This window comes from Camelus dromedarius, chromosome 9 (assembly GCF_036321535.1).
Source record: "Camelus dromedarius isolate mCamDro1 chromosome 9, mCamDro1.pat, whole genome shotgun sequence".
Taxonomy (NCBI): Eukaryota; Metazoa; Chordata; class Mammalia; order Artiodactyla; family Camelidae; genus Camelus; species Camelus dromedarius.
The window spans coordinates 60,508,264-60,578,664 of NC_087444.1; the positions used below are offsets into that span (position 1 = coordinate 60,508,264).

At 49.4% G+C, this 70,401-nt stretch overlaps 2 protein-coding genes and 1 non-coding gene across 16 annotated transcripts; 2 read left to right on the forward strand and 1 right to left on the reverse strand.

The window, feature by feature from the left end:
- Window positions 1-26,043: 26,043 nt before the first annotated feature.
- Window positions 26,044-37,331, forward strand: PLEKHF1 (pleckstrin homology and FYVE domain containing 1). 3 transcript variants are annotated; one of them, XM_010989206.3, is made up of 2 exons: window positions 26,044-26,195; window positions 35,724-37,331. In XM_010989206.3, exon 2 carries the CDS (start codon window positions 35,738-35,740, stop codon window positions 36,575-36,577), a length of 840 nt encoding a protein of 279 aa, XP_010987508.1. In that variant the 5' UTR covers window positions 26,044-26,195; window positions 35,724-35,737; the 3' UTR covers window positions 36,578-37,331. The 3 variants fall into 3 exon arrangements, with proteins under 3 accessions (XP_010987508.1, XP_031314389.1, XP_031314391.1); XM_031458529.2 differs by lacking the exon at window positions 26,044-26,195 and adding an exon at window positions 28,416-28,533; XM_031458531.2 differs by lacking the exon at window positions 26,044-26,195 and adding an exon at window positions 29,094-29,318.
- A 10,178-nt stretch (window positions 37,332-47,509) lies between these two features.
- LOC116155041 (U6 spliceosomal RNA) lies at window positions 47,510-47,616 on the forward strand. Its single transcript, XR_004139071.1, has one exon. It is a non-coding gene; the product is annotated as a U6 spliceosomal RNA (small nuclear RNA).
- Window positions 47,617-57,666: 10,050 nt separating this feature from the next.
- Window positions 57,667-66,650, reverse strand: C9H19orf12 (chromosome 9 C19orf12 homolog). Of its 12 annotated transcripts, none has more exons than XM_031458540.2 (5): window positions 66,562-66,640; window positions 65,905-66,035; window positions 65,330-65,423; window positions 61,839-62,008; window positions 57,667-58,685 (listed from the first exon to the last, which is right to left on the reverse strand). In XM_031458540.2, exons 4-5 carry the CDS (start codon window positions 61,996-61,998, stop codon window positions 58,420-58,422), a joined length of 426 nt encoding a protein of 141 aa, XP_031314400.1. In that variant the 5' UTR covers window positions 61,999-62,008; window positions 65,330-65,423; window positions 65,905-66,035; window positions 66,562-66,640; the 3' UTR covers window positions 57,667-58,419. The 12 variants fall into 12 exon arrangements, with proteins under 12 accessions (XP_031314400.1, XP_064345271.1, XP_064345272.1 ...); XM_064489201.1 differs by having other exon boundaries at window positions 65,243-65,423; XM_064489202.1 differs by having other exon boundaries at window positions 65,330-65,432.
- Window positions 66,651-70,401: the final 3,751 nt, after the last annotated feature.

Below are 70,401 nucleotides of genomic sequence, written 5' to 3' on the forward strand. Positions count from 1 at the left end.
CTCCGCAAGCCCACAGCCAGGCGGCCTATAAGGCGGAACCCGGCTGGTTGAGCAGAGGGTGGCCGCAGCCAGCCAGGCAGTAAGCAGAGGGGCTGGGGGAAGATGGCAAAGATGGGCCAAGGACAGGGAGTGGTGTGGGCACACCTCCAGGATGTCCTGACCCGGCTTGGCTCTGTCACCTTGGCAAGCCACCTCCTTGCAGCGCCTCAGTGTCCCCATCTGTAAAATAACTGACACGAGTCAACCGTAATGAGCAAGGTGCATATCACCCCAAGGCTGGGAGAGTTCCCACGATGTGTGGTCTCATTTTCCAAACACACAGGACCTGTCACTTGTCCAGGTTTTACCCTCCATGGCCACACTCTTGGTGGAGCTTCAGCACTGGATGTCCGTTTGCTGGCCGAGGGCACGGAGATTAATTTACCCAGGATCACACAACAGGGGGCAGCTCACGTGGCCGGGCCTCTCTCTCCACATCAGCTATGCTTACGGAACTTGATAGAGCCTCCCTTTTCCCTGAATTTAAAGCCCTGTCGCCGCCTGCCAGGGTGAGAACAGGACTGATTTTTGCGAAGCAGGAACCCTGGCTGTGTTTGCTGCCAGCTCCTGGCTCCTGGCGGTGTTTGCTGCAGAATTTAAAGCCTGCAATAACTATTGAACACCCTATTATCTGGCTGCCTAATTAATGTAAATGATAGTTACCGTCCGCTCTCGGAGGCTGATGGTTCTCGGAGGAGGCCCTGCCAGCCGCCCGGGCCCCATTCCAGGGGCGTTTATGGTGGCAGCCCCGTTCTGGCTTTGTTGAGTAACAGGTAAGTCGTGGCCTTAAATAATGAAGCCAGAGGGCTAATGGGCCCCAAGAAGTCGGGAAGTTCAGGCTCCAGTCCCCGAATCAGGTGAGAGGCGTTCCCTCGAAGTTCTTTCCTCTCAGACCCAGAGGTTCAACTGCCCCCTGAAACCCAAGTGGGTGAGGAGGTCCTATGCATCCTTGCAGGGAGACTAAAGGCTGTTTCTCCCAGCTCCCTGCTCAAGGGAAAAAATCCTAAAGTCCCTGCCTCCCTCCATTCTTGTCTCACTCCAGCTCCCTCCCACCCCTGGCTCCAGGCTAGGGAACTGACTTTTCTGGCTTTGCCCAGGGTCACTGTGCACAGTCCCAGGCAAACCAGGGCAGCTGGTCACCCTACTCCAGCCCCCACCAGCATGGTCTTTTCTGTTCACCGTCTGGCTCCTTTTAGCTCCTGGGGGGTGGGGTGCCCACTAAATGCCATCTTCTCAGAAAAGCCTTCCCAGACCACCCTGGGATCCTGGTATCTGCATGGTTTTAATCAGTGGTAGAAGATTCTGGGTTCAGATCCCAACTCAGACACGTCCAAGCTGTGTGGCCTTGGGCAAGTCACTTGGCCTCTGGGAGTCAGGGCTTCCTCTTTGTAAGATAGGAATGTCCACCCCATATCGCACTAAGTGAAGAGGGCCAGGCACAGTAAGTCTCACTAAGATTTGCTCTGTGCCGAGGCGGGAGGGTATAGCTGAGTGGTAAAGTGCATGCCTGGCATGGACGAGGTCCTGGGTTCAATCCCCAGTACCTCCATTAAAATAAATAAATAAATAAAAATAAATATTAAAAAAAAAAACTGAAAGATTTGCTCTGTCCTGGCTCTTTCTGTTGCTGAAAAGGCAGTTCATGAGAGCTGGGGCTTTGGAAACAGCTGTGCCTTGCCACCCCAGACACATGGCCCTGGTCTCCACGGTGACCACAGGCTGGCAAGCTGGGCCAGATGCCCCCAGAGTCACCCCCCAAACCCAACCCAGGGCCTGGCCTTGTCCTGACCCTTCCAACTGTGTTATAAACATATGAGCCATGACTGTGAGCTCTGAGGAACCCAGCTAGGGTCCCACTGCTCAGCACAAAGCAGGTTCCATGCAGGTGCCTGGGGAATGAATGAGGGCAGCTGTCAGCAAGTGCACCCACAGCTGGTGCAGTCAGGTTCTCGTGGATCATTTCAGGGCCGTCTCTGTGGCAGGTCCAGGCTTCTGAGAGGCCTGGCCACCCTACCCAGTGGCCTACCTGCAGGCCAGCCCACGCCCCAGCATGCCTCGCAGAGAGCACCTTGGACTAATGTTTCAAAAGGTCATTTCCAAAAACTCTAGTGAGTCTGGTAGTCAATACAGCAGATGGTGACCATCACTCCTTCTTTTTTCCTTTTTTGAACAAATAGAATAAACTACAGAATAAGATACCCAAGTAAACCGCACGTGTGAACTTATACGTGAAAACGGAGGTCTCCAGACACAAGGAGCACTGAAATTGGGTCTGTGTTGGGGAGCTCTGCACCAACACCTGTTATGAGGGATGATGAAGGTGTATAAACCAGGAAATGGTGCTCAGAGGAGTGAGGGAGCAAGCCTGGGGTGTCACAAATTATCAGGGCTGGAGTGGACTCCAGCCGGAGTTTCTTACTCGATTACCCTCCTCCTAATTCATCCATGCCTCTCTGGAAGCCGTGGTCTCCTCTGGCTCAGGAGCACTGAGGTGGGTGAGTCTTCTCTGCTCTGGCCCCATGCAGACAGGTCTCTGAGTTACAACTCCAGGAATCGCTTTGGCCTGTGGCCATTGAGTGTGTCAGCTGGGGCTATTTTCATTGCAAATAACAGAAAACCCAACCCAAACTGGTCAAACAAAAAGTGAATTTGTTGTACTCTATAACTAAAGGGTCAGAGCAGAACTGCCTTCAGGAATGGTTTGATCCAGGTGAAGCAACATCTTCAGGACCCTTCCTCTCTTGCCATATCTTTGCTCTGTGTTGCCTCCTTGCTCAGGAAGCTCTCCCTTCATAGCAACAAGATAGTTGCTCAAGCCTCACCTTCCCACAGTCTAGCTGAAGTCTAGCTAGAAAGAAAAGGAATGTTTCTTTCTGGTAGCCCTTCCTCCAGTACCAGGATTCCTTCACCCTAATTTGAGTGTTTGCTCTGTGGCTGGGGCATCTAAGGCGCTGGTTGTTCAGGCCTGGGTCACATGCTTCTGCCCTGGAAACACCTGGATTGATTGTGGGAAAAGTTTTGTTTATCCAAAGGTATCAAGGAGCTATTTTTAAAAGAAGGGAGGATGGATGCTGGTAGCCATGACAATAATAATGGAGGTGCACTCTACCTAGCTCCTGAAGGAGGGAACATGTGGAACACAGCAAGGGGCCCTGGAGTGGATTGGTACCCAGAAATTCAGCTGAGCTGGAACTACATTTCCCAGCATTCCCTTTCGTGCGTAGTTCCCAGTTAGGGGGCCACAAGGGACGTGTTACCTGAGAGCTGGGAGGCGGAAGCACAGCAGCAGCCATCTCCTCGGAGCTCTGAGGTCCGTGCAGGGCACGAGGCACCGTTTCTGCTCACACTGGGCGGATCTGCCAGCTCACGGGGCTGCAGCCAGGCCCCCAGGGCCTCCGGCTCCTGCTGGGTCCTCCTTCAGCTTCTCTGGTCCTGGGCCATGAGGAAAGGTGCCAGCTTCTCCTGCAGAACACGTGTATGTGAAACTGGAGGCCGGGAGATGGTGAGAGGCTGACGCAGTGCCAGCCTCGCAGGTCCATTTCATCCTTTGTCCTCCACGTGACGTGCATCTTCCCTTCCAGTCGCCTGCTCCTCGGGCTCCAGGTTCCAGGATCAGACACAGAAGCAAAAGCTTCATGTATCTGTTGAACCAGCTCCCACAATGGGATGAGGTCAAGTCCCTATAATAAATCCTTTGTGGTGTACACTCTCCTAGATGTTCTGCTCCTCCGATGGACCCCTGGCACCACAGCTCCGGAGCTGCTGTGGTACTTAGGACCAGGGCCAGGAGCAGCCTTCTCCCTGCTGCCTATGAGGACTCTCGGGTCACCCCAGGCACCACCAGTGGGTCCACTTCAGCCAGGCACCCAAGTCCATTTTGGAAGAAGCTTTCAGGTAGAAAACCTGGACTAGAGTCACCCCATCAGGGCACAGGGTCATCTGGACTAAGACTGTCTTCCCCACAACCACTGCCACCTCCCTCCCCTGGCTTCTACCAATGTAAAGACCCTCACTGTGTGTACCTCGCTGTTTAAAGATGGGGACCCAGGATGGAGAGGGCTTTGCAGCTGACTGGCCAGAACCCATGCCCCGATTGAATGGCTGCTCTAAGCCAGTCATGGTCTCCTTGCCAGGGACTGGTTTAGAAATGACCCTATTCTGATCAATGAGAGCAATTGTTAGCACTGTTCACTAGTATTTCCAGTTCTCCCCAGTTCAGGGGAATGTTTATCTCCTGGGCTCGTTTGTGGTCATATGGGGCCATAGCAGTAACCTTGGCCAGCCAGTCATGAGAGGAAGCCACGTGTGTCACTTCTGAGACAGAGCATTTAGCTGCTGGTGTGAGACCTTCCAAGCTCTCTTCCCCTTTGGCACAGCTGCCAACAACAACCGGAGTGGTAAGGACGTGGCTGAGCCACTGTCAACCAGCCCCGCAAACTTACTCACTTCTCGACTTCCTGTTACGTGAAATAATAGAATTCCTTCTTGTTTAAGCCAGTTTGAGTTGGAGTTTCTGCTACTTGCAGCTGACAACACCCCAGCGGATAAATAGCGTGGACACATTTCTTCCTCAGGCAAGCTTTGCAGGTAGTAGTTTTAAACCAGCTTTACCCGTGAAGAACTTATACCCAGAAAGGTGCAAAGTCTCAATGAAGGCCACATACCCTCTCCTCCCAATCAGAAAGCTAAGCAGAATTAAGCATAGTCCGTTGGAAGTACAGAAACCAAATGCAAAATTAGCCTATGTTTAAAGAAAAAAAAAGAGAGAGAGAGGTGCAGAATGCAATAGTTGATGTAACTGAGAAGGATGGAGTCACTTGGAACTTGAGGCAAGGCTGGATTCAGGGCCCAAAGATGCTGTCAGGAATCTGCCTTTCCCTACCCCTTAACCATATTTTCTTCCATGTCAGTTTTACTCTCCCCTCTGGCCAACTGCGCCGGGGGAGTGTGGGTTCACATTTGATCAGCCTAAACCTCCCAGTGCAGGGACACCTCTTTCCCAGAAGCACAGCAGTGAGCCAGGAGTCAGGTCCTCACTGGCCGGCTGGGGTCGTGTGCACACCCCTGCACCCACCGCAGCTGGAGAGCACAGAGCTCTAGTCCAGCAGACTCACATCTCACAGCGACCTTCAGGGCCCAGACTGGGGTCAGTCCTCTCTGAATCAAAGGCGTGAAGGGAGAGAAGGTTGCAGTTCTCCCAAAGAAAACAGGTATTTCTGCCAGAAGGGAGAAAGGATGACACACAGGAGCAAACAGTGGATGAAGATGTCTTTGTAGACCTGTTGTACTTGGTTATAATGAGAAGGCTGGGCTCAGGGGTCGGGGGGGAAGATGATTGTTATGTCAAGTCTTTGCCAGTCCAGCATAAGATGAGGGAGAAGGAACTGTCTTGGTTGGTGTTCTCCCAGGAAAAAGCCAGAGACAAGGACTTTCATGCAAGTGGTTTATTTGGGAGGTAAAGACGAACACTGGCAAGGAGGAGTGAGACAGGAAGGGAAAGGCAGCCAACAAAGTGTTTCCAGGCAGCTAGAGCTGTGGGCGACTGGAGGACATGGAGCCTGCAGGAGACTCCACCTCTGCGTTAGCCCACCTGAAAGGGGAGGGAGTTGGGGCATTTATCCACCAAGGCCAAGTGGTGAGGGCTGTCCCAGGGTTGATTGCCGGCCTGTCTGCACCACCCTGCAGGTGGACACCAGTGCGTTCTGGAACTTTAGAGGAAGCCCACAAGTAAATAGAAGCAGAGACTGGCTGTAAGCCTTCAGTTCACAGGGTACGGGCAGGGCACCGTGTGTCTGCCACGGAACGAACACTGATAAGGCCAACACTGCATGCACTACAAGTAACCACTTCAAATCCTGGCAATAGCTCCATGAGGTAGGTTTCTTTCAACATCCACGTTCACCAAAGGGCCTCAGGAACTGGCCTTCAGCTGGCAAGATGGAAAGGCATGAATCTGAATCCTGGATGTCTGGCTCTGAAGCCACTGCTTTCCCCGCGGACCCCACAAATCCAGCAGGGCTATTCTAGGCCACCGCCAGGCTCTGCCAACTTGTCAGAGAAGGACAACTGAGCAGCCACTTCAGAGACTCTCAAGGGCCTGCCTTTACCAATAGTCACTCTCCAGGCCCTGTTCTGGGCCCCTTGGGCACCCACTGTGATCAGCAGTCAAGACCCCCACTTCTGCGACAGCCGCTCCTCCCAGAGTCTCTTTTCAGGGAGGTTTTTCTGCAGATGCTAATCAATGACCCTTAAATTTCCCAGGAAAGGCTGCCTCTTTTTGAAGTGGCTTAAGATCTCCGCTCTTGATTGCAATCTTCCCAGAGCTGATTTTGGCCACTTGCCTCTTATTTCTGAAGTGATGAGAGGGGTGGGTGGGAGGAGACGAAACTGAGGAGAAGACAGGTTTTGGGGCTCAGCTCTCCTACAGGAGCTGCAATCTCAGGAGGCAGTTTTTTTTTTTTTAGGGAATCAGGTTCATAAGGTAGAGAAGAGAACTCCATTTCCTTCTCTGTTTGTGCAGTTTCTCCCTGGTTTGTACTTCAATATAAGCCACACTCATTCCTATATAAATCGTGACTTGTCATGTAAAGATTTACCATCTTTTGGTGATTTTCTTTTATCATAGGAACAAAATTATTTCCAGAAGTCTCATCCCTAATTTTTAAAATTAAAGTTTATGGGAAAATGTGACACTAAGCAGAGAAATTTATGTTACAAATAATTTTCACAGTCACATACACATGCTCATAGATGCAGGAATACTTACAAAGCACTTGCCAGGCAGTGAGCACCTTGCATGTATTAACTAATTTCATCCTAACGACAACCCAGTGAGGTCAATGCTATCATTACTCCCATTTTGCAGATAAGAAAACTGAGGCACAGAGAAATTAAGTCTCTTGCCTGAAGTAGAGCTGGGATTTGAACGCTGGCAGCTTGGCCCCAGACTATGTGCCCCTTAATGCTATTCTCCATTCACAGACAAATGCACGGGCCCAGGGAGACATTCGGGCCTCTGCAGACACACTCATGCCCACTACACAAACATGCGCCACCAGCACTCCGGCACGCACGAGCACACACTAAGCCCACTCCCCAGGCTCTTCCGCCTCCCGGTGAGTCCCAGCACAGACAGTGAGAGAAGCCTCTGCCCTCTGAGAAGTCACCTCATCTGGGAAGCTGGGACCCTCATCTCCTCATTTAAAACCAAGCCTGCAAGAGGGAAGGTATATCTCAGTGGTAGAGTGCGTGCCCAGCATGTACCAGTACCTCCATTAAAAAATAATAATAAACAAATAAACCTAATTACCTCCCCACTCAAAATTTTTTTTAATTTTTAAAAATAAAAAATAAATAAAATAAACCAAGCCTGCACTCGCACTGTCCTCCTCACCCCCTGTACGCGAGAGGGAAGCCCCAGCTTCTCCAGCACCACTGTTAGCCTTGTAAGGCAGGTGGGACCCATCCTCCTGTTCAGTTGGGGAAACTGAGGCCCAGAGAGGAAAAGCAAGTGGCCCAGAGGCATCCTCGGAGCTGTGGGTGCCCAGGCCTTGCCCACCGGGTTCCCCTGGGCACAGAGTGTACCTTTGGGGCTGGAGCAGGGGCTGGTGGCTCCCAGGGCTCCCCCAGCAGCCCTGGGCGGGTAGCTTAAGACCCCAGTTAAGGCGATGGCATTTTGGAGGGCGTGTCACAGCCCAGAGCTGGCATACTAATGTCCGGCCAGGGGCTGAGGGTTGCTGTTGTATGATTACCCCGTGTGTCCCACTCACGTGCCTCCCTGTGGCCCCAGCATCCTCTACAGCCCGCAGGCTGGCCCCATGGGATGTCCTGCATGTAACGTCAACCCAGGCGCCAGGCGGCCAGGACAGCAGCCAGAGCTGTAACTCTCCGCTTCCTCTCCCAACTCCCGAGCTCTCCCACACCCTTTGTGCGGATGGAGGTTTTATGGAGAGACAAAAAATAAAAAAATAATAAAAAACGAAAAAAAAATAAATTACTCGGGAATTTGTTTTTAATTAAGCAATAAGGCTCGATGGGGCCCGGCTGCCGCTTCATAAAGCTGCTCCTGGGGTGTGGGGAGGCATTTGGTCCAGATGAGTGCCTCAAATCAGCCTGCAATGTGATTAGATGATTACTCCCCGGAGTTAGAACAAGATGATCTTCCCCAGAGTTGTCTTATTACTGTTATAAAAGTCCGCAGGCAGGAGGGGAGAAGAGTGCTTTGCTGCCTGGAGAAGGTGAAAACGCCAATTCTGGCTGTCAGGGCGACATCAGGGTGACATCAGGGCCGAGCTGCCCCTGCCCCCTCCCTCAGCACACCTGCTCAAATGGTGGAGCCCACCACGCTGGGTGACGCTAACAGCTCTCAAAATAAATGGGTCCCTGTGTAGCGGGAATAGCATGTGTCAACAGGGAAGCAAGGCGAAGGGGGCGGGGGGAGTGGTGCAGATACAAGGAAGTCTCACGTTGAGATACTTTCTCCTCTCCTTCCAGGAGCAGCAAGCCATCCTCACTCCCAGAGCAGCTCAATGCATCTCACCATCGCTATAGAGACTAAAAGTATTAATATCAGTTAATTTTCAAGCATCTCCCTCTTCTCTCTCTCTCCCCCAACTCCTCTCTCTCTAGCATCCCAGGAAAACGAGCTCTTGCTTTCTCGGTTGTATGCTAACCTATATCTTTGGTTGTGCTGAGTCTGGATAACCGACAAAGAAAAAGAAAACCAGAGACAGAGAGGTGAAGTTGGTCTACGTAATAGAAAGCTGAAATGGGAAAAGATGAGGAAGGAAAAAAAAAAAATAATCAAGCTGCCCTGGCTGAGTGCCAGGGAGAATTTGGAGGGCCAGGAGACAAGAGTGAGGAGGAAAGGGAGTCATGGAGAGCTGTCACTCTGACTAGCAGGATGGAATTAGCAGTGACGGAGAAGAAGGAAGGGATTTTAAACATTTGCTGCACCTTAAGAATGTAGTTTCTCTTGTGGCATTTCCTCGAGAGCCTGAGTATAGATTTAGAAGTCCTTTAAATCATTTTGTGGCCGTGGTTCTAACCTTTTTTAACTACAACATGTGCACAGGCTGAGCTACTTGGGACCCCAGTGATATCTGGGTTACACTAACAAGATGGAAGGCAGATTTGGGAGGACCTAGAGAATGGAGGAGGGCCAGGCAGAGGAGTCCCGAGGACAAGGATTTAGACTGGCTTCCATACAAAGACAGACGTGAATGGCAACATGGGAAGTAGCCAGAGAGAAGCAGAGGTGCACCCGGGTAAGGTAAGGACATGTTTACACACGTGAATAGCCGAGAGTAAGTGCTCTGGAGTCAGAGCGCCCTGGTATAAGTGCCAGGTCTGCCACTTACCAGCTGGGTGACCTGAGAAAGTCCTTTAAACTCCCTGAGCCTCACTTTTCTCATGTGCAAAATGAGATTAATCGTGGGATTAATCACGGAACTAACTTGACTGGGATGTTGTAAGGTTCAGGTGAACCCTCTGCAGAGGTGCTAAGCAGGCTGCCAAGCACACAGTCAACACTTGACAAGTGGTCGCTGGAATTACTACTGTTAACTTGAAAGCTGCAGTTGCCTTAAGATGATCCCGCTTAAACAGCATTTCTAAAGGGCCCAGAACTCTGATTAGCAGGTCAGAGGTCGTACCTCTGTGACTTCAGAAGCCACAGCCTTATTCCTGACTCCCGCTGGAGAAGGATGGATTTAGGAAGAGCCCTCTCTTTGGTCCTGCGCTCTGTGGTACCAGAGTGGAGAATGGGGAAGAAGAAGGTGAATTTGGATGAGAAATTCATTGTATCTTTTCATGCTAGAAAAAAATTCCAAAACAAAGCAATGGGAAAAGATTGCAGACGCAATATTTGTGTGTCTAAAGATTGTTTACAAAACGCTAACACTATGAGAGGTGGAGTGTAATGATGTTAACTTTAAGAAAATAGAATTCAAGGTAAATGCTTTTAAAAAGACGTTTCATTTTGACAAAATGAACAATTTATCAAAGAAAACGTAATAGACCAGTTAACAGTTGGAGAAAATTACTAGGTTAATGACATGACAGGTGCTTCAAAAGAGAATGAATTCCAATGGGTTAAGAAAACTGGTAAAATAATTAAATGTTTTTCCAAAACTGACTCTTGTGACCAAGAAGCAAGAGTCCTAAGGGGAGGATGTCATAGCAAGCGGTCACATTGTGTCTGAAGACCTGTGCTTCCTCCAGACCAGCACAACTCAAGCTCTGTTCATTCTAAGAATGTCTGGGGAGTCGCAAGCGTAACCTACAATTTGTTAAATAGAAGGTAAACATTTTCATAATTTTGTTTCATTTTTGGAGATCAAAGCACTTTTTTTCTTTTTTAAATTTTCTGTCTTGTTGTGTTCCCGTCTTGAGTTGATGGACTTTGAGTGGTTTTTCTCTGATCGTGGTCGTCCTCAGATAATAAGGACTCCCTGCATGTGTAATAAACAGAGGTCCAGATATATTCTAAGGTTAAATTTTATCCTCCATCAGAAAATGTCTGAAGGAAAGAGGGCTCATAAATAGCAAACACATGCAAGCATATTCAAACGCAACTGTGATACTAACCGTCAAGGCCGAGCCCTCTTAAAGGAAACAGCTTGTGAATATAATGAGCGTGGCTGAAACTTCGGCCAGAGGTCAACATGTTGGCATCAGAGCATTTCTAGTCCGTTCCCTAACTCTAGCCTGTGCTCCTCGGGGAGAGTCAGCTACAGCAGTGAGCAACTACCATGGGTGTGCACAGGGGGACTGAGCCCAGGTCCCTTGTCCTCAGGGTCTTAGTCCCCAGAGAGGCAGAATCACAGACAGACCATGATCCTGGGTGGCAGAGAAGTGAGGGGGCTCAGGGGTGATGCAGGAGGGAGGAAGAAGAGCAGGAATCAGGGGAGCCTTTGCCGTGGGAGGGACAGTCCGTCTGAGTCCTGAAGGCTGGATTTCCCAGGTGAAACTCAGAGGGAAGAGTGTTTCAGAAAAGGAAGTGGCAGAGATTCAGAGACGTGAGAGAGGCTGAACACTTCTTGCGGAGACGCTGGCAGCCTGCATGTTGGGGAAGAACTTGACGCCTTGGGTGTTGATGGTAATGTCGAAGAACCACCCCAAATCCAGCATCAGACCTTTGGTCATCCAAGCTTCTGAGGGCTGAGGAAGGAGCAGCTTCAGGGGCTGCACGTCTATGTGGGAACCACAGCTCTCCCTGGCTGTCCAAACCTGGAGAGCCAAGGTGGTACCCGGGGAGAAGCCCTGCATGGCGGAGGCGCATGGACCTTGCATCTCCTGCCTGGGACTCCCCTTCCCCTGAGGGTCCTCACTGATTCCCGCAGCCCCTCTATGCAAAGAACCAAAGTCAGGAAGGACCATGGTCACCCACTGCACTCTCACCTGAGAATGGACACCGGCCAAGGCTGCGACCTTGCGGTGAGACCTTCCCCAAAGCAGGGCAGGAACAAAAGGGAAATAAGCGTAGAAACAGCCGTCATGACAATTGTTGCGGTTGGTCTGGAACTGCTGATGAGCTGGGCACACAGCAGAACTGCAACGGGACAACCCGCTTTGTTTGACAGCTTTGTTACATTCACTTTGGATAGAGTTTCTCACCTGTGGCGCTGCAGACATTTGGGGCTGGAGAATTTTTTGTTATGGGGGCTGCCCTTTACCTTCTGGAAGTCAGGAATACCTCCCCACAGTTATGACAACCAGAAATGTTTACAGACATTCTTCAATGTCCCCTGGGAATGAAAATTACCCACAAATGAAAACCTTTGTTGTTGGTTTTTATAGTTTTTTTTTTTAATTGAAGTATAGTCAGTTTACAATTTTGTGTCAGTTTCTGTATACAGCCCAATGTTTCAGTCATACATATATGTACATATATTCATTTTCATATTTTATTCATTATAGGTTACTACAAGATATTGAATATAGTTCCCTGTGCCATACAGAAGAAACCTGTTGTTTATCTGTTTTGTATGTAGTAGTTAGTATCTGCAAATCCCAAACTCCCAATTTATCCCTTCTCATCCCCTTTCCCCTGGGAACCATTAGTTTGTTTTTTATGTCTGTGAGTCTGTTTCTGTTTTGTAAATAAATTCTTTTTTTTTAAGATTCCACATTTGAGTGATACCATATGGTATTTTTCTTTCTCTTTCTGGCTTACTTCACTTAGAATGACAATCTCTAGGTCCATCCATGTTGCAGCAAATGGCATTATTTTATTCTTTTTTATGGCGGAGTAGTATTCCATTGTATAAATAAACCACAGCTTCTTTATCCAGTCATCTATCAATGGACATTTAGGTTGTTTCCATGTCTTGGCTATTGTATATAGTGCTGCTATGAACATCGGGGTGCATGTATCTTTTTAAATTAGAGTTCCCTCCAGATATACACCCAGGAGTGAGATTGCTGCATCATATGGTAAGTCTATTTTTGGTGGAAAACTGTTGGATTTAAACATGAATCTTATGAGGAATGTCTCCAAGCTGTTCAAGAGACCCAGGTACCTGACCTGCTCATGTAAGCCTGCAGGGTTGGTTTGCTCAATGAGAGGTCCTATAAGAATTCAAAGGAGGTTATACTGTGGGCAGTAGATTAAAAAAGAAAGGGGGGTCTCCATAATCTTCAAGCTCTCCTTCTAGACCTAAAACTTAAGAAAAGATGCCCCCTCTAGGCTGGTGCAGCCTATAGGACACAGCTTGGCAAGTGGAGTGAAGGTTGGATATCAGCCCCCTCCCATCTCTGCTGAGAATCTTTGTACAGTGAACAACCCGCCCAACTGTACGCAGTGGCCATGAAAAGAAAGCTCCTCTTTGGGCTCAGAACTGTGGAATATTCAAAACCAAAGGGAAATAAATACATTCTGGATTTTAGTCAGATGCAATACATCCCACTGGGAAAGTCTATTGTAAGCTTTATGTGATGAATTCAGAAAAAAAAAACATATAAATTGAGTAAGGAGGTTTGGACTCTAGATATTCAATTAGCCTTTGGGCAGGTGAAACCCTGCCTTGACACTAACTATATCCAGAGGCCATGTGACTATGATGCTCAACTTGGCAGGGAGGAAGGGAACAAGAGGTTCAAGACAGTCTTAATACCAGAGAATGAAAAGCAGAAGGGATCCGCTTTCTTAAACAGGAAATAGATATTCCCAAATCACTCCCTGGTCACAATGCAGAAAGCAGTCATAAAAATAACTCATCCTTACACACGGCCAGCTGTGTGTTTGTACTGCAACAGACACTTCTGGTGCTTTAATTCACTCACTCTGAGCTTGGCTGACCTCTACCTTGCAAAAGGAGAGGATTCAGTCCTTAACTTCATGCACAGTCCCCTGTCTCAAGGTACTAGGAAACCCCCAGCCCTGTCTGAGACTGACTGTAATGATTTTAAAGAGCCTGGATGGCTGGAATAAATCAGCTGTGAGAGATCAAAGTGGCTGACTTGGGGGAGGGTAGCAGACATGAGGGAGAGACATCAAGATAGACCTGTGGGCACTGTTTTGTTTGCTTTTTTAAATCTTGCAATCTAATTTGATGAAACATTTGGATTTTGTGTTGCTGCTGTTTTTTGTCTGTTGTTTGTTGTACAGTACATATTTTCCGTTTCAGCAACACACACACACACACACACACACACACACACACACACATGCACACACATTTTAAAGGGCCCTTAGCTAATGCAAAGGCCAATCCTGACACTGGCCCTGTTTAGTTCTCTGTGTGATTTCTTTTATTCATACCAGACTTTAAGGACAGCCCTGTGTGCTGTTCCAGCCTGGGAGGGGGAATGAAGGGAGGGTTAGTGGCTCTCTGTTAGGTAGACCTGTTGCCCCGGAGTTCCTACAGGAGCCAGGCCATAGGCTCCAGGCAAAGCTCCCAGGTCTGCTCCCCAGTCATCAAATAGACAGTGCCCACTTTGGATGGCAAAGCAGTTGGAATGAGAGGCCTGCCACCAGTAGGAGGGCAGGGGACGAGCACACGGGCCTTGCATACAGCTGGTACTGACTTAAATAGGAAATAGGAGCAGTTTTTGCCCTGGGATCTAGGCAGTTTTTCATTGCAGTCAAAGGAAGTCAAAGTACAGTGCAGCTCTATGTGGGGAAGCATTCATTCCTACGTTTTTTTAAACCCAACAGCAGTCATCTATTTTCTGAATCCCTCTGGAGTTTGTGGCTGGAGAAAATGAGAGCAATGGTGATATGATGGTTCTGTCTTCCATCTCTAGCAGTGCTGCCCAGCCAGGAAAAATCAAAACAAGGAGGTCGACCAGCTGGTTTATTCTGCCTCCAGAGAGATGCAGGGGATGGTGGGGATGTGGAGGACAGTCATAATTTCTGCTTCTCTCCCCAAAGTCACTGATAACTCCTGTCTAGTTTTTGCTAATTGGAAGGTGTTATTTGTCCTGCTAGAATGGTATCTTCTCACTCTTCTCCCTCACAGCTTTGGGGGTTGGAGGTGAGGGGTTAGGGGAGTGTTGAGAACCAGGCTCATTTCTGAAATCTTGTTTGTCTTAGAAACATGTACCTTTAGAAAGATTTTTTGGCAAAATATTTTGCTCTGGGCTTCATAAGGCCATTTTTATGCCCAGATTGTGTTTTTGTTGTTTTTGTTTTTAGTTGTCTTTTATGTCATTGGATATGGAAGTTTTTTGCATTTTGTTGTTGCTGTTGTGTGTCTTTGTTTTTGCTGATTTATTTTTACTTATTCAGAGTTTAGCTTGTTAAGGTTTAGGGGAGGGAAACTTTGACTTCTTACCTGGGAAATTCCCTCCTGTGACTTTGGAAAAGGGAAGGGAAGTTCTGACCCCTGGCCTCTCAGTCAGGAAATAGCTGAAAAATTCCCTAGGAGAATATAAGGACTTTTACCTAAAGCATATCATGGGGGCAGGATGCAGCTCAGTGGTAGAGCATATGCTTAGCACACACAAGGTCCTAAGTTCAATCCCCAGTGCCTCCATTAAAAATAAGTAAATAAATCTAATTACCTCCCCCTCCCCTCAAAGCAAGCATATTGGGACAGAGTCCTTGGCAATGAAAAATTGTGCTTGTTTGTTTTTTCCTCCTCTCCTAACAATAGGTCACCTGGAAGTTTTCCAGCATGATTTCCTTTAATGCCTGGATGGCCACCAAACCCTAACTCCAGGCTTGGCCATTTCTTTTGAAAATCCAACACTTTAAACTTTTGAAACGCCTGTACCCACATAAACTCCAGTTACTTGGCAACCATGTACAAAACAAATGTAGAAAATGCTATACATGCTATGAGACTTCAAATTACAAGTTATTTAATTGTGTGTTTTACTAATATTTGCATAATTTTTTAGTTTACAGTAAATGTCATTCTTTCAGTGTACAGTTCTCCGCGTTCTGGCAAATGTATACAGTGTAACTATTGCCGGTGGTGACTGGGTTCTTGTCCCATCAAAGGAAAAATTCAGAAACTGAATGTGGAGGTTAAGAAAGTAAAATGGGTATTTATGAAGGGCTGGATAGTACACTCTCCAGGGGAGAGCGGGCAGGCTCAGGTGAGCAGCTGTGCTGAGGTTTTTTAGCAAGTTGCTTACACAGAGTGTAAAAATGAATGGGAGGAATATTCATTGGAGAGGGAAGAGTTTGGGGTCATATTCTCTGATTTTCATACCAACTCCACCTTCCCAAAGGGAGGAGGGATTTTTGCCCTTGTTTAATCTGGATCAGAAGTGTCATGGCATCAGTGCATGATGGGTACTTCAAATCTGCAAGGCTAATTTTATTGAAATGAGAGCATAATGAGCAAAAGATTACAGTCGGACACTGGAGATTCCTGCCTTTTCCCACCTTTCTTTGTTGGCCTCCAGGCTACTCATCATCCCAAAATGTGTGACCACTTATCAGCCCAGAGGTTCCTGCTTTTTTCCGTCTGCCCAGGGACCCCTGTTGTTTTCATGATGTGTGGTTTCCTGCATTTGGCCCGTTCTCCTCCTTTTTGCCCAGTTCCTGCCATTTGGCCTGTGTCCCTCTTTCTCTGCTCATATCTAGCTGTCTGGCTGCTCTAACATAACCACTACCACAATCAGAATACAGAAGTGCTTCCCTCATCCCCAAAGTTCCCCTCATACTTTGTATTCACCCCTTCCACAACCAGAAGCGAGACTGATCTGTTCTCCATACTTACAGTTTTGCCCTTGCAGAAGGTCACATAAATTGGAGCATACAATATGTAGCCTTTGAGTCTGGGATTTTTTATTTTTCTTTTAGCATAATGTGTTTGAGATTCATCCTCATTGCTGGATTTATAATAGTTTATTCCTTATTATGACTGATTCACCACCTGAAGGACATTCAGGCCACTTCCATTTTTGGTTTTTATGAATAAATCAGCTATAAGCATTTGTTAGTAGATTTTGTGTGAACAAAAGTCTTTAGTTCTCTTGAGTGAGAGTTCTCTATGAATGAGATTGCTGGGTCACAGGTAAGAGTATGTTTAACTTCTTAAGACATTGCCAAGCTATTTCTCAAGTGGTTGTACGAGTTTGCATTCCTAGTAGCAGGTATGAAAGTTCCAGCTGATCTACACCCTCCTCAGCATCAGGCATTACCGTTTTTTGTTCTGGTTTGGTTTTTATAGCGTAGGTCTACAATCCATTATGAGTTAATATTTGTTTAAGTTATGAGATGTAGGTCAAGGTTCATTTCGTTTGTTTGTTTGCTTTTTTATATTTGTTTTTTTTTTCAAGGTTCTTTTTTTTGTGTATGGATATCTAGTTATTTCAGCATCATTTGTTGAAAACACTGTCCTTCCTTCTCCTCTTTAAGGAGTCTAAGTGGGGAGGTTTCATGGGGCATTTATGAAGACGCTGCTGGTGTTTGTCTCAAGAAACAAGAATAGAACGTGTTGTAACAGAGATGATTTTTCTTTCTAAGAAAAACTAAAGAAAAATTCGTAATAACCAAAGCAATCTCGAGAAAGAAGAATAAAGCTGAAAGGATCATACTTACTGGTTTCAAACTATGTTCAAAGGTATAGTAATCAAAACAATATGGTATTTACCTAAAAACAGACACACAGATCAGTGGATCAGAATTAAGAGTGCAGAAATAAACCAAAGCAGATATATAGTTAATTAATTTATGACAAAGGAGCCAAGAATGTACAATGGGGAAAGGATAGTCTCTCCAATGAATTGTGTTGGGAAAACAGGACAGCCACATACAAACAATCAAACTAGACTACTTTTTCACATCTTCACAAAAATTAACTCAAAGTGGAATAAAAAAGTGAATGTAAGACCTGAAACCATGAAACTCCTAGAAGAAAACATAGGTAGTAAGCGTCTTGATAGAGGTCTTGGCAATGATTTTTTGGGGATTTGACACCAAAAACAAAGGCAATGAAAGCATCATAAACAAGTGAGACTACATTAAACTAAAAAAGCTTCTGCACAGGAAGGAAAATCATCAACAAATGAGAAGGCTGAATGGGAGCAAATATTTGCAAGTTATATATCTGTTAAGGCGTTAATAACCAAAAAATATAAAGACCTCATGCAACTCAATAACAAAAAAAAAAAAAACAACAAACAGTTCAATTAAAAACTGGGCAGAAAATCTGAAAAGACATTTTTCTAAAGAAGACACACAGATGGCCAACAGATGGATGAAAAGATGCTCAACATCGCTAATCATCAGGGAAATGCAAATCAAAACCACAATGAGATGTCCTCACACCTATTAGAATGGCTATTATCAAAAATACAGGAAATAACAAGTGTTGGTGAAGATATGGAAAAAAGGAAACCCTTTTGCACTGTTGGTGAGAATATAAATTGGTGCAGCCACTATGGAAAACAGTAGGGAGTTTCCTCGAAAAATTGAAAATAGAATTACCATATGATCCACTAATTCTACTCCTGGCTATTTATCAAAAGGAAACAAAAACACTAACTTGAAATATATATTCAAAACAACAAGTTCATACTGTATAGCACAGGGAACTATATTCAATATCTTGTAGTAACTTGTGAAAAAGAATATGAAAATGAACGTATGATGTGTGAGCACATTTGACTGTCCTTTATGATTGGATTACTGCATTCTATTGATCCTTATTTTGTAGTTGGCTTTATTCCTTCGATAACTACGTAAGTTTAAAAAGCTAAAGCTCTAATCTGTTCTTAGAAACAATAATCAGTATATATATGTAAACTAAAATAAAGGAGAATATACTGTATATATGTATTTACATGCAATATAACGTGTACGTGCAGTCGAACTATAATAATTCTACCTAATAAAACTGAAAAGGGGAAAATAGAAAAAAAAGAAAATAAATGTATATATGTTCATGTATGACTGAAACATTATGCTGTACACAAGAAATTGACACAACATTGTAAACTGAATATACTTCAATAAAAAACACACATATATATATATATACAAAAAAAGAAAAGATATATTCACCTCATGTTCATTACAACATTATTTATAACAGACAAGATGCGGAAGCAACCTGAGTGTCTATTGATGGATGAATGAATAAAGAAGATGTGGTGTATATATACAGTTAAATATTATTCATCCATAAAAAAAGGAAAAAAATCTTGCCATTTGTGATAACCTGATGGACCTAAAGGGCATTAAGCTAAGTGAAGTAAGTCAAGAGTATGATCTCACTCATATGTGTAATTAAAAAGAAAAGAACTCATAGATACAGAGTATAGTAGATTGGTGGTTGTCCGAGGTAGGAGTGAAGGGAGTCAAAAGGTGCAACATTATTTATAATGCCCTGGGGATGTAATGCACAGCGTGGTGACAGTAGACAATAACACTGTATTGTATATTTGAAGATTGCTAGAGAGCGGATCTTAAAGGTTCTCATCCCAAGAGAAAAGAATTGTAACAATGTGTGGTAATGGATGTTAACTAGACTTTCTGTGGTGATCAGACCACGGTTCAAAACAAACATTGAGTCATGATGTTGTACACTTGACACTGATGTTACACGTCAATTATATCCCAATTAAAAATTGAATTAGATTCTTTAATTAAAAAAGAATAAGAACATTTCCCTAAGATGTAAAGAGAGGGTGAATTAAAGCCCTACCATCGCCTCAGCTGGAGAGGAGAGAGATGATGGTTTGGGAGACAGGAAATAAGGGGAGGGAAGAGCAGAGGCGGATGTCTAGACACTTTAAAGGTGTCTGGAGATGGGGTCTTGTTGAGTAGTGGGAGAAGAGGACCACTGGTAAGTACATCTGTGTCTTAGTTGGGGTCTTCTCATAAGCAGACGACAAGACAGGAACAGACCTGCAGGAGATGTACTGGAGGGAAGACCTATGAAGGATAAAGAAGAGGTAGCCAGAAAAAGCGGGGAGAGCCTGCAGACTGCCATGCCAGTCTGACACCTGGATAGAGAGGAGAAAGCAGAATTGGGTAGAGAGTCTCAAACTGCAGTGAAGTTCCAAGGAAGCATTCCCAGCCAGTGGAGAACCCTTGATCCGGGGTTGTCTGTCATGGACTGACTGCCCTTTAAAATTCATATTTTGAAACCTAATCCCTTATATGATGATATTTGGTCCTTTAGGAGGTACATAGGTCATGAGAGTAGAGTCCTCATAAATGGGATTATAAGAAGAGGCTGGAGAGCTAGCTAGCTCTCTCCTTTCTCCACAGGAGTGTGGACACAGAATGTCGCCGGCTGTATGAGAAAACAAAGGATGTTGTGGCCATCAAGACACCAGCCTTTGAAGCCACCCCCAACCGTGCACCCAGAAGGGACTCGGGGTAGAGAAAAACAGGACACTGGCCTTAGACAGATAAGGTGCATGTTAAAGGAATGAGTTCTCTAAGCCCAGAATCTTACGTCTTCCCATACCTAGAAAAGCACTAAATTCATAACTTGAGATACCTGTTTTTTCTTTAATTAGCAGTAATTTTTTAATATTTGGTTACCTGGGTTTTGGTTTTTGAATTTTTGATTTTGAAGGGGCTTTTTTTTTTTTTCCACAAAAACTCTTATATATCCTGGCTCCTTCCTTGCCACTTCAGCACAGTCCCTCAGAGCTATCTGAGAGCCTGTCTCCTGGGCTTAAATCCTCAGTCTGTCCACTGCACAAAATGTTTATCTGAACTTATCGGTTGTGCATTTTTTTTTTCAGCTGACATGAGGATACAGGGAAAAGATAGCCATTTGCAACCCAGAAGAATGTCTCACCAGAGCCCAATCATGCTGGCACCCTGATCTCAGGCTCCTAGCCTCCAGAGCTGTCAGAACTAGTTTTTATTGTTTAAGCTCCTCAGTCTGTGATAATTTGTTATAGCAGGCCAGAATGACTAAGACACTGACCAAGGTCCCACATCTCACAGGAACGGGCCAGTATTTTCACTCCCGTGTGCTCAGACCTTGGCTATGAGCAGTCTAGAGGGAGTAGGGCTTTGGCACGAGAGGAGTGGTATCAGAAAAGCAGCTTCCGGGGCTATCAGCTAAACACGCCCCAAGCAGCAGGAGGCTGAGCAGTGCTTTAATATTCTGCATCTAGTCCTGACACTACCTGGAGACAGCATCAGATCCCACAGGTTAAGGGCTCAGTCCCACAAGACTCCCAACCCCATCCTTTTGAGTTTTTATGGAAGCTTTATTACCCAGGCATGCTTGATTAAATCTTTGGCCACTGGCTACCAATTCAATCTCCAGCCCCTCTCCTGCCCTGAGATGGGGGGAGAGGGAGGGACTGAAGTTCTGACCCTCTAATGTTGCGGGAGAATAGTGGGGGCGGGGGAGGGGAGAGTGGCGAGAGAGGATGGTCATGTCCCAGGTCTCCAGCGAGTCCACGGGACAAGGCACCAAGTGAGGGTCCTTGGCTTCTTTCAGGAAAGAATTCAAGAGGGAGCCACAGTAAAGTGAAAGCAAGTTTATTTAGAGAGATACACATTCCACAGGCAGAATGCCGTCCACCTTAGAAGGGAGAGCACCCACAGTTTGTGGGGATGTTCAGTTTTTAGGGGCTCGATAATTTCATATGCTATTAAGTGGGAGGATTACTCCAACTATTTGGGGGAAGGGGTGGGGATTTCTAGGAACTGGGCCACTGCGCATTTTGGGGCCTTTTATGGCCAGCTTGGGAACTGTCGTGGAGCCTGTGGGCGTGCCATTTAGCATGCTAATGTATTACAATGAGCCCCTAATGAGGCTCAAGGTCTGCTGGAAGTTGAATCTTCTGCCATCTTGGGCCTAGTTGGTCCTAACCAGTTTTTGTCGCATCCTCAATGGCTGTGTCTTTCTTTTAAAGGTTGTGCCCCACCCTTTTCCCTATCTCACAATCAAGTGGCAAGTTTTCTTCGCAACCAGCACCCACACTTAGATGTGTCCCAAAGGTCTCCTCATTTAACATGAAAAGAGACACCACTTAGGAAATTCCAAGGATTTTAGAAGCTCTGTGACAGGAACAGGGGCAAGACCAAATATATATTTATTATAAATCACAATATCACATGCATTTGCACTCAGCCTCCACAGTAGGGGAACTGGCTACAATGCGGTGGAGAAAATCCCAGTAATATGCTCTCCTCCGTCCCCAGCTGTCCACCCCACCCAGTCTCCCAAGATACTGTGGGAGCAGCATCACGAAACACCAGCAGAGGGCACGTCCTGCAGGAAACACACTAGCCTTAGAGTCCAGACGCTGGGGAGGATCGAGGTCTGCAGGGAACCAGAATGTGCTCGCCCTGTTATATGCACTCAGCTCATATGTAAGCTACTTTTATTTTATTTTGAGACGTAACACACATACAATACAGTGTACAAATCTTAAGCAAACTGTTTTATAAATGTTGACAGATGCATACACATACAGAGTCATCTCCAAGATCAAGATAAATAAGATTCTATAACACACTTTCAGCACCCCGGAGGGCTCCTTCCCACCCTGTCCCAGTCAGTATCAGCCCCTTCCGAGGTCACCGCTGTTCTGATTTCTATCACTGTAGATTCGTTTTGCCTTTTTTTGCATTTCAAATAATACAGCATATACCCTTCAACGTCTGACTCCCCTCACCCAACGTTGGGTCTGTGAGATTCATTCCTATGAGATACATGTTCTTTTGTGTAGCAGTCTTCTTTTGCTGAGAAGTATTGTATGAATTGTATGAATACACCGCCCACTTACTGTTGGTGGGCATTTGGGTTGTATTCATTTTTGGAGCTATTGTGAGCAATGTTTTTACATTGCTTTACAATGTTTTTACAACATTCTTGCATATTTGTTTTGTCGGATATGTGCCCTCACTTCTCCTGAATATGTACTTAGGGGTAGAATGTCTGGACCATACGATAGCATATGTGGAGCTTCAGCAGACACTCTCAGATGATTTTCCAAAGTATTTGTACTCTCTTCAGCAACATACGAGCACGCAGTCACTCCGTATCTTCACCAAGAGTTCATATTGTCGATATTTATAATTTTAGCAATTCTGGTGGCATCAAGTTCGGATTTTAAAATCCAATGTGCTGACCAAACATAAAGGGTCTGCGGGTAGCTACTATGAAACTTCTGCACCTAAGGGATTTCCATTGCCTGTGCAGGTGCCCCCCACCCCTTACACACACACCTGGAAGCCAGGCTCCTCCTCCCCTCCTCCCCTCCTCCAAGCACTCCTGTGGAGCTCTTTCTGAGTCCAGAGTTCATTGCCCATGCAGTGTTCCCATCTCTCCACCCCATATCTACCCAGTGGTAACATGCATGAATGATGCACACAGAGTCCACGGTGTATATTAGGATGTGGTTATGATTATGAGTTTTAACATCATTACCACCACCATTATTTGGACATGCATACATGCAAAAGGTACACAGTTCAAAAGATATATTAGTTATCTGTTACTGCAGAGCAAGCTAGCTCGAGATTTACTGGCTTGAAACAATAAACACTTTTTATGCCACACGGTCTCTGCGGCCCAGGAATTGGGGAGTGGTTCGGCTGGATGGGTCTGCCTCAAGGTCTCTCAGGAGGATGCAGTTAAGATGTCAGCCTGGGCTGGTCATGTCAGGGCTTCTCTGGGGCTGGATGACCTCCTTCTGGGATGGCTCCCTCACACTCTGGCAAGCTGGTGCTGGCTGTTGGCAGGGGGCCTCAGTTTCTCACCACGTGGGCCTCTCCACAGGGCTGCTTGACCATCCTCATGACTAAGCAGCTGGCCTCCCCGAGAGCGAGTGATCCAAGAGCAAAGCAGAAGCCAAAATGTCTTTTATGACATATTTTGGAAAGTCACACTCTGTCACTTCCACGATATCCCGTGAGTTACGGAGGTTCACTGTTTCCAGTGTAGGAGGGGACTGGGAGGTGGAGGGAACACCGAAGGGGTATAAAATGTGAGCCTCCTTCCCACGTGTGTGAGCTGCTCATTTTCTTCTCCAGAGGCAACTGCTGGGGCCAGTTTCTTGTGAATTCTTCCAGCAATACTTTTCATGCATACTCGCACAGGAACTCACACTTACTCCAATCTTGCACTTTACTTTTTTCATTCAATGTATCTTGGAAATCCTTCCACATCTGGACATGAAGACCTGCCTGCTTCCCTTTAAGTGTGCTCAATCATTCCGTTGCATGGATATGCTATAATTTATTTAATCAGTCTGCCATCGATGGACTTCTGTGATGGATATCTGGGTTTCCCCCCACTGTTTCCTTACTGTAAGCGAAGCTGCAATGGATAATGTGAGCATATATCCTTTTGCACCAGAATAAATGTCTAGAAGTAGACCAGCTGGACAGAAGGCTCTGGGCATCTTTCAATGTGGTAGATGTTGCTGCATTGCCTGCCACGGAGGTTGAGTGGGACAATTGTGGGACTCCCCCAACAGCAAAAGCATGGATTTTATGAAGCATTGAAGGGTAATGGCCAAAGATGTGGGGCATCTCGGGCAACTCAGCAAATAATTCAAAATGGAATATCACCCACTCCTGCCGTTTGAAACTTTCTTCCATGCACTCCTCAGCCAGAGAGCTTCCCCTGGCCCTCTCCCACACCGTGAGCTGGGCCTTTTTCTCTCTCTAGCTTGCTTGCTTGTTCCTGGCCCTTAAAATTCCTGTTCTTGCCTTAAATGCAGCAGGTGAAGAGTTCTCCGCCAGCCAGGCCCCAAAGGCTGACTGTTCAATGCCAAAATGGTGTTCCGAGATGTGTTATCCAACCAAGACCATTCTCACCAGAGATGACGTCTGCGCTGTCTTCTGTCCTCTGCTGTGGTGAGCTGTTCTTGCTACTCACGGATAAGCATGTGTTCACAGGTCTGCGCCCTGCTCAGCTGTGAGCCCCACAAGGGCAGAGACAGTGCCTCATTCATCTCTGCATCTGCTGCTCAGCAGTGGCACAAAGAATGTCAGATAACTGTTTGTTGAATGAATGAAGGAATGACTCAAATGGAACCCTGTCAAACCAGTGCTGTCAGAGGCCTCTTGGCTTTATTTACCCTATCTGGGTGTGTCTAAATCATTGTGAAGGTTATACTTAGATACAAATATTTATTCATCCGCCTGAAGCATTTTTCAAAGGGCAGTGTTTCTTTTTGTCTTTCTTGTTCTTGCCTTTGGCCTACTCAGAGCCTCATGGGGACTCCCACGATGGGAACAGGCACAGTAATGCCCGCAAACACGAAAAGGATGTGCAGATTTAGAATGACAAACACGGGAGCAAACATATCCAGGGGAAGGAATAAATATTGACATTGCAGGGGGAGGGGGAGCCACTGCAGTTTCATGGTTCAGAGTATAGATGTGGTCTTGGTTTCAAATCCAATGCTTGAGCAATCCAAAATCTAAAAATCTTGAAAGATTTTTCTTTTGAAATCAGTCTCCAAGCATCTCAGATGTCCTCCTTTAAAACTAATCTTCGTAACCATTTAGATAGACGTCTTTCCCCAATGTCCCACATTTCCAAGGCCTTGAGACGCAGCCTCAGGTGTGTAATTGACCAAGAAGGCAGCATGGGGAATCATGGGAACGTGACCAGTTCAAGATCTGCCCATTGTAAGTAGGATGGCCTGTTTCCTTCCTTCCTTTCTTCCTTCCTTTCTTTCTTTCTTTCTTTCCTTCTTTCCTTCTTTCTTTCTTTCTTTTCCCCACTTCTGTTTTGAATACATTCAACCTGACAGAAGAGTTGCAAGAAAAAGTATGATGAAAAGCTGTAAGTCAGGGGCCAGCCAACTCCATCTGTTTTTGTAGGACCCATGAGCCAAGAAGGGGCTTTCACATTTTTAAGCAGTTGAAAATACTCAGAAGCAGCTTTCACATGACACACGAAAACAAAGTGCCGTTTGCCGAGCGCCCGCACACAGTCTACGCCCCGTTCGCTCCGTAACAGCAGAATTGAGTAATTACCGCACGGATCCTGGCTCGCAAAGCCCACAATATTTACTATGTGTTGCTTCACAGAAGAAGTTTGCTGACCCCTGCCCTAGAATCACCCACTGTTAATGTTCCGCACCCCGCTCCCCGTTTTCTCTGCTCTTGCTGAGACATTTGTGTTGGTCTCAATACTTCACCCCAGGTGCTTTAGCATCTGTCTCACTGTCTTAAGCCTAGAGCTGGAAATGACAGGTCTAGCCTGGGGAGAGATAAGATGATACGTAATCTTTAACATACTGTGCTTAGCACTCAGGCAGAAAGGTAACAATCAATCCAGTACAAATTTCTGGCATTTTCCACAGAGGTGATTGCTGGAACCTCTAACCTGAAAACCTTGAGCCTCGGAGCTTTCCTGAGAGCCTGGTTCCCAAAGTCTGGAAACCAGTTTTCCCTCAGATAGGGCTTCTTACTTAAGGAACAGAAAAAGCCTCAGGGAGACCTCATTTTTTCCACAGCTTGTGGCTTGGCTGACTCAACTTCTGCCTTTCCCTGAGTCACGAGTTTTTCCTCTTATTTGGAGGAGCACAGCCCTCCACCCAGGTCTTCTCCGCCCACGGCTGGTCTCTGGTGGGAAGGGGTGGACGGCTCGAGGGTGAGACTTGCGCTGCTTCCAGGGGATTTCCCAGAGTTCCACCCACTTCCATAGAATGTCAGCCCCGGAGGGAAGGACAGACGAGGAGACGGAGGCCCCCGTGGGCCCTGGACCAGCAGTGAGACAAAGCTAGTTGGGGTCTTCTGACTCCAGGACCAACAGGTATGCATTTTCTCTCTGATTTTCCAGAACCATGAAAAGGCCTCTGTTTCCTGGATACCTGATCTATGCCAGGCACAGAGTTAGATGCCAGAGAGCTGTCTCGAACAAGCCTTCACAGGGCTTTCCAGCTTCCTTCCCATGGCCACCTCACCCCAGGCAGGGCCTACCATCCTGGAGAAGCTCCCTCTTGCTAGATAGGTGGGGGATCTGGCACTGGAACATGGCCTTGAAGGCTAGGCTCTAAGTCCCCCTCCATCCCCCACCCCCACCCCTTCCCCCTGCCCACAATGAGCATGTGTACACTTGGGATGGCATTTCCCAGTGTCTCAATGTCCCAAGTGACCTCCCTGGCTACAACTCAGCTTCTGGCATCCTGGGGCCTTGTCTCTCTCTCCTCTGTCTGGTGTATAGGCCCCGTTATACCATCGGAATTCATAAATTCAAATGCTTATTCAACTGCAGGTACAAAACTGGGTAAAGTAGGGTGAGAGAAAAACCACGGAGAATGGTGGGGACTGTGGTGAATGGGAGAATATGTGTCCCATCTAAAGGGGACAACTCTGTGTGAAGATAGGGGACCAGAATCTTGAAGTCCTCTGATTTAAGAGAAGCTGAAAATCCTTATATCTGTGTGTCATCTCTCAAGATGAAGTGTTGACAATGCATTTTACAAACGTTTAGATACTTTTGTGAGGCTGAGGCTTCTGTTGGGTGAGGGTAATAGCCGTGAAAGTGGTGGAGGTAGGGGGATGGCAGGGGATGTGGACTCTCCAAGGCCATGGCTGGTGGCCCCCTCACTTGCCTATTGCCTCCATCCCTCCTCTTTCTCTTGGCCTCTCCTTGCTGTCTCCTGTCTTGCCCCATCCCCTTCCCTTGTGGGAATGTGCCCATGTCCTGGCCCCACTCCACTTGGGCTGCGTGCCCCACCTCACAGCCTCTGCCCACACCGCCCAGCAGAGCAGGTCACCACTGCTCAGCTCATGCCTCCCAGCACCGGCCCTCCAGGCTTGAGCCCTAGGCAGAGTCAGAGGTCTGGACCGAGGCACCCGGAGCAGGATCAGCGCTTCCTCCTGCTGCTGTCTCTTGCCTTGGCCCTGGCCCAGCAGGCACTGCCCTAGCCTGAGCCAGCCCCTCTTCACAGTGCCCAGGTCTGCCTTATTTGGCAAGACAAACTCATCTGTGCAACAGACATTCACTGAACTCTGAACTCAGTTCTCAGCACTGGAGAGAATGGAACAAACAAGATGAATACAGTCCAGCCCACGGGGCTCACAGCCTAGGTCGGGGAGACATGGCATGAACACATAAACAAGTGACCTAATTAGATGACTTCAGGTTGAGAGGGTGCTTTACAAAATAATAAAATGGGGTGAGGTAGATGAGGGTGATGGGGTGGCTCAGGGAAGCCTCTGAAGAGGTAACAGTTTGAGTTGGACCTAAATGCCAAAAATGCAGCCATGGGAAGATCTGGAGGCAAAAAGGAAGTGCAAAGGCCCGGAGGTGAAAATAACCTTAGGGTTTTGAAGAACAGGAAGAAGCTCGCGGGAGATGAAATGTTCAAACGAGGCCAGAGGGAGGCTGAGACAGCTCTTGAGTCGCGGAGCGCTGCGGCTTGGACTTTGATTTCAGTGTCAAGGGTGGGGAAACATAACTCACTGGTAATGTTGGAGCTGGGTGATGGGTACACGGAGTCCATTATATTAGTCTCTTTCCTACAGCGTATGTTTTAAAGTTTCCACTGTAAAAAGTTTAAATTACAAAGCAGATAAAATACTGCTGATTTTTAATATTATGATTATCAGTCTCTCTGTTGCAGAGAGATGACGATGCCAGCTAGCAGCAGGGAAGCCCGCCAGAGGCGGCACAAGGCAAAAAGCCACCGCCTCCCTCCCCTTCCCCTGGCCCGCAGGCCCCAGTCGGGCGAGGACGAAGTCTCCCGTGGGGCGAGAGCTGCCAGCGGGAGGAGCACGGTAACAGAAAGGGACACTGGGAGGGTCGGGGCTCGAGACTGGAGAGTCAGCCCCAGGAACGAACGAGAAGTTAAAGGCCCGGCCCACGCGGGCGCACACAGCCGACCCACTCAAACTCGAGCCGCTCCGCCTGCGCACATTTCTGGGGAACTTGGGCTCCAGGAGTTGGCGTCCAGGCTCCGCCCCCGCCGTGCTCCGGGGTTCCGATTGGCGGAGCCGCCGCGAGGGGCGTGTCCGGGAGAGTTGGAACGCGGCGGCTGAGGTGACCCGAGTTGGACCCCGCGGGCTAGTGAAACGCGGCGGGCGAGTGCCGACTGGTGGACCGACTGTCGGCGGAGCGCGGGACGCGCGGGTCCCCGGCCGAGGAGGTGAGGGGCCACGGCCGGGCTGGGGAGAGCGGAGCAGGCGGGCTTCCCGCCGGCCGCGCTCAAGCTCCCCGGGCTGCCCCGTTGAGGTGGCCTCCGGGCTCGGGCGGGGCGGGCGCGCAGCCCGGGCCATCCCGGACTCTGCCCCCAAGCAGAGGCGCGGAGCAGGGCGCTTCCTGCTGGCTAGCGGGGCTGGAGGCGGGGTGGGGTCTGCTGGGGCTCCAGGGACAGCGGGGTGGGAACAGGTAAGGGGGTTTGGCGGGGGTCGAGGCACGGTCCCCAGGGAATGCGCGACGTGAGGGCGGAAAATGTCTGGAGGCTCCCGTGGGCGTTGAGCCCTGGGGCTGCAGGGATCTCAGCGCTCCCGCAGTCTGAAGATGGTTCGGAGATTCCCGACTCCAGTTCGACGGATTCCTCCGTCGTTGGGGCCTCATTCCTTGGTCCCAGTCTGTGGGGGTCTGGAGAAGTGGGCTGGGACAATTGCCCCAGCGAAGGGGGTGGGAGAGGGAGGGTGGCAGCACCTTCCGGGTGGCCTGGGTTCTCTCTGATCTCCCTCATTTAGGAACCGCCTGGCCCCTGAAGCGTTTGACTTTATGACTTTCGATGGGAGTTGTCAAAGGAAACAGGGCTGGGTTTACTCTCCCTTTTCACAGAGGGAGTAACTGAGGCAGGCCCAGAGAGAGGTGGCAGTTCCTTCCCAGCCTGGAATCACCTGGAATCTCCTCCCCTCTCTCCCCGAACACCCAAAGAGCTGTGCAGGGGAGAGCTGTCATCAGCCCCTTTCTCAGGTGGGAAAATGGACGTTCTGAGTGACTGAAACTTGATTAGGGATATTTTTGTTTGGAATTTGAACAGCACTGTTATCTCACCACCAGAGAAGGTCAGAAGCCAAGGAGGATGAGAGGATCTTTGCTGGGGTCATTCTTGGCACATAATTTCTACTTAGTGCTGATGTCTTCCTGGGCCTGTAATTTCCACTAGGGTCTGTGCAAGCTGAGAGTTGACTCTAACTTCAGCCTGTGTCCCTGCATACATCAGCCCTCAGGGCTGCCAAGACAGGGAGTTGGGGCAGCCCAGCTGAGATAAGGGACCTGCCCAATCCGGCCCACCCCAAGGAAGGAAGAGGGCTAGGCAGCCCAGCCAAGCTAATAGACCTGCTCAGGCCACCGCAAGGGGCCCCATGACCTGGGGAGGGGGACTGGGTGGTAGAGGTCAGGCATTTGGAGAGGGGCCCTGTTCTCTGAATTTGAGGTTTCTGATTCTGTCTTTGGTCCAGAGCAGCCTTCAGCAGCTCATGGTTGTCTTGGAGCTGGGACCTTGGGCAGTGACTCTGTTGATGGAGGCAGCACCTTTCCCAGTGGGGCTTTTGTGCAGATTGAGTGAGATAATACTTGTGACGTGCTTACTGTTGTGTCTGGTGAGCTGTAAGTTCTCAGTTAATGGCGCCTCTGGCTTGTTTTCCTTATTACCGTTCTTTTCATGGAGGAGGGCCTTCCAGGAAGCATAGGGATGGACAGGCTGAGGGGTAGCCCACCTGGGCAGAGAGGACGCTTGGATCATGGCTCTCCTCTCAGTGCACTCGGAGAAAAACTCAGATCTTCATCTTGGCCCATGAGCCTGCAAGACTGGCTCCTTACTCTTACTACTCATGCCTCCACAGGCAAGTCCTTGAGCTGTTCCCTCAGGCCTTTGCATGGCTGGCTCCTTCACATTCAGGTTGTTGCGAGGTCACTTCGTCCTCAGGCCTTTCCTGACCACCACCCTCATCCCAGCCCTGCCCGGCTCATCAGCCTTTCTCTTCATGGCACTCACGATCAGAAATCACCTTGTTGATTTACTTCGTAGTCTGGCTTTCACACCAGGTGGTTTGGTACTGAAGGGTGTGGTCCCTAGCTCCTGCTATAACCCAGTGCCTAGCACAGTAGGACTGTGCCTGGCACATGGTAGAACCTTAGTAAATACTCCTAAGATGAAATCAAGCAAGCATGGAAGCTGGGTGGGCCTGGTTGCAGCTAGAGGGAAGGAGGGGTGGGTGATAAATCAACCCTGCCCCAATCGGGAGAAGCCAGGTATAATCCCAAGGGCCAACATCCTGACTCCCTCTGTGACCTTGGCCAGGTCCCTCCCTCTCTGATAGGCAATGTCCCCAGCTGTAACTCTAATAGAAGGGTAGACCTGGGTGCCCCTCTCAGCTCCTACTTTACAGGGTTCCCCTACTTTGGGGCTCCAGACATCTCTTTCAAATCCCAAAGTCTGTGTCCAAGCAGAGGAAAGAATCGTGTTCTTGACAGACACGTCCCTGGAGTGGATGCGTTATGCATTTGACAGTGTGTGGTGGTATAGATCAGGGTCTGCAAACTTTTTCTGTAAGGGGCCAAACAGTACATATTTTAGGCTGTGCAAACCATCCTCTGTCGCATGTGGCTCTGTTCCAATAAATTGTATTTAGAAAGCCTGGCAATGGTTCAGAGTTGGTATAAATTTGCCAGCCCTGGTGTAGATCACATGTGACACCTTGACTGTCAGGCACAGAACCCTGGCCACCCAGTGACACTCGAGGCATGGCTCATTCACCGAGAGCACTTTGGCCCAGCTCAGGTGATGGGAGCACTCGTGTTCAGGAGGGCTAGCCCAGGAGCCTGTCGCCCTTCTGAACCCTCCAAGAAAGAGCAGATCTGTTCACTTGCCCACTCCCAGATGCTGGCCCTTCGGGAGTGTCCACCTTCTGACAGCACCTAGGGTACCACACGGGGTCAGCACAGGCTGTCCTGAGGCAGACGGTGCCAAGAAGAGTGGGTGGGGGCTCAGCTCTCTCCTCCCCCATCCTCAGGGAGGAAGGTTTACTTTTTCTGGTGAGAACAATTAAAAAGAAGATTCCTTATCAGCTGCAAGGGGTGGGGGGTGGGGGGTGGGACTGCTGTTGCATTTCCCAAGAAAATCTCCAGGCCATGTTAAGCTAGGAGTGAATTTCTGGCCGTGGCAGATCTGGTAGGCAGATGTTGGGGGAGTCCCCAGGAGAATGCTGTCTGCCGGCCCTTCATTCAACCTGGTTCCCCACTGCAGGCCCATGAAGGAGGGGCACAAGAGCCTTCCCTCTACCTGTCAGTGTGGGGGGCTAGCTCCCCTGCTCAAAGCTTTCCCCTCCCTGAGCACTGCTCCTCACTTCCTCCATGCTGCCCACCTGGGTAGCATCTAGTCAGGGGTGGACCTGGGCAAGTCAGCCTCCAGAGCTCACTCAACCCAACAGGGCTGGGTAGGGGCCACCTGCTTTTCTTTCAGTCCATCTGTCTCAGCATGGAATGTGTTGTTAGGGCTCTGTGGCTGCAAGATTGGGTTATCATCCAGTTCTGCCAGGTGGCTGACACACAGGTGTGCTGGAGAGAACACGTGGAGCTCCAACCTCAGATGTTCCTCCTGCATCTCCTGAGGCCCCGGGCCCTGATGCTGTGCGGTGACCCACTGCGAGGCCGGGAAAGCCCCGAGCTCCTGACCCAGGCAAAGTCCTTAATTCTTTTCTTTTCGAGGACCTTAAATTTAGAAAGAGAGAAAGAAAAAGCTCATGTTCCCACTTCCCAGAATTGGGATTTTATCACATTTGCTGCTGCCTTTTTTAAATAAAAGAAATAAAATATTATAGATAAAGGTGAAATCCTACTTAAGCCCTACTTCCTGGTTACCTTCAGGTCGCCTCCCCCAGGCCACTTTTCTCCTGATTTTGGTTAGTGTCTTTTTTTTTTTTTTTTTTTTGTAACTGTCTTACCGTTTTTAAGCATACATTCTGTTCAGTAGTGTGAAGTATATTCCCATTGTTGTGAAACATCACTGGAATTCTTTCCATCTTGCTAAACTGAAACTCTACACCTATTAAGTAACAGCTCTCCTTCCCCCTCTCTTCCTCCTCCCCCACCCCCAGCCCTGGTAACCACCTTGCTACTTTCTGTTTCTATGAATTCAATTGCGATAGATACCTCGTATTAGTACAATCACACAGTATTTGTGTCTTTTTGTGACTGGCTTATTTCAGTTGGCATAATGTCTTCAGGGTCCATCCATGTTGCAGCATGAGACAGGAGTTTTTTTCCTTTTTAAGGCTGACTAATATTCCATTGTATGTCTGTACCACATTTTGTTTATCCATTCATCCATCGGTGGACACACTTGGGTTGCTTCCACCTCTGGGCTGTTGTAAATAATGCTGGTATGAACATGGGTGTGCAAATACCCCTTGGAGATCCTACTTTTGATACTTTTGGGTAAATAACCAGAAGTGGATTGCTGGATCGTATGGTAGTTCTATTTTTAATTTTTAGAGAGCCCTCCATACTATTTTCCACACTGGCTACACCAATTTACATTCCTACCAATAGCGCAAGAAGGTTCCAGGATTCCAGTTTTCCCACATGCCAACTCTTATTTTCCAGGGGGCTTTTTTTGGAGGGGGTAGTAATAAGTTTATTTATTTATTTTTTTACCAGAGGCCCTTGGGATTGAACCCAGGACCTCATGCATGGTAAGCATGTACTTTAACCCACTGGGCTATGCCCTCCGCCCTTATTTTCTGGGTTTTGAGAGTAGCCATCCTCATGGATGTGAGGTTCCATCCTATCCATTTTTATTCACAGATAGAGTTCTTGAAGACTTTTCAGATATTGTGTCATTTCTGCACACACAGTGTCACACAGACCGTTGTGCAGGTTGCTTTTTCCACTCTGCACCTGAGGTCTGTTGTCAGCCCATGTTGACGCACACAGACTGGGTGCAGTCGTGGTGACCACCAACAGTAGCCCATTGTGTTCTGCCCTCCCGCCTCTGCCCAGATCTCTGTTGTTTCTGCTGCAGGTCCCAAAGTCACTGCTCTTATGTGTCTTCCTCCTCTGCTACACTCTGAGCTTCTCCAGCAGAGCCCTCGTCCCGCCCAGCCTGGGGCCCAGCACTGAGCCCAGGGGGTCCTGGGGTGACCTCTGGAATGTTCCCAGACTGTCCACGGCAAGGACCCAGTGACCGGTCCTAGCAGGATGGCTCAGGGCTGTCACCGATAATGAGCTAGGTTTGCAACATGCAGCCAAGATCAGCAACCTAAAAATAGCGGTTCTTACATAAGGTGGTGTGCACAGCACTTATCTAGACGCCTTGTGGTCTGAAAGCGGCAAGTGATATGTGACTCGGGGCCAGACACCCCTGTTGTATAATGCATCCAGCCCCCGTGCTGAGCCCCACATCGGCTTCCCACAGGTGGCCTGACTGACAGAACTGCAGTGCAGTGACCTAGAAACACCATGTGTGTCATCAGTTTGGCCAGCGGTGGGCTGTGTGCACCTGTACACTTGTGTGCACATGGTGGTGGTGGTGGCCGTGGCTGTGGGTCAGCTCTCATCTGCTTCCTCTTCAGAGATAGGAGGTGGTGGCTCTTTCCTCCCACAGTGGGTCCTTGGGAGCTTCAGTTTATTCATTCACTAACCACTCACGAAGCACCTACTGTGTGCTCGGCACTGTCCCAGGCATCGGGGGTACAGCAGCAAATGAGAAAAGGCTCCTGCTCCGAGGGAGCTTAGAACTGAGTGAGGAGAGTAGAAAACACTCACACAAATGATGGGTAGAAAAGCAAAGACTAGGTCCCTGTGAAGAAAAAAACAAAATAGGGTAATATCCCAGAGAAGGGGTCAGCAAGCTTTTTCTGTAAAGTCAGTAAATATTTTAGGCTTTGCGGCCATGTGGTCTCTGTCACAGCTCTCAGCTCTGCCATGGCAGCAGGAGAGTGGCGTGGACAATCACAAGTGAATGGTGGGGCTGTGCTCCAATAAACCTTTATTCACAAAACCAGGCTATAGGCCAGATGTGACCCTGAGGCCATGGTTGGCTGACCCTGCCCTGGGTAGGGGGAGAAGCTGCCTGAACTGAGATTGTCAAAGGGACCCTTCCTGAAAGGGAGAGAGTCAGTTTCAGGCAAGACGTGGTGGCGCCCTGCTCAGTTCACTGGTAGTTGTGTGGTGAGAAGTGGGCAGACGGAGCTGGGTGGGAGACAGAAAAATGATGGGGCTTGCTCAGGGGTTGAAAGCTGGGGGTACAGGAGGGAGGGGATTCAAGGGTAAGTCCTAGATTTAAGCTTCATCAACTGGGTGAAGGATGGTTTGTTTCCGGGAAAGGAGAGGAGCTGGAGGGAAAAGCCGGGTTTGTGTTGGGCATGTTGAGTTTGAAGACCTTAGATGAGCAGGTGGGAGATCACGGAGCAGCGCAGCGGAGAAGCCGGGACTGCAGGCTTGACTTGGGGAGTCAGCAGTGTTTGGGTGGTCTTTAAGCTGTGAGTCTGGTTGGTCAGAGGGTGTGGGTGTGGACAGAGCATAGGGGGCCCGGGTGAGATCTGGGGTCACCAGCATTGAGCACTTGGCAGAGGAGGACAGAGTGGGCCTCATGCTCCAGGGGTGAAGGCGCTGAGCAGCTCGGTCTCCGGGGGCAGGGGGAGGTGCAAGCTCTGGCTGCCTACTTACCAGCAGAGCCTCAGTTTCCTTCCTGTCAAGAAGGGGGTTCTACCTAGGGTTGGTGTGAAGACTGAATGAATAGGCATGCATGACACTGAGAAACACTCAGCAACGGTACCTGTGATGATGGGGGTGGTGACCACAGGGCGGGGCTCTGGGCTCATGGCTGAGTGAGCGGTTGCAGTGTCTGGGAATGGGGAAGTCAGTGATGGGTTGGGGTTGCAGACACCCCATTATCCAGCACTCACCATCAGGGTACATACACCTATGCCCTTCTGCCTGGCGCAGGCCCAGAGTGCTGGATAGTTCATGCTCCCAGGAGCCCCTGATGGGAGCTGGGGCTCAATAGCCTTCCCCCTTGGATAGATGGTGTTGAGGTGTGTTCTACCCTGTCTTCCAATGTTCCCCAGAGGTTGAGCCCCCACTGCCCAGCTACACATCTTTACTGCTGCCTTCCCATCCCCATCCCTGGCTGGCTTCCACAGGCGTCTCGCTGGGGAGTCGCCCCCACCCCCATCTCCCAGTAACTCCTTGTCTAAGGTGGGCTTCTGGGACAGCAAGTTTCCTGTGTTGAGTGGCCATCTAGGCCTGCTGGGTCGTAGTGGGATAGTAAGTGGGTTTTCTGGCGGATGGGTTAGTGAGCTGGGGGTTGGTAGGTGGTCTTGACCCTGGCAGTGCCTGGGCCAGCTGACGCCTCCTCTGCTGCTCCTCCGACAGCCGAGTGGCCGAAGATGGTGGACTACCTGGCGAACACGGAGATCAACAGCCAGCGCATCGCCGCGGTGGAGAGCTGCTTCGGGGCGTCGGGGCAGCCGTTGGCACTGCCGGGGCGGGTGCTGCTGGGCGAGGGCGTGCTGACCAAGGAGTGCCGCAAGAAGGCCAAACCGCGCATCTTCTTCCTCTTCAACGACATCCTGGTGTACGGCAGCATCGTGCTCAACAAGCGCAAGTACCGCAGCCAGCACATCATTCCGCTGGAGGAGGTGACGCTGGAGCCGCTGCCCGAGACCCTGCAGGCCAAGAACCGCTGGATGATCAAGACGGCCAAGAAGTCCTTCGTGGTGTCGGCCGCCTCGGCCACGGAGCGCCAGGAGTGGATCAGCCACATTGAGGAGTGCGTGCGGCGGCAGCTGCTGGCCACGGGCCTGCAGCCCAGCACGGAGCACGCGGCGCCCTGGATCCCCGACAAGGCCACGGACATCTGCATGCGCTGCACGCAGACGCGCTTCTCGGCGCTCACGCGGCGGCACCACTGCCGCAAGTGCGGCTTCGTGGTCTGCGCCGAGTGCTCCCGCGAGCGCTTCCTGCTGCCGCGCCTCTCGCCCAAGCCCCTGCGCGTCTGCAGCCTCTGCTTCCGTGAGCTGGCCGCCCAGAAGCGGAAGGAGGAGGAGGAGGAGCAGGGCTCCCGGCCCCCCGGGCAGCCAGCCTACCTGGCCGGAGCCGTCTGCGGGGCGTCCAGCGGAGAAGATGACGACTCGGACGAGGACAAGGAGGGCAGTGGGGACGGAGACTGGCCCAGCCGCGTGGAGTTCTACGCCTCCGGCGTCTCCTGGTCATCCTTCCACAGCTGACGCCAGGTCTGCAGACCTGAGGGAGGGCTCCCCTATGCGTTTTGGCATCTAAGCAGATGCCACTGCCCAGGCCCCTAAGAGGGCAGAGTTCCCGAAGCCACTTAGTGCCCTTAAGACTACTCCACGGCACCCAACCCATGGGTGGCGGGCACAGAGGGAGTGGCTCCTTTTCCCTGAACCCTCAGTGCCTTTGTTTGGACATGGGCGTCCTTCTAGTTCCACTCCAGGTAATTTTTCATTTAGCAAACCAAAAACACTTAGGCTTCTCGGCAACAAACGCCATTTCTCAGCCCTATGAGCCTTAGCTCCAGACGACCCCAGGCACCTTTAGGGACCAGAGAGAAGATAGGACTGGAGTGAGGTCCCCTCCTCTCTGAAGCCTTGAACCACAGCACCTGGCCCTGCCCCCCTGCAGGGAAGACTGTGGGCCCTGAGAGACCTCGGGGAAACCAGCGCCTGCCTGCCCTCCTTTCAGGTCAGGTATGTGGGCTCACTCAGAGCCAGGCAAGAGGCTGCCATGCTGTGGGTGCCTGTGAGGCCCAGGGACTGCAGCCTGAGCTCCCCACAGTCCAGGGAAGCCTGCCAAGGCCACTGGCCCCATCTCCCATCTTTCCAGGTGTCTGAGGCCTCTCAGTCCTGTCCTCATCCCTCCCTGTGCTGGGGAAAGCAGTATTTTTCCATTGGGACTCTTAATTGCAAGCGACAGAAACCCTACCCAGACTGACTTAATAATAAAAAGAAAGTTTATTGTCTCGTGTGGTTGAAAAGCCTAGGAGCGTTCTTGCTTCAGACACAGCTCTGTGTTTGGGGATTGAAACCATGCTGAACAGCAAATGTCAACAACCGTCCACCATGCTGGGTGTTCCTGGGAACACCGGCAGTTCCAGTGGGGTCAGATGTTCTCACCACACCCTGGCTGGGTCCCAAGCACACAGCTCTGTCCATCCGGATGCTGTGACCATGGGCTGGCACCTGCAGCCCCATTCACCTGGTATGAGTTATCTAAACGGACGGACAGCAAGTAAAGCCAATAAGGAGAAATTTGTCCTGCTCTGCCGGGGCCGTCTGGGTTTAAAGCTCTCCCACGTGGCCTTTGGCCCAGGCCTGCCCCCGGGGATGGTGCCACTGAGTGGGGGCATCCCAAGTGCAGAGCAAGTGTGTGTTGGGGCTGGAGCTTGAATGACAGCCTCCCGATGCGTGGCCCACACCTGGCCACGGAGCTGCAGGTCCTTCAGGACGGTCTCCTGCACCAGTCTTTCCTTCTCTCACCTGACTGGCAGAGAGAGGGATCACTGCCAGTTAGAGTTGGTGACCTTGGGGCCAGGAAAGCTTCCCCAGCCCACACTTGCCTGAAACCCCACCAGCTCCAGTCTCTGGGTGAACAGTTGTCCTCTCTGCCCGGTTCTCCAACGCTCACATGCAGGCAGAACCCTGAGGATCTCCTTGGAGTGCTGACCCAGCAAGCTGGGCCACCCCCCTGAGGGAGGGTGGGAGGGGCAAAGTGTGAGGCGCCTCGGGCCGGCCTGTGGCCTAACCTGCAGGGCAGAGGGACCCGGTGGGGAAGATCAGAGGTGCTTCCAAGAATTTACAAGCCCTTGGGCTCTCTGAGCCACACAAACTGGTTCATGCGGTTCTGCCTGGGCAGAGGACTCAGGTCAGGGCAGGTTGTGGGGTGCAGGGCAACTTACTGAAGACAGCCAGATCAGGCATCCTTGGAAGCCCGGGCCAGACAGCCCTGTCCCTTCATCCAGGCCTGGTGCCAGAGCAGGGAGTGCCCAGTTCTAGCCACTGGCCTCTTGGTGACAGCCCCACTGCCCTGGAACCTCCCTTGCCCAGGGAAGGGGGACTAGAAGCACTAGGACAGCATTCCTTGGGACAGGAGAGACGATTTCCACAGCTGATCCCAGGCACCACCAGCCTTCTCCATGGCTGCCTGCCAGAGGGGCACAGGGCACAGAACCCGAGGCAGGTGGGGCAGGCTGGCTGAAGGCTGTGCCTTCCTTGCCAGGGCTGGCTCAGTCCTCAGCCTTCGATCCTCAGAGCTGCTTCCCTCGCGCCCTCACTCCCCACACCCCGACCCCAAGGGCTGGGACAGGGCTGTGGCATCCCTGAGCCTTCATTCATGCAGACTCACTCATTGCCATATGCCAGGTTGGGGGCTGGGGACACACAGCCGGAGTCAGACCCACGAGGTCACAGCTCTCAAGGAACATACAGCCTAGTGGGGGAGACACAGAGGCACAGGAGCAGGTGGCGTGGTCCTGGTGTGGGCTGTGACGGCGGCATGGACTGGGGCATGAGGGGTGCAGGTGGAGGGCAGCGCTCCACAGAGGAGAGCTTGCCCTGAATGGGGAGAATGAGTGAGGCCAGTTGGGGAGACGGTGTTCCAGACCGGGGGACAGCAAGTGAAAGGCCTCGAGGAGAGGAGGAACCCGAGTGTTCTGAGCAGCATGGCTGGGCATAGACCAGAGAGGTGGGGGGGGGGGTGCCGCTTGGATGCACTGGGAGCCCCCGGAGCCTTCAGCAGGGTAGCAGGTTTTCTGTTTGCTTTCAGGGCTGTGTACAGATGGCTGAGGCGGGGGAAGTGGCTGTGCAGCCTCCTGCTCCCCCTGGGATCCCCAAGGTGGGACCTAGGCTCCACTAAGGCCACATCTGCCTGCCGCAGTGGGTGGCGGAAGGCAAGCCTTAGTTGCTGTCACCTTCCCCCAGCGGGCTGGCCCCTGCCTTGTTCTGAGACACTCTGATGACAGCAGATAGGGCTGGGAAGCAAAGTTAATGCCATGGGTGTAACATTTGCCCTGGACCGAGGGTGAGGTGGAGCGGTGATCACTGCCCCTGGCCACTGAGAGGGATGTAGGGAGGAATCAGGACCCCCCACTGTGGAAGAAGTGGGCCCAGGGAAGGAAGGTGCTGCCTCGGGAGATCCGTCTCTGAGTCCTTATGGGTTTGTTTCCCTTCAGAGACAACCTCGCCAGCCTGGCTTGGGTCAAGGGTCAGGCCAGGTCCTGCCTCCACCCACAGCCCCCTGCTGTTCTCAAAAGGGGCCTGCTGCCCAACCAGGCCTCACGAGTCTGCACTCACCTCTGCCACCTCCCTAACAGGTGCTGTCATCCAGGACTCTGTGGAGTTACCCCAGTCAGGGACACACAGCTGACCCTTGCCCTTGGCCACCATGCTGCCCTCACACCTGGAGGAGGTCAGGCATTTTTAGGCCGAATCAGTGCCTCACTCCTTGTGGGTGTTCCGTTTTCCCCAGAATGATGCGTAAGGTCTGGCAGCAGGGCTGGGTCTGCAGGGCCTCATCCAGGCCCTCACACCCTCTCCTGGGGCTTCACTTGCAAGGCCTGGCAAGGGCACGGGAACCCACTGTCCTGCCAGCCACGTGCTCCTGTCCACCACCCAGGAATCTTTCCCTTCAGCTGGGCATGGACTCCATGTCCCTGCCAGAGGACGAGGCTGCTAACAGGCTTTGGGCCCTGGGAGGGGCCTGCCTAGGCCCTTCCTCTCTGAGATGCAGATGTGTGAGAGCCTGAGGACCAGGCCCAAGCATTTGAGGGGCAGTGGAGCCCCCCAGCCCCTTAGCATTGCCTGAAGCACTCTTACTGGAATCAGGCCAGATGGGTGAATTCACAGCGGTGACCACAGGGCGCTTTGGGACTGATTGACAGGCAGGCCTCCCTTTCAAGTTTAGCCCACCCCTGGGCAGGAGTGCAGAGTTCCTGCAGGACTCAGATATTAGGGGAGAACTACTCGGGGGTATGTCAGTGGCTCCAGCCTGTAAGTTTTGGCTGCTGGGATTTTCAGATACTGAGTTTTCTTAAACAGGGACCACCACATGCGCGCTGATAACATTTGGGTGCTGTCTGCCACAGGCAGCCAAGGGATTCACGGGACCCAATGAATCTTATCCCACTTTGATGATGGGGGAGGGGTTATACTGGTGCTGATGGGGGCAGTGGCTGCCACTTCCTGAGACCCATCTGTGCACTGGTCCCAGGGAGGCAGAGCCAGGTCACACAAGACCATCCTCAGGCTGAAGGGGATAGACAAAGCCAGTAAACAGAGCTCCCGGGACAGCTGTGTGAAGACGAAGGGCTTCCTGGAGGAGGTGGTGTTTGGTTGAGCCTCAGAGGACGGCAGGACTTTATCAGAGAGGATGGGAGTTGCCATGAGGCCTGGAAGCCTGGGTCTTTTTGTTAATCATCCCCTCCTGTCCCTGGCATTAAATATTTGTTGACTGAATAAATGAATCAAGTAAGAAATGGACTGAGGGCATTGGGGCAGAAAGGATGGCAAGGAAATGGAAGGAGCCTGCAGGCAGTGTGCTAGATGAGAACCCTGGCCTCTATCTGGAGGTTGGGGACCAGCCCCTTCCCTCAGACACTGACTGTTGCCCTCTCAGGCAGGGCAGGAAGTGCCCACCGACACCCACCTAGGCAGAGCTTTCTGGAAAGATGACATCAGACTAGTTTGCAGGGGTCCAGTCGCTTCCCTGGGGACGGCATCCAGGTTGGCATCTGAGGATCTCTGCTGACCTGGCCTCCCCTCTGCCCCTGTCTGTTGTCTGGGACTCAACCAGAAAGAAGCTGCAGGGGGAAGCAGGGCCACTCCTGGGCTCAGCCACTGGGCGGGGAGGGTGGGACTTCGAGGCTGACCCAGTTCTCAGCCAGGACCCGGGGTCTCTTAGGCCACACTCACAAATAAGGCAGCCGCTTCCGCTGGCCCCCTTCTGCCCCAGAGCCAGCAGGAAGTGGCCTTCCTGAGGGCTGTTGTGGGTGGGAGGGGCTGCCTCTGCGTCTGGGGCTTTTCACACGTGGCACCAGCAGGGTCTAGGCTGCCCAACGCCTCCCTCCTCAGTGCTCGATGGCTGGCTCCTGCCTCTCTCTATGCCCAGGCCCCCATCTGCCAAGGCCCCCCTGAGCATGTGGGTGCTCGACCTCAGCCCTGAGCAGACTCAGAGGGCCTGTGCCCAGAGGGCAGAACGTGGGGTGGATGCCAGAGGTGGGAGGAGAGAGGCCTGCCCCACTAAGCCTGACAGAGCTGGGCTCTGGGCTTACTCTGGCTGGCATTTTGCCTCTGCCCATGAATTTGGCCCTCCTGTGGACCCCAGTGCAGCTGCCACCTCCACTCTGCAGCCTTCCTGGGATGACCCAGGTCAGCATGGCTGTCCCATTTATGCTCCCAGAGCACCTGCAGCTCCTACTCCGGCTTCCCCACCCTCTGTCCTCCAGGAGGTGCCTGAGGGGGCCTGTGTCCATCAAAGCTGGCCCTCAAGTCCAAGTCACTCAAAGGCAGGGGCCAGCTCAGTCATCATTCATCTGTGGCCCCCACAGGTCCCAACCCAGGCCCTGCACCACGGCCATTCCACGGATGCTTCTTTTCTAAGGGTAAGTGGCCTTGTGACTTCCCCTAGCTCCTGGGGGCCATTGGCAAGATGCCAGGTTCACAGGGACAGCTCCTGCATCCACAGCTGCCCTGACCTGCTTCTCCTAACCTGTTGGTCTGACCTCCATTGGTGCCTGCACTCAGGCTCCTAGCCACATACTGGGGTGTCTCCTGGCCCTTCCCTTACTTGTCCCCCACTCTCCTATGCCCTTCCAGGCAACCCAGGTCCAAACTGAGGGAGTCTGTGGTGCACCGAGGCCACAAAGGAGCTTCCTTAGGGCCACGGAGGGAGTAGTTCCAACGAGGCCCACAGAGGTGGGTGTAGACCCGTCTGTACTGGACACTGCAAGGTGGAGTCCTTCACCCAAAGGAGAGTGAGCCCTGAACACACACACACAAACACACACACACACACACACACACACACACATCCACCTCCAGCCCCTCTCGGCCCGCCTCTCACTTTCCCCGTCCTGGACTCCCCATCTCAAAACCTCAGACTGGCTTTGGATCAGTCTAGAAGGGAAGAACAGAGTGGGGACAGGGCGGTGGCACCCGGGAAGGAGAGTGAAGCCCACAGGAGGCTCTTGGGGGCTCTTCCCCTCTCCTTTCACAGGTCCCCGGGCAGCCATGTCCCTGACACTGGCAGGTCAGGGTCAGTGCCAGCCCAGCTGCCGTGGCCAGGGCACTGTCCTGAGTCCTCCAGATCTAATCGCCTGCTGGCTCCCCTCCCTGCCACAGAGCCCAGCTCTAAGCGGAATGTTCCAGCGCTGAAAACAGAAAGGCAAGCAGGCAGGGAGGGGGAGAACAGGGGATGGGCAGCCAGAGCCAGACGTTTCTGGGCAAAAACAAGGGGAAATTTCAATCCTTGGAGCGTCAGCTAAGGGATCCTGCCAGACGTCTGACCCCAAAGAACAGGCTTTCCGGAGACTGGTTCCTGCGCACCAAGCAGGGAGGGATGGGAGTGGGGGGCCTAAGGCCAGCCATCCATGGGGCCCATTCTTCCTCAGCACAGCCACACTTGACATGACCCTCTGGCTGCCCACAGCAATACCCAGGGCTGTGGAAATCAGCGTTCCAGGATTCTGGAACACACACACACACACTTTATGCAGTTTGCAAATTACCAACATTCTAAAATGCCAAAATGCCTTCCTTTGTATCCCAACCAAGCCTGCTGGAGTCCCCACCCCCAACCCAGGAAGCAGAAGAACCTTTTCAGCCTTGGGCCAAGCCAGACACTTGCTGACAACTTCTTTTCCCAAGACCGGAGTTGCAGCAGGAGTTGGAGTTGAAGCAAAGGTGCTCAGTGAGAGGCAGGGGGCTGTCGGGGAGCACCACAGTGGACGCAGGGCTTGCAGGGGGCCCAGCTCTGGGCGGGGCAGGGCGTGCAGAGCATCACCCCCAGGACCAGCCCAGGCTCCCCACGCTCCTTCTGTTCTGCACTCGTGCTGTGTCCTCACCTGGAAACACCACTTTACTCGCAACTCCCTGCCCCCTGCTGCAGGAGCGAGTTCATGGGGAGGTGGGCACCTGTGGTTCACCTGAGTGCGTGTTCCTCCCTCTGTGGTCACACTCTGGTGTTCCCTGGTGTGAAATAAAACTATACACACACACACACACACACACACACACACACACACACACACACACACATATAGATGTCTTTGCCCCTGATTCCCGGCACAAAGCTCCTAAAACCTTTGTAATTTCCTAAGTCATAAGAGCACTAGGAGCATTTCTTGTCTCTGCCAGTTATACAATTCTGGTTTTTGAAGTGAAAAAAAAAAGTGAATGAAGGGCTGCAAATGGCAAAATATACTTTTTTATGGGTGAGTTGTATTCGATTACATATATATATATATATATATATATATATATATATTTTTTTTTTTCTGCATCTCTATTATCTATTCAACTATTGATGTGCATTTAGGATGCTTCCATATCTTGGCAATTATAAACAATGTTCCCGTTAATAGCGGGGTGTATGTATCTTTTTCAGTTAATTATTATTTTGTGGTTGGCTCTATTCCTTTGATAACTATGTAAGTTTAAAAAGCTAAAGCTCTAAATGGTCTTAGAAACAATAAACAGTACATACATGTAAATTTAAACATATATGTGCAGTAAAAAAAAAAAAAGATCTATCAAGCCATGAAAGACATAGAAGAAATTTAAAAGACATATTACTAAATGAAAAAAGCCAGTCTGAAAAGGCTACAAACTGTACGATTCCAACCAAATGACATTCTGGAAAAGGCAAAGCTACAGAAACAATAAAAAGATCGTGGTTTCCAGGGGTTTGGGGAGAGGGAGGGAGGGGGGAATGAACAGATGGAGCAAAAGGGATTTTTAGGACAATGAAATTATTCTGTATGATACTGTAGTGGTGGCTACATGTCATTATGCATTTGTCAAAGCCCACAGAATGTACAACATCAAGAGTGAACCCTAATGTAACTATGGACTTTGGTTGATAATAATGTGCCCATGTTGGTCCATTGATTGTACCAAACATGCCACACTGATGGGGGATGTTGAGGGTAGGGGAGTATGTATGTGTGGGGGGTGAGGGGCTATGTGTGAACTCTCTGTATTTTCTGCTCAATTCTGCTGTGAACCTGAAACTGCTCTAAAAGAACAAAGTTTATTAAAACAACAACAACAAAAGAGCGCTAGGAGCATTTCGGACACAGAGGTTCTAAGTCCCTTGGGATTTCCTGGACAGTGTCTTTTTTCATAATGAGGCAACAGCAGAAAGACTAAGCCAAGATGAGAAGCTTGGAACTTAGAGTCCCCCTGCCCTTGCCATCCTCCAGGAAGGGGAGAGACTGAGTTAGTGATCAATCATGCTGAAAGCTCCATAAATATCCCACAAGTGCAGGGTTCGGAGAGCTTCCAGGTTGGTGAACACGCGGAGGTGCTGGGGTGGGTGGGGGGATGGCGCACTGGAGAGGGCACGAAGCTCCACGCCCCTTTCCCACTCACCTCGCCCTGTGTGTCTCTTCGTCTGTATCCTTCACTATACCCTTTATAATAAGCCAGTAAACATGAGTTCTGTGAGACGTTCTAGCAAATTATCAAACCCAAGGAGTGGATCCTGGGAACCCTGATTATATATAGTCGGTCCGTCAGAAGTACAAGTGACGACCTGGGATATGAGATTGGCACCTGAGCTGGGCGCAGCCTTGTGGGACTGAGCTCGCAACCTATGGGGGCTGCACCGACACCAGTCAGTGTCAGAATAGAATTGAACTGCAGGACATCCAGGTGGTGTCACAGAGAATCGCTCGGTGCGGAGGAGGGAAACCCTGCACATCTGGTGTCAGGAGTGTTGTGAGTGTACTGGCATGAGAGCAAATGAAATCGTGGAGTGTTTTTCCCACACCCCTGGGGAAGCCCTTTTCTTTACCTTCAGCCACATACTTTGATACAGCTCATTCACCCACATTCTGGCTCTAGAAATGGTCATAGGACATGGGTTGGAACAAGCAGTGCAATCATGGACTCAGTAAACAGACCTCCTGAGGACTGCAAGGGTCCACAGCCACTTCCTCCACCTGCGCAGAGAGGATTGGTCCTGAGTCATGTGACAGGGGGTCTCAGCCCAACCTCCCAGGAGAGTCCAGGGAAAGGGGCCAGGTGAGGGTCTTGGAGCCCAGATTCACCCCCAGAATGAGACTGTCACCAAGACACTGCAGATTTCAGTTCAATTAGGGAGGAAACCACACGACGATGAACAGCTCCAAGACATGAAAACAGAACATTCACAGCAATTGTTTTCCTTTATTCAAGTCAAAAACAAGGCGACATCTCACGCAGGCAGTCTTGCTGTCTCACAAGCTGATTATCACATGAGTGGAAGAACAAACATAATTCAGATGAAAATCTGATTTGGAGAAACAAAGCCTGCCCAGCCCTCCTCCAGTTCGGAGAGCAATGATGCAGAGAGACCAAGCTCTTCAAGGATGTGCTTTGTGAAAACACCCGTGTCCTCCAGGATCAGGTGCAGGGTACTTCTGCACATCAGCCTCCTCTCCAAAGGTCAAGGAGTGAGCGGGGAGGGAAATCAGCAAGTCTTCAGAGCGTTACAAGGAGGAAGCTGGCGCGAGGTTGGATACATAACCCGAGCAGTCAGCTGTCTGAGTTACCCTTCAAGACTTCTCTTCTTTTTCTAATCGAGGTCTAACCTACATCCAGAAAAGTGCACAAATCTCAAGTGTGCAGCTCAGTGAGACTTCGCACACTCACACACACACATATAATCACCACCCAGATTAAGATACAGAGCATCTCCAGCCCCCAGAAGACTCCTTCAGCCCCTCGCAGCAGTTCCTGCCTCCAAGGGTAACTGACATTCTGCTTTCTGTCACCATAATATTTTCCTTTTTTTTTTTTTAACTTCATACTGATGAAACAAAATTCAGATTTTATGGCAAGACAAGAAAAATTTAAACATAAAAATGCTCTTCGCCTGTTTGGGCCTCCTCCCATTAGTGTGTGTTGTGCAGTTGCATTAACCAGACCTCCTGAGGAGATAACAGTCCCTCTTAACCTCATCAAAGGTCACAGCTCTTTAGATAATAATCTTCCTTCTTAATCTTGCAAGGGGCCAGGATGACCCATGACCGACTACTGGCTTTGTACACGTAGATCGGGTTGTGTAGACTGTTAACAATATGTCATTAAATGTACAGGCTTCTGTCTCAAAAATTTATGTCACTGTGCTTTGATCTCTAACAAGTAGAGAGCAGTTCTGGGAGCTTTCTGAGAGGCTGTTTCCAGGTTATAATCCTCAATTTTGTTCGAATAAAATTTTCCATTTCTTTCTCAGATCAACTGATTCATTTTTCATCAACGATATAAATAGATCACATTGTATGTATCTTTTTGTTCAGATCTCTTTGCTCCACATTATGTTTGTGAGATTCTCCCATGTGGGTCTTTGTAGTTGTTTTTTTTTAATTGTGGTGGAGTGTTCTATTTGGGGACGCCGCCACAATTGTTTATCCATTCTGTTGCCAGGCATTGGCGTTGTCATGAATGAAGATTCATAAGCTGTCCTACCGCTGGGCTGTTGATGGACACAAGCCCTCATTTCTCGTAGGCACATAACGAGGAGAGGAATTGTTGAGACATGGGACCTGTGTACTCACAGCTTTAGCGGATGCTGCCCAGCAGTTCTCGGCCGGAGTTAAACCAGTTTGCACCCCCACCAGCAGTAGGTGAGGTTCCAGTTGCTTCACACCCCACACCAGCACTTGGTGGGGTCTGTCTTCCTCTCTGCCGTCATTCTGGGGGGTTACTTGGCATGCAGGCCTCAGACACTGCCCTGACGTTGGAGGTGGCCTCGCCAGGCACACGGGAGGTGGCCTTTCCTTTCTCACTTGGGTGGAGTGGGTGTGTGGGATGGAGGTGGTGTGGGAGTTAAGCCTGGCCTGTGAGAAGCAGTCAGGGTGCATATGGGGTGTAAAATGAAGTGGGAGGAACCCCAGAAAGCTAGCTTTAAATTTTTTATTTATTCATTCAAGCATTTATTACCTGGTGCTGGCTTCGGCAGCACATATACTAAAATTGGAACGATACAGAGAAGATTAGCATGGCCCCTCCGCAAGGATGACACGCGAATTTGCGAAGTGTTCCGTATTTTCTTTCTGCTCAATTCTGTTGCGAATCTGAAACTGCTCTAGAAGAATAAAGTCTATTTTTAAAAAAGTATTTGTTACCTGCAAGCACTAGGCATATAGCTCTGAACAAATCAGACAAAAATTCCTCCCCTCCTGGACCTTACATTCTAGTGAAGAGAGACAAACACAATTTTCTTTCTTTTTTTTTTTTCCTTCAATTTTTTTTTTGTTTTGGTTTGGTTTTTTGGGGGGCAGGGTGGTAATTAGGTTTACTTATTTATCTTTTAATGGAGGTACTGAGGATTGAACCCAGGACCTTGTGCACGCTAAGCATGTGCTTTACCACTGAAATATACCCTCCCCCCAATTTTTACACATTTTATTTATTTTTTTGAATATACATATATTCATTTTCATCTTCTTTTTCACGGTAAGCTATTACAAGATGCTGAATATATTTCCCTGTGCTATACAGTATAAACTTGTTTGAACTTATTTGCCTATTTTATATATACCTGTCAGTATCTGAAAATCTCGAACTCCCATTTAAAAGTATGTTACACTGTATCTCTGGTGTCTTTTCCGATACTAGGAAGATTCCCAGCCAGGAGGGGCCACACTATTTGGAAATGCTCATGCCTGCCCATTGTTAGTTGAGCTCTGCCGATGTGCTTTTCCTTCTGTTTTCTGAAAAGATTATCTCAACCCTCTTCTCCTTGATACAGATCCTCTCAACTGGGGAAAACGCCCATGCAATGGAGTCTATTTTTTTTTTTTACATTTTTTATTGATTTATAATAATTTTCCAATGTTCTGTCAAAATTCCGGGGTAGAGCATAATTTTTCAGTTATACATGAAAATATATATATTCATTGTCACATTTTTTTCTCTGTGAGCTACCGTAAGATCTTGTATATATTTCCCTGTGCTATACAGTATAATCTTGTTTATCTATTCTACATTTTGAAATCCCAGTCTATCCCTTCCCACCCCCGGCCCCCTTGGCAACCACAAGTTTGTATTCTATGTCTATGAGTCTGTTTCTGTTTTGTATTTATGTTCTTTTTTTTTTTTTTTTTTTTTAGATTCCACATATGAGCGATCTCATATGGTGTTTTACTTTCTCTTTCTGGCTTACTTCACTTAGAATGATATTCTCCAGGAATGCCCATGTTGCTGCAAATGGCGTTATGTTGTCCTGGTTTTATTATGGCTGAATAGTATTCCATTGTATAAATATACCACATCTTCTTTATCCAGTCATCTGTTGATGGACATTTAGGCTGTTTCCATGTCTTGGCTATTATAAATAGTGCTGCTATGAACATTGGGGTGCAGGTGTCATTTTGGAGTAGGGTTCCTTCTGGATATATGCCCAGGAGTGGGATTCCTGGGTCACATGGTAAGTCTATTCCTAGTCTTTTGAGGAATCTCCATCCTGTTTTCCACAGTGGCTGCACCAAACTGCATTCCCACCAGCAGTGTAGGAGGGTTCCCTTTTCTCCACAGCCTCTCCAGCATTTGTCATTTGTGGACTTTTGAATGACGGCCATTCTGACTGGTGTGAGGTGATACGTCATTGTGGTTTTGATTTGCATTTCTCTGATATTGAGCATTTTTTCATGTGCCTATTGATCATTTGCATGTCTTCCTTGGAGAATTGCTTGTTTAGGTCTTCTGCCCATTTTTGAATTGGGTTTTTTTTTCTTATTAAGTCACATGAGCTGCTTGTATATTCTGGAGATCAAGCCTTTGTCGGTTTCATTTGCAAAAATTTTCTCCCATTCCGTAGGTTGTCTTTTTGAATGGAGTCTATTTTTATGGTAGGTATCCAGCACTGTAGATGATTAGCAAGGCCAGGGAGGGGGCAGCGAGGACTGGACAGCTACAATTTCAGATCCAGTGGCCAGGAAGGGCTTCCCAGAAAAGGTCAGTTTGAGTCAAGACCCGAAGGAAACGAGGCCGATATTGGGAGAAGGAGGCAAAAGTGCATATGCCTTGGGGTGGGAATGTCCTGGCCGGGTCCAGGAGCGTGGAGGGGCCAGTGTGGCTGGAGCAAGAGATGAAGAGATGAAGAGAGTAAGAGGGGGTGGGGATGGAGCGCCCTGGAGACACCGTAAGTTCTCTACCTTTGGGCTGGATTGAGACAGTGGGAGACACGGGAAGGCTTTCAGCAGAGACGTGGCACAATCGGACTCACCTTTTAGCAGAATCACTGGCTGCCTTGAGCTTGATCAAAGGGGCAGGGAGGGCAGCTGGGAAACTGCTGTGGAGGGGGAGATGATGATGGTGTGGACCAGGGCCCAGGTGGAGGTGCTGAGAAGAGATTAAATAATGGATGTATTTGAAGGAAGAACCAGCAGGATTTACTGATGCGTTGGATACGCAGGTGTGAGAGACAGAAAAAGGAGGCATTAGGTTCCTGGTTTCTGGGATCCAGAAGCTGTTTGTTGCCGGTGTTGCTTGTTTGTTGTGCTTTATTTGAGGAGCGGGGAGTATGGGTATCAGGGAGTCAGTTTCAGAATGGAAAGTCGGAGACACTGAGTGGGCAGTTGTCCTTCAGAGACTCAAGTGCAGGAGGAAACACTGAGCTGGCAAACACGCTTGGGAATCTTCAATGAGTGAGCAAGCTATGCGTGAGATGGGAGCCCCAGGGGAGTGAGTGCAGACAGGAAAGAGAAGGGGTGAGCCCGGCTGCGGAAGCAGCCTCAGTGTTCATCGATGGAAGACTGGATAAAGAAGATGTGCTATATGCACACAATGAAAAACTACTCAGCCAGAAAAAAGAATGAAACCTTGCCATCTATGACAACATGGATGGCCACTGAGGACAATATGTAAAGTGAAACAAGTTGAAAGAAAAAAAAAAACATATAGTATGATATCACTCATACGTGGAATCGAAAAACAAAAACAAAAAAACCAGGTGGAGGGTATAGCTCAAGTGGTAGAGCACATACTTAGCAGGCACAAGGTCCTGGGTTCAATCCCCAGTACCCCCTCCAAATATAAGTAAATAAACCTAATTACCTCCCCTCATAAAACAAACAAACAAAAAGCAACCCCCAAACCCAAACCACCCAAACCCCACAAATGAACAAACAAAAAACAAAACAAACTCGTAGACTCAGAGAACAGATTGGTGGTCACCAGTGAGGATGGGGGTTTGGGGCGGTGGGTGAAATGGGTCAAGTGAATGGTGATGGATGGTAACTAGACTTTGGTGGTGACCACTTGGCAATGGACACATTGTTGTACACCTGGAACTTATATAATTTTATATACCAATTTTACCTTAATAAAAAAAAAGAGGGAGAGAGAAGGGGGGTCAGGAAATGAGCCTTGGACGCTTCAGTGTTTGCATGTCAGGACCAGATGTGGAAGCAGCAAAGATCAAGAAAGAACAGCCAGGGAGGCAGGGGGAAGACCGGGAGAGCATGGGGTCAGAGAGGCCAGGCAGGAGCGGTGCTCAGCTGTGCCACATGCTGCCCGTGGGTCAGGTCAGATGAGGGCTGAGAACTGACAGCTGGGTTTAGTGACATGGAGGGCAGTGGTGCCCCTGCTAGGAGGCCATTTAGTGTGGTGGGAGGGGCAGACACCTGCTGGAGAGGATGGAGAGAATGAGAGGGGACAGGTTAGTGACAGCGCACGTGGAAAACTCCTGTGGGGATTCCATTGCAAAGGGAAAAAGAGAAATGGGGCAGTGGCTAGAGAGGGGTGCAGGATCAAAGAAAGTTTTTTAAAACAGCCTTATTGAGTTATAATTCACATCCCATAAAACCCACCGTCCCTCTTTAAAGTATGCAATTCAGTAACTTTTAGTATATTCACCAGATTTTGCGACCATCTCCATTTTCTTGCATCAAAAGATTTTTGTCACCCCAAAGAGAAACCCCATATCCACGAGCAGTCATGCCCCATTCCTCCCCTCCCCCAGCCCCTGGCAACCACTGATCTATTTCTGTCTCTATGGATTTGCCTCTTCTGGACATTTCATATAAATGGAATCATACAATATGTGGTTTTTTGTGACTAGTTCTTTCGCTTGGCATATTTTCAAAGTTCATCCATGTTGTAGCATATATCAGTTTCTAATTCTTTTTTATTGCTGAATAATAAAATAGTCCATTGTTTGTTCCATACAATGCATGTGCCATATTTTGTTTATCCATTCATCAGCTGATGGACATTTGGGGTGTTAACACATTTGGCTATTAAAAAATGCTAATGAACATTCACCTACAAGCATTTGTTGGGACATATGCTTTCAATTCTCTTGGCTATATACCTAGGAGTGGAATTGCTGGGTCATATGATAACTCTATGTTCAATATTTTGAGAAACTGTTAAACTGTTTTCCAAATGACTGCATCATTTTACATTCCCATCAGCAACATTTAAAGATTCCAGTTTCTTCCCGGTCTCATCAACATTTATTTTTGTCTTTCTTATTTTAGCCATCCTAGTAGGGGAGAACTGGTATCTCATTGTGGTTTTGATGGCTAATGATGCTGAGTGTGTCTTTCCTCTGCTTTTTGACTGTTAGAATATCTTCTTTAGAGAAATGTCTGTTCAAATTCTTCACCCATTGGGTTGTCTTTTTATTGTTGAGTTGTGAGAGTTCTTTATATATTCTAGATACTAGTCCCCTATCAGATACATGGTTTGCAATTATTTTCTCCCAGTCTCTGATTTGTTTTTTTCACTTCCTTGATGGTGTCCTTCAAAGCACAGAAATTTTTTTATTTTAACGAAGTCCCATTTATCTAGTTTTTCTTTTTGTCACTTATGTTTTTGTGTCTTATCTAAGAAACCATTATCTCATCCAAGGTCATAAAGAATTTTTTTTCCAAGGCCATAAAGATTTATTCCTATGTTTTCATTTGAGAATTTCATAGTTTTAGCTCCTACATTTAGGTCCGGAGGAAAGATGGGCACAGATGTAGGGAGTGAACATTCTCTTCCAATTAATCTCCTTTCTCAGTGAAACAGGAACTAAGGTCACGGCCTGAGGGAAGACAGAGGAGGAAGGGTGGGGAGCTGAGGGAGAAGAGGCAGTGGGAGAGGAAGTGAACTGGAAAACACAGGACTCTCGCCAGCAGCACTGCAGCCCCACTGAGCTTAGCCGTGGTGATATGGGTCAGCGTGGGCAGGTGCCTTCTTTAGCCACATGCAGTTCGGCAGGTGCAGGCAGGGAGGTCAGTGGAGATTCGGGGTGCCATCCTCCCAGGCCTCTGAGGGCCACCTGTGCCTAATGCAGAAGGATGGGGCTGCTTCTTAGTGGCTGCAGCAAGCAGCCCCCTCTCTGAGGATGTTCGGGCTCATCCAGGGGGTCTTCCACACACCAGGTCAACTTGTCATCTCAAGGCAGGGAGAGAAATGCTGTTGGCCCTAAAGAAGCTTACAGTGCAGGGATCAGGGGAGTCCCCAGGAAGCCCTCAGCCCTCCCAGCTCCCCACCTGCCGCAGTCTGCTCGGGCTGCCACAGCAAAGCACTGCAGACAGGGCAGCCTAACCATGAACATGTGTGACGCCCAGTTGTGGAGGCTGGAAGCTGGAGATCAGGGTGCCGGCATGGCGGGTTCTGGTGAGGGCTCCAGCTTGCAGACGGCCCTCTTCTCCCCATGTCTTCACCCTGCAGAGACAGCGAGCAAGTTCTCTGGTGTTTCTTCTCATAAGGGGGCACTAATCCCATTATGGGGGTCCCTCTGACCATGGCCTCATCTAACTCTGCTTACCTTCCAAAGGCTCCATCTCCAAATGTCATCACAGTGGGGGTTAGGGCTTCTGCATACACATTTGGGGACACAATTCAGTCCACAGCACCATCCATCCTCTAACAAACACTTCAAACAAGCCCAGATGTTGAACTTCAGGACAGGAAGAGGCTCCTGGCCCTTCAGGGACACGTCTGTATCACTGGCAACCCAAGTGGAAAAGAAAAATCTTTCATCTTTACATTTTCGATGATGTATCTTATATGTCAAGTGATGATGCCTGATGTGGTAGCCACTGGCCACATGTGGCTTGACATGTGGCTAGTCAGATTTGAGATGTGCTGTATGTGTGACATATACACTGAGTTTCAAAGACTTAATATAAAAAATCGAAAAAATAAAACATCTCAATAATCTTTTATATTGATTACATGTGGATAATAGGTTGGCTATATTGGGTTAAATAAAATATATTATGAAATTTATTTCATCTGTTTCTTCTTTTAAAAAATGTGGTTTCTAGAAAACGTACAATTATATTTGTGGTTTGTATTAATACCTCCATTGGACAGACTCTAGAGAGAAGACCCTATATGCAAACAGCCCCCAGCCGGGCTGGCCCTCCGGCCTTGGTCGGTGGGCAGGTGTTGTGCTTTGGAATCTCACTCCGCAGTGGACCCCGCCTCTGAGCAGGCAGGACCACAGTAGGCTAGTGAGGATGCTGCCTCCAGCCAAAGTGGCCGTGAACGGTCCCTGGGAGGCAGCCCCAGGGAGCTGGGGACCAGGCTTGCCCTTGTTTGGCTTGGGGACAGGAAGGCAATTCACATTTTTAAACATCAGAATCCCCTCAAGCACAAGATGCCCACAGTCTGAGATTCTCTCCTGGCCTGTGCCCCTTTCCCTCACACACCCTCGGGGCATCAAAAGCCTGTGGGGTCGCCAGCACCAGTTCCAGCTTGTCTTTTTCTTTATGTGTCCCCCCCAAGCCCATAAGCATGAAATTGCTGTAACGTAAATAATGCATATGGAGCAATTCCGCTGACTTTCATATACACACCCCCATTTACTACTTATTAAAATTGGCTATTAGTATTTCATTATATTGCCCACATACATGGTTTAACTATTTCCCTGTTGTTCAACGTTGGAATTGTTTTCCTGTCTTCCTGCTATCATAAACAGCAGTGCTATGAATATCTATCTTTTTTTCCATTTGAGTTATTTTATTGTAATGTTTTCCCTGAAGTGAAAATTGTTGGCTGGAAAGTATATACAATTTTATGGTTCCTGTGACTTTTTTTCCTTCAAATCACTTTCCCAAGGGATCGTATCACTGTGCATTTTCTCCAGTGGAGTATATGCGTGTGTGGACGTGTACACATCGTTTTCCCACAGCCCTGCCAGCTCTGGGTTTGATCATTTCTATTTATTTATACTAATTAATTGGTGTGTAACAGATATCGCCTAGATATTATCCTTGCATTTGCTTAATTGCAAATGAGAAAGAGTAAAGTCCTCTCTTTAAAGCCCACAGAAATTTAATAAATAGCCATCACTTCTATAGTTTAGAGAAATGTGTTTCAGCTCCCTGGATTTGCCAGCATTTGGGGCACCTGCAGCTGCCCCAAGGCTGCGATGCAACTGGCCAGGTCCAAGATTTGCCTCCTGACTTGTTATCAGAATGGTCTGAGAAGCCACCTCCAGCTAATAAAGCCATTTATCTCCTCCCAACAAACTGAAAACACATCAGACAGTCCCCTGGCCCTGTGTGGTTTAGATGAATCCTGGCATTTCTTAATTGCCATATGTCGATTGTTCAGGATTGAGAGACATTCTGGTTTATATGCAAAAAGGTTGCAGGAGACAGGGCTAATGTTCTGTTCATGGCTTCTTATAACCTCAGGAAGGCCCCAACCCCTTCCGAGGGCATAAAACAGCATCCTTGCAGAGCCACATCCTGGCCTGGCTGGAGACACAGAGAAGGCCCCGTGGGCCCGGCTCAGAGGGAAGAGGAGAAAGGATGTGCCCTCTTGACCACTAGGTGGCACCTGTCAATAACTAATGGGGAAGATGACCCTTCCACACCCTGAGCCCCAGTCCTCCCAGCCTCCCGCATTGCAACACACCTGGCCCTGTTTACTTCTAAGCCAGACTTCTCAAGAAACAAAAACAAAAAACAAAATAAATAAAGAAGTTCATTCTAGCTAAAAATACACCATCTGTCTGTGAAAAATCTCGCTCGGCACTGTCATGTCAACACCCAAAGCAGGTTAATAACCCGCCCAGAGCAGATGGTTCCTTTTTATAATTACTGGGTCCCCCCCAAAAGGCTTCTTCCTCAGCTTCCTCCTTACCCCCCTGGTGCTCCCCTGCTGTCCCCTGGCCAAACGGCCGCCACCTCCCAGCCAGGACCCTGCTCAGGCCAGGGCCCCCTCTCCCTCTGCTGGGCCCAGCCACAGGGACCCAGGGGCTCTCAGCACTGCCTGGGCAGGTGGCCACCAGGAGTTCCCCCTGGCCTTGTTAACAGCCCCATCCAAATTAAAACAAATCAAACTAAGATGTCAGGCATCACCAACTACTACTTCTTGGTGAGGATATGACAAAATAAGCACGCCCCAAAACCTTTTGTTGCGAGAGCAAATTATTGATACTGTCTCTCTGGAAATCGTTTTGACAGAATATAACAACAGCCTTAAAAAACACTGCATGGTTTTTAATCCAGCAATTTCACTTTGAGAAATCTACCCTAAAGACTACCATAACCCAAAATAGGAAAAGAATATTAGCAGAGAAGTGTTCACTGTAGCACCGTAACAGTAAAAGCCTACAAAGGAAACTACAGCAGGTACACGGTTTAGTGCAATGGAATAGTATAAAGCCATTACACACGTTTACAAGAGGTTTCAAATCACAAGTGTTGTTTTACGTTAATTGGTAAAAGTGTTCAAAAAGGTCTGAACAGTAAGGATGCAAACACATCAGAAATACACATACATGGCATTAAAAGGTTTACATGAATTTTTTTTTTAGTTTTTTTTCTGGGGGATGGAAGGAGGTAATTAAGTTTATTTACTTATTTATTTTTTAGAGGAGGTACTGGAGATGGAACCCAGGACCTCGTGCATGCTAAGCGTGCACAATAGCACTTTGACCTACACCCTCCCCCTGGTTTGTATGAATTAATAGTGGTTTTCTGGGCAGTGAAATTTGTAGTGGTTTTTATTTTGTTGGATTTTTCTGTGTTTTCAGCAATAAACACTGACAAATAAAAGGAAAGGAATAGTTTTCAAAGATTATCTAAAAACATAGTTAAAGGAGTGCATGAGAAATTGGTCCAGTGGCTGCATCTGGGGAGGGGCTGGAGCAGGGGTCAGGGTAAGAGGACACCTTCCTTATCCATTTGGATCTCTTGGTTATCTTCTAAGTTTTGTACCAGGTTGGTATTACTATTCAAAAATAAATGAAGAATTTCAAAGAAGATACAGAAATGGAAATACAAAAGCCATAGCTGTTTGAAGGAGAAAGCAAAGAAGGTGCTTTCAGCTCTTGGGGGAGACAAGACTTGAGGTCTGGACTCAAAGCCCATTGCAAGTCACCCAGGACCCAGCTAGTGGCTTCATTCAGCAAGGCCTGCTCTGTCCAATGCCAAATTGGCCAGCAGTCGGGCCATCTCCTCCCTGGAGTGGTTTTCCCAGGGGGGAAGGCAGGCAGGCCAGGGGAGGGACTCCAGTGGTCACAGATGCAGGACCTCTGAGCTGGGACCACCTGTGTCCCCTGGGCCTGGCATAGTAGGACCCAACACACGAGAAATGAATGGGTAGGGCTTCCCCCAACCCCCCAGTCACCTTCTGAGTCAGGAGAATCATCTCAATGGGCCTCGCCCTACCTCCCCAAACCCAAGCAGTGCAAATGACCGAAGTGGCTTCCTCAAGCCGGGGCCTGTGCCCGGACACCTGATTTGTGCTACTCAGATAAAGAGTAACTTTTCTGAGATAAAAGCTCGATCCTTCCTTAATCACCATGGGTTCCAATTCACCCTGAAGTTTTCTTTCCACACACGGAGGTGTGGGATATTGAACCGCCTCAGCGGGCATGCCTCCCTCTGCACCCCAGGGAGGCCAGTGCTGCTTCTGTCCTGGTCCCTGGAGACCCAAGAGATGTTCTGCGGTTGCTAGGGGAGGCTCAGGGCGGTGTCCACACACCTGCAGCACAGGAGCCAGAGCAGTTCTGAAAGGCAGGTCTCAGGCACTGGAACTCAGAGCTTTCTTTCATTCTTTAAAGCCACAAATCCCATACCTTCCCTTGTTTATGACTTCGAATGTTAGAGATACTTTACACAAAATAGGTACAAAAAGGACTGGTTACAAAATATTTATTGCAATTTGATGACACTTGACAGTCAAGTTACGGTTCTGAGAGCAAAGCAAAAACAGTATTAGGGGAAATTTAGGGTGGGTACATTTCTTAGAGAGAGTTTACGATCCTACCCCATCAGAAAGAGCAGTACTTTTTTACTGAAAATATTTAATTAAAAAGCAGAACCTAAGAAGTACGGTGATTTTTCAGATAGGGAAAGCAAGCCCCTGGGAGGGGCCAGAGCCCAGGTGACAGCTAGTGGGGGAGGGGCTGGGTGCCACTGACATTTGTGGCTTCACTCAGCAGGCCGAATGCCCCTCCGTGAGGCCACTCAGAAGTCACTGGGGGACCAGGGGCGGGGGGGAAGGTGCATTCAAGAGGTAAACATGATTCCAGCTTGGGCCAGCTCTGAGGTCCCGAGACCCAGGCCCTGAGAGGGGCTGGCTGTGCAAAGGGTGCCTGGACAGGCGTCATCTTCACAAGATCAGAAGGCTCAATGTGACGTTCACCATCTTCCCTGCCGAAAGGTTGTCAGGGCACAGTGGAGCACACAGCCACAGAACACAGTGTCTTCATAAATGACTTCCAGAACATGACAGGTCACAGCAGCAGCCACTCCAGCAGGAGATTTCGCTCCAGTTTAGGGTGACACACTGATGATGCGGGGCTTCCCCCAGCTCCCAGGTCACCTGCCATGAGCCAGGGCCATGGAGGGAATCACCTCGGACGGACCCCCGCTCCCCAGAGCAGCGGCCTAGTCATCGTACCGAATTTCCGCCTGGAGCTCCGTGGTGATGTAGTTGGCCAGCATCGCCAGCAGCTGCTGCTGCAGGGCCTCACTGCCCATGACCAGCATGGTCAGCTGCATGGCGTCCGTCCACTCCAGGTGCCTGAGGATGGCGACGGCCTCGTTAAAGAGCTTCTGCTGCTCGGCAGGCGGCAGCTCCATTAAGATCTGAGGAACTGGCTTAAACTGTCCACTCGTCATCCACGCGCCTAATAGACCCCCAACGGCGCCCCCTAGAAAAGAGGATTAGTCAATTAGTCGGCCTTATTGATAAATGATGGCCACAGGTTCTCAGTGAGCACCTGTCCTCTGGCCTGACGAGTGGGCACATTCATGAGCGAGTCAGAACGGGCTCGGCTTCATATCTGCTCCGCCAGGAAGGCGGAGGGCAAAGGTTTACGTGGTCTGCGGTCCATTTGGCTCAGATAATTGACACCCAAAGGTGCCCTCCCCTAAGCTCTCCACTCACTGTGCAATGTGAAGCACCTCCCACCTCAGAGCTGTGCTAGCTAAAATCCTCTTCATGGGCTGAAATGAAGGTTTCCATGCCTCCCATAAAAATTTCTCTCATCTCAAAGGAGAGGGCTGAGAAGCAAATACATTTTCAAGGAGAACCATCTCAGTGGTGAGCCCGTTCCCTCCAGTGAGTGGCTCCTCAGCCCTGAACTTTGAAATTCCCAGTGAAATCAGGTGGTGAAGAGACCCTGGGGACAGATGAGGAGGTGTCTTCTCTTGAAACATTTTCACACAACCCCTCCGAAGTTGTACAATGATAAATAACAAATTTAATGTACTAAACTATTTCTCTCTCTGTTACCTAGACGGGCACAAGCATTATTTTTAAATGTAAATTTATTATCATCAAAGTAAAAGCGTGCTATTTAAGGACCTGAAGACCTTGTATCAATGGAAAGGTCCATCTAACCAGGTCGGGTACAGTGTGCTACAGAAAGATGTCCTAGGGCAGGGGTCTCACACTCAAGGAGCCGGGCAGGTAACCGAAAGGAGTGAGGTGGGCTGCATGGGCCTGTGGTGACCTGGAGAGCTGGGTCTCTGTGCGAAGGAGCAGTGGCTACCCCGTGCCAGCCAACTGCTGCTACGTGGAATGCCAGATTTGTATCTTTAAAAAGTCCCACAATTTTAAAATATTGGCAATCAGATACTTAAAAGATGCAGCCGGGCTGGACTTGGTGACTCTCTTTGGAGGAAGAGAGTATGGAACGGGGAAACAGTAACTTTGCAGTGGACAAAACTGGCCTGAACCAGGTGCTCAAGGCGAGCATCACGAGGGAGGTCCCATGGATGCCCTGAAATGTGCTATGAGAAGCGTCCTTCACCTCTGTGGCACTCCTTCCAAAGATCCATAACCCCAGTGTAATCATGAGAAGGGCATCAGGCAGAGCCAAATTGAGAGGCATTCTATAAAATATCTGACCAGTACACCTCAAAACTATCAAAGCTGTAAAAAAAAAAAAAAAGAAGACCAGAGGAGACTAAGGAGACATGATCGTTAAATGCAACGTGGTATTGTGGGATGGATCTGGGACAGAAAAAGATCATTAATGCAAAAACTGGTAAAACCCAAATGTGTAGGCTGGACTCGGCCGATAGGCAGTAAATCCTGCTCTATCTCAGAAAGCCAAGTGTGGAGGCACCTGGAAGCACACACCTCCTCTGACGTGGGGACCGGGCTGGCCAGCCTCGGGTCACGGAGGCTGAACACTGCCCCTGGACAGACATCTGCCCCGCACTCTGAAAGAAAGCAGCATTCCAGGGAGGCAGAGCCAGTCATTTGCAAGTTTTACTGAACTTTTCCTCATGACACCAGTGAAACGCTTAGAGCCGACAAGAGTTGCACTCATCTGCACTAAACCTTTATGAGAACATCAATATTTGATTTAGAGCAGCACTTAATGTGAAAAGTCGCCAGGAAATATCGACCAGCAAATTACTAACTCTTTGGAGAAGAGAAAATTCCTTTGTTTTCTGGGTAAAATGATGCTCCCGGCCATGACCAAGGGCTGCAAGTAGTGAGTGAATCCCCTGGGTTCTCTTTGCAGATATCCTGTTCTCTATCAGCTTTTCCTCAATCTGAACAAAATATATGCCCCTCAAATGGCATCTGGGCACAGCTATACGACAAATGATCGCAGCAAGCCCTCCCTGAGCACACCAGATGGGGCAGGACAAAGATACGGGATGTCACCGAGGAAGAAGGCGATGGCCTTGTCTCCTCCCCCACGGGCCACTTCCTGGATGGCAAGAAGTGGAAGCCAGAACTCACTAATGCATAGAGTTTGGAAATGGAAATGTACAGATGGAGTGTCTGGGGCCACCCCCCAAACTGATTTTTTCTCCCCAGTGTGGCCTCAGCTTAATAAAACATCCTTGAACGTCAATCCTGCTACCGAAGGGAGGAACGGAGCAAGAAGGGAGCAAGAAGCCTTGCCAGTGCACTGGGACACAGAAGCCAGCCTCAGAAGAACAGCCTGTACTCATGTGAAGACTGCAAGGAAGAATTTCTACCAGACTGTGGGCTTTCCTTGGCCCTGTATCCCCAGCACAGGCTGCCCCGCACAGAGGAGGCATTCAGTAAATATTTGCTGAGCCCGTGCTTTGCACTGATGCCCCCGTGTGACAGGGTCCATCTGAGGCACCTCAGGGGAGGCCTTATCTGTCCCCTCCCCTATGTCAGGTCGGGACAGCGGCCAGCTCTCTGACACCACCCCTAGCCCGTGGTTCAGGGCCACACGGGAATTCTTTTTGCTCCTCAGCCAAAGAAAGCAACATCACTTCTAGCTCCAAGGAACGATGCGAAAAAATCAGTCAAACTTTCATTTGTTGCCAGTAACTGGTTCCCAAACAGAAGCGGGTGCTAAAAGCAGGGGGCAGGGATGACCCCTCTGGGAGTTTGCTTGTTGCTGTTCCTACCTCGGACTGCTTGCTTTCAGAACGAGGAAGTGCTCTGTGACTGAGCTTATGTAAAATGGCCCAACAGCACCAGCCCCAAGGAGGTGCTGGGCCAGTCCCGGGTTCCTCTCGCTTCCCCTCTGCGGTGCTGGGCAGTGGTGATGGGGGAGGGAGGCTGTTCAAGGGACCTGGGACACCCTGAAATCTTCAGACCCTGGGACACATCCCTGGGGCAGGGGAGAAGTGTCCTCCAGGTCTGTGTGACATAAATGCCATTTTCAAGGGCACCCTTCACTTCTGAGACATTCACACAGAAGCCTGTGTTTTTAACAGGACTATATATGTTCCCAAAGACCATTTCTCAGAAGCAACCTTAGCTCAACAAACTTCCCACACAGGGCAGAGGCTTTCATGAGGTCCCTGTGGTTTCAAAGGCCTTTTTCCAACAACTGTCCCTGCGGGACCCTCGCACTTACCAAAGGCTACTCCTGGTGGGCCGCCAACCAAACCACCAACGAAGGCCACGGCCCCTGCGACCAGGGCGCCCCTCCCGGAGTGCCTGATGGTTGCCTTCATGTTCTTCTCCTCAGAGATGGAACACAGCAGTTTCATGATGTCCTTTACCACGACGGGCATTGTGGCAGGCCTAGAAGGAAGCGTTCCGAAGGGCACTTTCAGTGAGTGAAGGGTATATCCACCCAAACGTTACTTTTCCTATAGTTCCAAGGAAGGGTCCCCATGGTTGGTAAATAGGAGCTCTGTCATGCGCACGATGGACGGCACCCCCACAGTCACGTGACAAGTTCTCTGTCACAGAGAAAGCAGGGCAGCGTTCAGTTAATAAGCAGACAGAATCAGCCAAGGGGATGAAAGGTCTTCTCTGCCCTCTGATTAACTTCTGATCTACGCCTGATTAAGGAGGAACCCCGGCCACATGCTCCACCAGTTCACCACGAGTGAAGCAAGTCCGCGCTCTCTTGCATCAGTGCAGTGGCCTTTCACCCGGGTCAGGCAGACTCTGAGCACAAAGCCTGGCTGAGCGTGCAAAGTCCCAGCCTCACGTCCTCTTCTGTGAGACAGGGCACCTCAGCTCATGCCAAGCCAGAGAAGGGGAATGCACGGGACTCTGCGACCACACAGCCTTGTATCCACCGGTTGACCCTGAGCAGAGTGTCAGATTCCTTACCTGTCAGATGGAAATAAGCCACCTACAGGCTGGATTCTTGTAAGTGTAACTAGAATGGATACAAAGTGCCTGGAGCAAGCCTGGAACACTGTAGACTCTCAGATACGATGTCTCTAAACCAATGTTCTGTTCCTAACACACACCACTGGCTCCTACAAGCAACCACTTCTAAAGTCCATCCATTCTACTCATGGGACACCAAAGGCAGAGACAGGATGACATAGTATGATGAAACAACCAGAGAATAAAAGAAATCAGAGAGTTCTAGGGGTGTGCATATGGATGGATAGATGACAGATGGATGGACTTTTGAACAATAATCTTTAGAACAGTACTCTGGGGTCAGGGAACTGCCACTGGCAGAATGCCAGGTAGGGGCAAGGGTGAGGCCAGGGCGGGGTCAGCCCCAGGGCTGGTGGGAATGGAGAGCCCCGGCACTGACGGGCCACCTGGAAGGGTAGGAAGTAAAATCAAAGCGGCACTGAGTGGGTGCTTCCACTTTGGCTTCAGCTGGACCCAAGGCTCAATGGGCACTCTTCTTTCTCACCAACACTCCTCTTTTCATTCAAGGCTGAGACACACAAACATCCACTAAAGGAACTTGACTGTGGGAGTTTGGAGCAGACCCTATTGCTCAGTATCTTTTGGATATATGAGCTTTCTTTTTTAACCCAAGGATAATCCGGAACTAGTCTCTAATGTAAAATTATTCCCCCAATCCCAAGAGAATTCTGAGCACTGAGAACGAATCTGTGGACCTCCCATATCAGCACAGTCAGAGCTTCCTTCTAGCCCTAGGAGAAGTAAGAAGGACCCTGTGCTCCAGCCCCTGTAAATTTCCCCTTATTTTTTTTGATATTCTTGACATCAGTGATTCTATCTTGCTCAATGCAGCCAGTATAGATGGAGTGAGATTCTGTATTTACAGCCCCCAGGTGGTCTTCTGCCCTCACCTTGGACAGCAAGATGTCTGACACCTGTTACTCAGTCCTCAAGTTCAGAAATTGCAAAGAGACATCCTCTAGATGTGTCAATTCACCAAGTCGGGTGTGAGGGGCAGCAGAGGGGCAGCCCTGCAGGGTTCCCCGAGGGACTGGAGGAGAATCCAGGTGTGCTTGTCCTTGCTCTGGCTCCCAGGTACCAAAATGCCTCTTGGCTTCCAGGGGCCTCTGCTCACCAGTGGTCACCATGTTCAGACAGAGCGCATGACCCCTCCTCCTCCCTGCAAGAGAACCCCCTTCCACTCCTCCAGAGGTCAAGAATTGTCCAGGCACAAACGTCAAGATCACATTATAGCCTTGTAACAGCGAAGGAACTGCACGTGACAGAGGCCACTCAGAAACTGGGGAGTGGGGAGTAACCTGATTTGCCCAATAGCCTTGGTCTTGTAAAGCTACACAAACAAAATGTCTAATTTCAAATATGTGTTAAGATAAACCAAAGGAATTAATTTCACAGTAAAACCTTTCAAAAAGCTAAAAATCTTTCTGTAAAGTGATCACCTTCTAGCTTAGCTCTGGTTTATATCCAGCTTTTTTATTCTCAATTATGCTGGAAAAAAGAGAGATAAAAAGGGAGATGCAGCTGAGGTCCTGGGAAGGCTGCAATGAGCCTCCCACTCCCAGGGGCATGAAGACCCTGAGCCTCACTACGCTTGATCTGCGAGGCTGGCTTCCAGACCAGTGCACTCTGCCCAGACGCCACCCCTAAAACAAACCTTCTGCAGAATTACTCTCGGAACAGTTTCTGCACAGCAAGAAAATGCACGTAAAAGAGGCAAGAAACAGATACATACATACAAACCCACTTCATCCTCTACTGTCTTAAAAAAAAAAAAAAAGCTTCCAAACTGCTCTGAGTGGCTAAGTTGAAACCCACAGAGGCTAATGAGGCATTATTGTGCAAAGGCTACCTCCAACCTCCACTTAGCCCCAGTTGGGCCCCCACAAGGTATAAGCCCAGAGCTCTGCAGGGCCAGAGGGCCAGCAGGTATCATGATGTGTGGGAGGAAGTGGCCCAGCTCCTGCTGGGTCCAATGGTTTCACACCATGAGTAAAGAGGAGCCACTGTGGCTGCCTCCATCTGAGGGAACGCTGGTCTAATTTCCTTGCAAGAATCATTTTAGAAGTTGGAGCATCAACAGACTCTTGTTGTGAAAGAAAGGTTTGCAGCCCCTTCCCCTCCTCACTTCTCCAGGCTTGCCAGATTGAGCAGAGAAGCCAGTCCTGCCCCTCCTTCTCCCACTCCGGCTGCCTCTGTCTGTAAGTGGCAGAGAAGTGGGTGAGGAGGGAGGAGGCAGAAGGAGCACTCTGAGGGGGACAGACCTCAAAGGGGTGGGGGTGTTCCCTCACCCCCCCTCCCCCATACATATCACACCTATTTCAGAATCAGACTTGTCCATGAAACAGGCTCTGGCCACAGGAAGCCCATCTGCCAGCCGTAGGGAAGGCAAATGCCAATGTGAAGCCCTGGTTTCTTGCAAGCACCCAGGCTGGTCTGCTTGATTACAGCAGGGATTTGGGGGAGAGGGAGATAAGCCTGTCCCTGGGACTGCAGCCTGGCTTTCTGAGATGGACCAGATTGTGAGAGATGAGGGAGAGGAAAGCTCCAGAGCTAACACAGACCTCCATGAACACGGTTCTTCTAAACAATCAGAAAAGCAGAGCCTCGTTAAGAATCAGTGATCGCACTCACCTGGAATCCTCAGTACTTTATACTTTTCTGGTGGAATTTACAAAACTCCACTGTGCCCAGTGGCTCCTATAAATCGTGTCTTCTCACCTCTCCAGGGCAAATGCTGCAGGTGGATCCTGTGGGGCCAACTGACATCCTTCAAAGTCCAACAACCTCCATTTCTGGGCTCTCAGATATCAGCCTGCAATCCCTCAATAGATAAAGTACATTCTTTACCGGGCATGTTTGCCCTAACAAACTGATAGCCCTAGGTAATGCCTAATCTCACAATTGCTCAGGCTGGCTTGTTTCAGCCCACCTTATCAGAGTCATCAACCCTACTGCCCTTCATGACCCTCAACTTCTTATCTCACCTACAACCAATCAGAGACTTGTGCACAAGCGGATCAGGCACCTTGAGGCCCTACCTTATAAAAGACCCCAACAGCCGACTCCCTGCACTCACGCAGGCACCTCTTGCCTATGTGGCCCGCTGTTGCCTACAACAGCGTAACTATTAAACTTTTCCTTTGTTCTTCGCCCCGTGCTCACACAGACACCTCTCCTCTGTGTGCCCCGCTGTTGTCAAGGGCAGTGTACCCCTAATAAATGCCTTTACTATTCTCCTTCATCTCTGGTACATTCTCTTAGCTATCTGCGCCACCGGCCCATCCCCGGCTCACCCGCCGCGTTGTGTCCACAGCAGATCCCATCAGCAAAACGTTGTCAGATTAGCCCACAGACTGGCACTTTAAGTTAGGTGCCAGTGTTTAAATCAAGAGATTTCACATACACTTCAGATTTCTGGTTTCTCCTGAAAAAGCAAAAGAGCAAGCCACACTGGGCCCACCTTCTGCAGCAGCCCAGGCCAGAGCTGAGCAGTGCCCTAGCGGAGAACACCTGACCTACCTATCTGGCCCGTGAACAGGTGGCTTCACAACCTCTCAAATTATTCCTATTTCTTTTTTAAAAGGCTAAAGAAGCTACCAGTTCCTACAAAACTGACCTTCCCTCCTCTAAATCTGTAACATCTCTTTCTGATCATCTCTAAACCAACGTCCAGATCACAGGGCAAGGCCAGGGGTGCCCCGCCTTGCGCCGCCCGGCCCTAGGCGCACCCAGATTCTTGCGGTAGATGACACGCACGCACACCGGTTTCCTGCGGGAGGTGACACTCACACACACCTCTCAGTGCCTCCCTTTCTTCATCTGAAAAACGAAAGCACTAACAGCGCCCGCCCACCCAGGAGCGGAGAGGCCAAGCGAGCTGCGAGCCTCCCCGCAGCCGCTCCAGCCCAGCGCCGCCCCGCCCCGCCCCCAAACCGGCTCAGGCCCTTTACCTGCGAGGACGGCGCCGCGAGGTCACAAGCCGGCAGACGCGCGACACGAGGCCGCGGCGCAGACCCCACCCTCCCGCCTTCCGGCTCGGCCGCGCCGGGCCTTCCGGGCCTTCCGGGAGCTCCCACCAACCGGGTCGCGGCGGTGCCGCCGCCGCCGCGCTCCCCGCCCCCGCGCTCCCCGCGCTCCCCGCCCCCGCCTGGCTCCGGGAGCGGCCGGCCAGCTGGGGCGCCTGGAGCCGGGTACTGGGGCTCCGAGGCCGCGCGCCTTCTCGCGCACCCCTGCCCCCCACCCCCCCACACTCGTTTTAGGTTGGGTTCCTTTGGACCTTGCTCAAGCCCGCGGGCCTCTCGGGAGACCCTCTCTCCCTTTGACCTTCCACTCAGGACCCGGGGACCCCCTCCCTCTCCCTAGGCCCGGCGCCGGAGAGCAGAGCGCACAGCGGGTCTTGGCAAGTATTCGGTGAATGGGGCAGAATCACACATCACCGGGTCCCAGTGGCGGCACCAGCAGCCTCTGGTTTGAAAGGTTTGAAAAGATTTGAAAAGGCCAAGCGCCGCCTTTGTTCCAGGGGAAGGGGAGGTCCAGTTTCAAGGCAAAGCTGAGGCTGGGGAACCTCTTGGGAGGGGGCATGAGGGGTGCGGGTAACAGAAGGGCCAGGGAAAACTTTAAAGGGGCCTACCTAGAAGCCGTCCCCCCATCTTCCCCGACCCCCCTTCCCCAACGCTGGCCTTGAACCAGCTCAAATCTAAAGAAGACTTCTTTCTGGTGGCTTTCCATGGACTGTCTCACTTAATCCTGACGGCAGTCCTGCCACGTGGACATTGCCATCTTACAGGTGGGAGAAGGGAGGCACCAAGTGGCAGAGAGGTTGGTGTAGCCCAGGCCACCAAGTATCAAGGTCCAGACGCCAGTCTGGGTCCACCTGCTCCAAGCCCCGGCTTATAACCAGCGCTCTGCCTTGCTTTCTTGGGGTGCTGTGGGCACCCAGGGGCTGGGCCTCTTTCACACTGCCAGAACAATATGGTTACTTCTTCTTCATCTATTTTGAATGGGAAAGTACTTTGGGTTTGTCTGTGTGTGAGATACAGATAGATAGATAGATAATCTCACTTTATTGAGGTATGATTGACATATAAAAAGTTGTACTTATGATGAGTTTATACCTATAAAACCATCACCACCATCAGGGCCATAAATGTATACATCACCTCTGGATGTCTCCTCCTGCCTCTATTATTATTAGCATTTGTGTGTGTGTGCGCATGCGCATGGCAGCTGGGGGTGGTAAGAATACTTAACATAAGATCTGCCTTCTTAACAAACTTTAGTGTACAATACAACATTGTTAGCTGTAGACACTATGTTGTATTGTAGATCTGGAGAACTTCTTCATCTTATTTAACTGAAACTTTGTGTTCTTTCTCATCATTTTGTTACTTCTGTTTCCCCTCTGTCCCCATTGTGAAAAAGAACCAGAGTTCTCCTGGCTAGAGTGAAATAACCCCTTCTGTTCCAGAATAGGGGATTTGCCTGAGTTTGGGTGACTTTCAAGAGTGAAAATTAACTGAGGTTAAGAATAGCCCAGCTCCCTAGGGTGTCTCCAGGGCCTGGGTGAAGTTCTCCTGTTTCTCTGCAGGCAGCTCCCTCTGGTGGTACATTAAAGAACTGGGCCTGCTCGCTCCTTCCCCAGAGATGGGAGGGAGAGGACAGGGAGGGAGCAAAGATTCTGGAAAGGAAGGAAACTTCAAGGTCAAGCCCTCTAGAGAAAGCAAGCTGAGAGAAGTAATGCAAACATTTAACCCATCAGCAACCTGGGACCTTCATGCTGGTATGAATAAAGTCATAAAATGCACACACCAAAGCCCATCACGGTAACACAAGGCACCGCATCCCCATGATGGCAGCCGGGACTTCTGCAAAGTGAGTCCCAGGAACGAGGTGCACAGTGGGGTCTCCATGCTGGTGTGGTGACTGCACTGGCCCCGCATCCAGCTTGTGCTTTCATAATGCTAGCGATCTGAAGGTCTGGCTGGATGACCTTGGGAAAGTTACTGAACTTCTCTGTGCCTCAGCTTTCTCATTTGGGAAATGACAATAATAATAGTGCCTGTCTCATAGGACTATTGTGAAGATTAAAAGCAGTAATATGTGGGAATCTAGATTATTCTTGTTTACATCATAGGGTATGAAAATAAACAGCATCTCCAAAGTCCCAAATATGAGCCTCATATGCCCAGTGTGGCAGGAAATCCAGTTCTACTCCAGCCTTCACAATGTACCCTCTTCCTGTTGGGCCTTGAGTCTCCCCGGGTGCTAGGTAGTGTTCACAGAGCCAGCTGGGGCCAGAACTCAGGCAGGGTCCTCTGAGGCCAGTGCCCCCACCCTCCCCTTTTCCAGAAGCTGAGTGAGCCAGCTCCTAACTCACACAGCTCTTTCAGGATAAACCCACCCAAACTAAGGGCTGGATGATCATGTGTGCAGGCCACACACACATAAACCCCTGCAACCTCTTTTTTTTTTTTTAAATTGAAGTACAGTCAGTTGCAATATGTCAATTTCTGGTGTACAGCATAATGTCCCTTTAATGCATATATATACATATATTCATTTTCATATTCTTTTTATTTAAAGGTTATTACAAGATATTGAATATGGTTCCCTGTGCTTTATGGAAGAAATTTGTTTTTTATCTATTTTTTTATATAGTGGTTAACATTTGCAAATCTCAAACTCCCAAATTTATCCCTTCCCACCCGTTTTCCCTGTTAACCATAAGATTATTTACTGTGTCTGTGAGTCTGTTTCTTTTGTAGATGAGTTCATTAGTGTCCTTTTTTTTTCTTTAAGATTCCACATATAAGTGATATGATGTGGTATTTTTCTTTCTCTTTCTGGCTTATTTCATTTAGAATGACAATCTCCAGGTCCATCCATGTTGCTGCAATTGGCATTATTTTATTCTTTTCTATGACTGAGTAGTATTCCATTGTATAAATATACCACAACTTCTTTATCCAGTCACCTGTCGATGGACATTTAGCCCCCATGACTTGGCTATTGTAAATAGTGCTGTAATGAACACTAGGGTGCATGTATCTTTTCGAATTAGAGTTCCTTTTGGATATATGCCTAGGAGTGGGATTGCTCTTTTTTATTTTAAATTACCTCTAAGGAGGCACCATAGTCTGTGTGGTGCTTAGGGATTCCATGGGGTCTTGATCCAGCCTTGCAACCAATCCTTTTTCCCAGGGCACTCACAGGGCCAGGGTTTGGGCTCAGGAGAGGTCCACCTCACATGCTGGGCCCAGGACACCCTTCCTAAGGGCCTCTGAGTCCTTGGCCCCAAAGGCAGAGATCTCCTAGCCCCCAGTCCTTCCCCCAGGATGCCTGCCACTCCTTTCACCTGTGATGTTGGCAGCACACTTTTTGGCACATACCAGGTGATTCGTTTGCTAGTGCCCCTTAAAAAAAAAATACCACAAACTGGGTGGCTCGAAAGAGAAATGTGTTGTCTAACAGTTTTGGAGACTAGAAGTCCAAGGAGTTGGCAGGGCCACACTGCCTCTGAAACTGGCTGGGGAGAAGCCTTCCTTGCATCTTCCAGGTTCTGGTGGCAGCCACCAACCTTTGGTGTTCCCTGTCTTGCAGCTGCATCTCTGCTCTCTTGTCACATGATGTTCTCAGTGTGTATGTGTATCCAAATTTCCCCCTTCTTATATGACACCAGTCATATTGGAGTCAAGTCCCTCCCCTGCCCCCACAATGACCTCTTTTTAACTCACTCACACCTCCAAAGACCCTGTATCCAAATAAGGTCATGCTCACGAGTACCAGGGGTT

Bases quoted from the DNA above. Each gene is read 5' to 3' on its own strand.
- C9H19orf12 (XM_031458539.2), bottom strand. From the start codon at position 61,998: ATGCCCGTCGTGGTAAAGGACATCATGAAACTGCTGTGTTCCATCTCT. The intron at 58,686-61,838 runs GTAAGTGCGAGG...CCTCTTTTCTAG, and splicing joins CCCACCAGGAGTAGCCTTTG to GGGGCGCCGTTGGGGGTCTA.
- PLEKHF1 (XM_010989206.3), top strand. From the start codon at position 35,738: ATGGTGGACTACCTGGCGAACACGGAGATCAACAGCCAGCGCATCGCC.